Source organism: Schistocerca americana, chromosome 11 (genome assembly GCF_021461395.2).
Source record: "Schistocerca americana isolate TAMUIC-IGC-003095 chromosome 11, iqSchAmer2.1, whole genome shotgun sequence".
Taxonomy (NCBI): domain Eukaryota; kingdom Metazoa; phylum Arthropoda; class Insecta; order Orthoptera; family Acrididae; genus Schistocerca; species Schistocerca americana.
In genome coordinates this window covers 106235628-106307716 of record NC_060129.1, presented here as the reverse complement: position 1 = coordinate 106307716, position 72089 = coordinate 106235628, and the positions used below count along the sequence as shown (strand labels likewise).

Below are 72089 nucleotides of genomic sequence, written 5' to 3'. Positions count from 1 at the left end.
CTACAAGTTTCCAGTCGTCGGTAACACAATTTCGGTGTTGAGAGGTCTACGCGGGACGTAAAGCTTTGTGTTGTGCAGTCATCAAGGGTACACAAGCGGACCTTCGGCTCCGAAAGCCCATATCAGTCACGTTTCGTTGAATGGTTCACTCACTGCCACTTGTTGATGGCCCAGCATTGAAATCTGCAGCAACTTGCGGAAGAGTTGCACTTCTGTCAAGATGAACGATTCTATTCAGTCATCATTGGTCCTATCTTCCATGATCTTATTCCGGCCGTACTGATGTCAGAGATTTGATGTTTTACTGGTCTCCCGGTATTCATGGTAGGCTCGTGAAATTGTCCTACTGGAAAATCCCCACTTCATCGCTACCTCGGAAATGCTTAGTCCCATCCCTTGTGCGCCGCCTGTAACACCACGTTCAAACTCACTTGAATCTTGACGAAGTGTCATTGTAGCATTAGTAACCGATGTAAAAACTGCGTCAGACACTTGTCGTCTTATGTAGGCGTTGACGACCACAGCTCTGTATTCTGCCTGTTTAAGTATCTCTGTATTTGAATACGCATGCCTATACCAATTTCTTCGGTGCTTCAGTGTACAATGCCGGTGGGTCTCTAAGGTCATAGCATGCTGAATACGTTACCTCGCAAGTACCTTTGGCTGTTCAACTGAGAATCAGTATTTATGCCTAGAAGTTTTCCATTTGTTATATTGCCTATAGAGGTGCCATCTACATTTAACTGAATAGGATCACTTTCACTCTTAAACCTGCTATTCATGCCGTTCGTTCTCTTTATGTTCAGTGTCACTTTATTGCATATTGTCCGATTGTATAACTTTTTAAGGGCCTTGTTTTCTCCCTCTACAAGGAGTTCCCTAGTTTTCTCAGAAACTACAATATTGCTGTCATCAGGAAAGATATTATTTATCCATGACTGTCACAAGTGGAAAAGCCTGAGATGTATATCTAGAAGAGTATTATTCCCAACATGCTACCCTCCTTCACTTCTGTATTAATATGTTTTGACTCTGATAAATGCTTTACTAAGACATTAGACTTATTTGAGGTATGTGTTATATGTACAATTTGTACCCTGTGTGCTAGGTATGATCAGAACCAGTCGTTATGTACTGCTCTTATCACTAATGTTTCTAACTTATTTTGTAGAATGTTATCGTTTACAGTATCAAAAGCATTCGAATCATCTAAAAACTATGTGTCACTCACTCGTCTTTGTCAAGAGCAGTCAAGTTATGAATTACACTATGGCTAATTCTATACTCCTACTATTTCGAAAACCAAACAATTATTCACTTAAAATATTGTATTTATTCAAGTAACTCATTAATCTGTCTTTCATAAATGTTTATATTTTCCAGAATGGTCATAACAGCGTAATGGGCCACTAATTTTCTATACTGTCTTCCTACCTCTCTTTAGCAGCGATGCAACTCTTGCCTGTTTTAAAAATTCTGGAAATTTCCCTGATGTCAAGATTTCATCTGTCGTGTTTATTAAGGGAGGTTGTATACTCTCCATGCAGTGTTTCAGTACACACATTGTTACTTCATCTAATCCTTTATACCTTTTATATTTTAGTTTTGCATAGTTTTACTAGCTTCTTGCTCTGTTGTTGTAGCAACAAAAGTGTACTTATGACTTTTTGCCGCAGTTAGCAACGTTTTGTAAATCTTTCGGCACCTTCGATAAAGATTTAATAATTCTGGCTCATTATGACTGTTTTTAATGTAACTGTGGCACAGAAGGACTTGGAAGGACTTCTTAACAACTGCTGTTATCCATTTATTTTTGTGAAAAAATTTTTAGTGATTTGGGTGCTTTTCAAAAGGTCTTTTGGAAATTCAATTTAAATAATGTTGAGAATACAGACGATTTTACATTTACATTCGTTTCTCATTACAATTAATCCCAGGTTTGGTTTGCTGGTTCTTTTGGAAAATCTTGTATTGTGATTTCTGATAATATATTTCAGAAGTTTGTAGTTTAGGTAATTTTCCATACCCGATTTTACTGTTATTTGACAGAAACGCTCTGAGAATCCAAGATCTTGTACAGCTATATAACACTTTTCTCTGTCCATACTTTTGGCCACATGGTGAATCACTGATGCCGTTGTTGTAGTAACCATTGTTGTACTATTGACCAACTGGGACATCCAAAAACTCTGAAGGATATTTATGAGGATGCTACCAATTTCATTTATGGTACGTGTGTTTATGTTTATGTCTTTACACAACAATGTGTAGACTTTTGTCTTGAGATCTTAGGTAGTATATCTGTTAATTTAATGAGAAAAAAGTCCACACTATCACCAGGAGATCGAGACAAACACATATTGATTAATTTCTTGGCGTTTTGTTTTCCTGTCCATTAAATAGCCGATGCAACAGAGAGTTTTTCTGCACTTACCGTGCTAAGGTCATGTCTTGCTTCAAACTCTGATCTTTTTCTGAAATAAATACATGACCCTCTGCCCTTTGAAGTAGTCATACAATAAGAGTCTATCCTTTCATCCAACGAAAATACTGCGTGTTCTATATCTGTGACTCTACACAAATGCTCAGTGTCAGAAAATATTGTACAGTTGAACGATTACACTCAAGATAAAATTTTTCTATTTTATTTTGTGTTTATTGCATGTTTATTTCTTATTCACTCTACCTATCTAATCTTCAACGTCCTCCTGTTGCACCACATTTCAAAATGTACCATTATCTCCTTGTCTGAACTATTCATCCTTCACGTCTCACTTCAAATCACGGCTGCACTCGTAACAGATACCACTAACTGGCACTTAAATTGCCATCAGATCTTAATAGATTCCTCCTTTTCAGTAATTCCTTTCGTGATGCTCCAGTCCGCATTTTATATCCCATCTACACTGGGAATCAACAGCTATTGGCCAGTCCGTAGAACAAAGTTTTGCAACTGCTTTTAGTGACTCATTTCCTAACCTAATTCTCTAGTCAACACTTCATTTAATTCGACGGCATTTCAGAACTACTGTCACACTTTTATTGACGCACATTTTACACCCTATTTTCAAGACTGTATCCGTTATGTTCAACTGATCTTTCAAATCATTTACAGTCTGTGACATAATTACAGTTTCATCAGATAACCTTAAATTTTACATTTCTTCTCCCTTAGTTTTTTATTTCCTTTCTCAATTTGCCCTTGGTTTCTCCACAATACGATCAACGTGTACATTCAATTATGTACGCTATATGCTTCAAAGCTACCGTCTCATGTCCTTATAATTGCAGTCCTATTTCTGTACAAGTTGTAGATAACGTTCCATTACCTTTTTTTATTTCTAATACAATGAGAAATTGTAAAGAGAGAATTCCAAATCTAGGAAAGCTTTGGTCCCCAAATGACGTACGGTATATTGCTGCTGGAAGAGGAGAAAATTCTTTCGCATACTGCAAATAGATTGATGTTCTGTCAGATCCAGTGCCTATTCCTCTGCAGAATAATTTCAGTTGTTTTTCTTTCCAATGGATATTTATTTCGATATCTGTTATTCAGACGTTCGCTTGATGAATTAAATGAGGCACCATAGTAAGATCTTCCCGAGCGAAACAATTTTGGAAATGAAGTTTAGTATGTCCGCTGTCTGTCAACCCCCGGTTCGATACCATTGCGTCACATAGTGTCGAGACATATGGCATCAATACTTCCACTGAATTAACTTTCAAATTTGTTGACTTATAAAGCTTATTGTCTTTTGTCTACAATATTTCGAAAGAAGTAGAATAGAATAATTTATTTTTTCAGATAATAAGTTCTGTACTTCCAAAAGAATTCGCGAATTTACGTACAACAAAGTTTCGGCACGATGTTCAAAAGACATAAATCCTAAACTGTAGATTTTATTTGCAAATGAGTCTCCTCCGTGTCTTCTGGCAGCGGTGTCTGGACGTCGCAAGGCCGGAATATCAGACACGCACTACGGGCTGACTCTCCTTTATGTGTCACAGAGGTTAGTCGCACACCAGCGTTTTAATGCGCCGGTACGCAGATAAGAAATGATTCACTTCTCAAGCAATTTATAGGCTATTTAGCGGAGTATTGAGAAATGGACTGAACAATCAAAACCGTAGGGCTAATGAAGTTGAACAACACAATCCGATTATAGGTCAACATTCATAAATATTTATTTATATTACTGAAATATCTGTGAATGTTGATCTCACTTCACTGTGGATTCAAAGCAAAGTCATTAACAAACAATCATAAATAAAGAGTAGAAGTACAGGGTAAACGCAGAACAAATGCTTGCAGATTTCCTTTTTCTCAAAGCAGTAATTATCAAAACTACGTGCAAACATCTCAACAAATTTTGATTCTTTACTAAACACGATGCAAAACATGGTTCACTGCTCACATGCCGCTAATAACATCAGCTATAGCAAAGTAATCTACACTGTGACAATTATTCAACTGTATGAGGAAAATCGCAAATTAGTCACCAACTGTCGGGCGTGCACTCCCTTTACTTAACACGTAAATGTCACTACAGATATTCGACTTTAGGTTATGAGACGTTCGTTATGTCTGCCATCATTGGCGGTGATGTGGTGCCCACGAATAGCGAAATACTGCACGGCCCGCTGAATTTTCGGAACTTCGATGCTGTCGATGACCTCCTGAATGGTTGTTTTCCGTTAAGCAGTGGGCTTGGGGTTATTGCTGTACACCCTATCTTTAATATAGCCGCACAATGAGGAGTCACGTGTGTTCATATCCGGACTCTATGGCAGACAATCAAGGCTCAGGCTTTGTCACCAAAGCAAACCAAACACATGCGGGTATTAATTCCCATCATGCCCCATGGCTAACAGCGTAGTTTTAACGTCCTAACGCAAATTGTTTCCTAATACTCTGAAACTCTCCACCACCTCTGGTTCTTTCAATTTAACCAGGTCCCATCTCCTTAAATTCCCACCTTTTTGCGTTTTTTCAGTTTTAATCTGCAGTTCAATAGATGGTGATCACAGTCCATATCAGCCCCTGGAAATGCCTTACTATAGAATACCTGGTTCCTAAATCTCTGGCTTACCATTACATAATCTATCTGAAACCTCTCAGTGTCTCCAGGCCTCTTCCATGTATATAATCTTCTTTCATGATTCATAAACCAAGTGTTAGCCATGATTAAGTTATGCTCTGAGCAAAATTCTACGAGGCGGCTTCCTCCTTCTTTCCTTACCCTCATTCCTTGTTCACCTACTACTTTTCCTTGTCTTCCTTTTTCTACTGTTGAATTCCAGTCCCCCATGACTATTGAATTTTCGTCTCCCTTCACTCTCTGAATAAATTATTTTATTTCATCATAGATTTATTCAATCTCTTCGTCATCTGGGGAGCTAGTTGGCATATAAACTTGTACTACTGTAAGCTTCTTATCTATCTTGGCCACAATAATGCGTTCACTATGCTGTTTGTAGTAGCTTATCCACCTTCCTATTTTTTTATTCAGTACTAAACCTACTCCTGCACTACCCCTATTTGATTTTGTATTTATAAACCTGTATTAAGGCTACCAGAAGTCTTGTTCCTCCCGCCGTCGAACTTCACTAATTCCCACTATATCTAACTTTAATCTATCCATTTTCCTTTTTAAATTTTCTAACCAAAATGCCTGATTAAGGGATCTGACATTCCACACTCTGGTCTGTAAAGCACCAGTTTTGTTTCTTTTGATAACGACGTCCTCCTGAGTAGTCCCTGCCCTGAAACATACAACACAGTAATAACTGAGCAATCCAAAATACAAAGGCAGACATTTGTAAACGGTAAAGTAACAATTTAGTACCCAAATGTGTAACACCAAATTCTTTTTCTCAAATGCAGGAACTTTACAAGTCCTTAACCTGTTACCTTGTTTGATCATGATACATATCACAACATTTAACTAACAGACATAGTAAGGTATTCAGATTCAGTGTCATATCCCACATGCCATTACACAGTATAACAGAGAAACCATAAACGGCACACAGTCTGCTTACAACAGAAATAGACACAACATTAAACTTCAGAAGTAAGATATACAAATCCGAATACACACGGTGAGAAGACATCTGAGTGAACCCCAACTGACAGCCCACACACTAATGACAATTTGAAGCGTCAAATTCTCTGTCCACTTGACAGGAATTTACAAAATAAAAATTAGAACTCTCACGGGATAGGATTACGTGACGCACGACCGACTGACACTTTAATTCGGATCGCACTTTATGAAAGATCAGTGGGCCTGTGGTAATTTAACTGGTACGGCAAACGGCCTTAATGCATTCGGCCCAGCTCACAGCCAAACGATCACAACTCAGCACAAGTGCCTCGGCGACACAGACATCAAAACACGCTTACTGAACAGACGCTGGGATGGTCACCGTAAGGACCGGATTGTAAAGTCCCACTTACACGATTCGCATAAACCGTATGTCTATGCACCAGCGCCCCAAGTGTGCATATCTGTAACTACAGACTGGTTCACTTCGACCTATTACACTACCCACGAGGGAATCAACCTGTCGCACATGCGCAATAGATGGTAGTAACGTGCGAAACACAAATAGAACTGTCTGATCTCTTGTAAAGTTGTCCGTTCTACCGCTAGAAACACAAGAGGAACAGTGTTATATATTGTAACGCCATTCGATCAGGGTACCTGTTTAATAAGAAGTTGTTTTCTTATTATTATTTATTAAGTAATTGTTATTCTCTAATGTATGTTACTACTGTTCAGAATTACAGACCCAACAGTTAGTTTTATATTACGACACTTGGTTACAAAGCTATATATATATCAAAATTTACATTTATACCGCATTCTACACATGGAGGACCCACTTGTCTTAGGAGTTGTTGCTCTGGTAGTGTCTGTCAATCTTCGGATTAGTGCAGAACGATGGTGTGAACGAAAAGCCAGATTTTGTTGGGTTTGACTCTGGGACAGGGCTTATGCGTTCCTTAAGAGTGCTTAAAAGCCAGTGGCTGAAAGGGAGGAACGAAGGCATTCAAATATATTCACTGCTAATGAAAGAAGTGAGGCCCGGAGATCCACAAGATTTTCGGAACTTCGAGAGGATGTACATGGCTTGATTCCAGAAACTGTTCTCTGAGATTGAAGAGGGAATTAGCAAGTGTGACACAGTCATGAGGGTGGCTATCCTATCTCACAATCTCGAAAGAGAGAATTAAATCATATGTTTGCAGGTCTTGTGATCATACCAGCCTAGATCACTGATAAAATAACGGTTCATGCCCTATTATGTGGCAGGCTGTTTACAACATTACGTTAACTGGCGACTGTGGATATATATATATATATATATATATATATATATATATATATATATGTCCTACTCAGCTTATTGCAGGCCTCGTCTGTCGCACTGGGCAAAACTGCACGCTGTGGAACTAATTTCTAAGCTCTCTCAGATTCAGCAACTTAGGTAAACAGACATCCGCCCCAAAGCAATGGTCTACCTTCGTTCGTTTAAAACAACTTCGTCATAACTGAAACATATTGTTTTTGTCGTCTTCAGTACAAAGATTGGTGTGGTGCAGCTATCCATGCTACTCTCTCCTGTGCAAGCTTCTTCATCTCCCAGTACCTACTGCAGCCTAAATCCTTCTTAATTTGCTTATTGTATTCATCTCTTGGTCTCCCTCTAGGAATTTTAGCCTCCATGCTGCCCTCCAATACTAAATTGGTGTCTGGAACCGCGTGACTGCTACGGTTGCAGGTTCGAATCCTGCCTTGGGCGTGGATGTGTGTGATGTCCATAGGTTAGTTAGGTTTCAGGAGCTCTAGGGGACTGATGACCTAAGAAGTTAAGTCCCATAGTGCTCAGAGCCATTTGAACCATTTTTGAACCATTTCAACTAAATTGGTGATCCCTTGATGCCTCAGAATATGCCCTACCAACCGATCCCTTTTTCTAGTCAAGTTGTGCCACAAACTCCTCCCCAATTCTATTCAATACCTCCTCATTAGTTATGCGATCTACCTGTCTAATCTTCAGCATTATTCTGTAGCACCACATTTCGAAAGCTTCTATTCTCTTCTTGTCTAAACTATTTATCGACCATATATCACTTCCATACATTGCTACACTCCATACAAATACTTTCAGAAACGACTTCCTGACACCTAAATCAATACTCGATGTTAACAAATTTCTCTTATTCAAAAACGGTTTCCTAGCCATTCCCAGTCTACATTTTATGTCCTCTCTACTTCGACCATCATCAGATATTTTGCTCCCCAAATAGCAAAACTCCTTTACTACTTTAGGTGTCTTATTTCCTAATCTAATTCTCTCAGCAGCACCCGACTTAGTTCGACTACATTACATTATCCTAGTTTTGCTTTTGTTCATCTTATATCCTCCTTTCAAGACACTGTCCATTCCATTGAACTGCTCTTCCAAGTGCTTTGCTGTCTCTGACAGAATTACAATGTCATTGGTGAACCTCAACGTTTTTATTTCTTCTCCATGGACTTTAGTACCTACTGCGAATCTCTCTTTTGTTTCCTTTACTGCTTGCTCAATATACAGATTGAATAACATCGGGGAGAGGCTACAACCCTGCCTCACTCCCTTCCCAACCACTGCTTCCCTTTCATGTCCCTCCACTCTTATAACTGCCATCTGGTTTCTGTACAAATTGTAAATAGCCTTTCGCTCCCTGTATTTTACCCCTGCCGCCTTCAGAATTTGAAGGAGAGTATTCTAGTCAAGATTGTCAAAAACTTTCTATAAGTCTAGAAATGTTAGAAACGTAGGTTTGCCTTTCCTTAATCTTTCTTCTGAGATAAGTCGTAAGGTCAGTATTGCCTCACGTGTTCCAACATTGATATGGATTCCAAACTGATCTTCCCCGAAGTTGGCTTCCACCAGGTTTTCCATTCTTTCGCGTTAGTATTTTGCAGCAGTGACTTATTAAGCTGATAGTTCGGTAATTTTCACAGCTGTCAATACCTGCTTTCTTTGTGATTGGAATTATTATATTCTTCTTGAATCTTTGGTGTGGTGGAGTGATAATCTGGTACAGTTCATGGATCGTTCGTTCGAGTCTCGCCTTCGTTAATTGTTTCGGTCAATTTCAAATACCTACATCTAGTAATTGCAAAATTCATCATTTTTATGAGTAATGCTCCTCTTCTTGCATCAAATTACATATTCTGCGCGAAATTCCTGTTTTGATTAGAAATATAAATTCTTAATCATCGAGTTTTATGAAAGATTGTTAATAAAGGTTGCTTAAATTAAGAACAAATAACATTTTAATTTTTAGGCGTAAAATAAAAATAAAACGACACTCTTTATTTGCACTGTGTCCATTGTTTTATACTATAGATGTAGTCTCACACGAACGAGAGTGATGAGTGTCGCAGAAGCATGAGAAACAATCATTTTCACAGCATCGAGCACGCCATAAAAATGTAGCATTCTTACAGTTGTTACTGTCCCATTACAGTATGAATCAAACAGCACTGATCTGGAGCCAAGCTAAGGGAATTGGCTTGAGAAATAACAAGACTGTTAATCTGCCAGACAGACGTATTGGAACTAACGCACACAGTTTTTTCACATGCCACTTCCGAACGCCGGCGGGATATAGAACGGCTTCTCATAAAATAAGACGAGAAAATACGGCGCCTGGGTGACTTCGTGGATTCTGTTGTTGATCGCCTCGTTGTCAATGTAACAGATCATAGTTCCAAAACTGAAATGTGTTTCACGCATTCAGATAAAGAAGAAGCTGAGAGATTACGAGACGACTGACTGTAATTAATGCTTTCAGTAGCTTCAGTATTCAACAGTATGGTGAAATACGAGTACATGCAGTATGCTTTTGTATCTCACATAGCTCCCTCAGAAGATTGACGTTGAGTTTAAGTTAGGAATTCTAATCACTCTTGTTTGTAGTAAGAATACTACTGAAATTTCCCCTTTGTATGTAAAGAATGACAGCGCTGGAAAAAATCTAATGTTATTTGATTTTCAAACAGCTCAGTAACATTCAACGTACTCAGACAGTTTTCTCTTTACTTATTCTGATCATCACTAAACTGACAGATAACATTTTAGCGCAACGCAATGTGACTTTCAATAATCCTACAGAAGAACTACAGCAATACAGCGAGCAGCAGTGCTGCCAGCTAAATAAAAGATACTGACTACTGAAGGCAGTAACTACTGACAGGCATGGTTAGCAAACGAAAGATTTTAATAGAGGATAAACAATGTATTTACCTTAATAATGTTCAAAAGTCATAATAGACATCCAGTCTTACAAATTTCCTTTCTTCTGACGGACACACGTCCAGATCGTCCGCTCATAGTAACCTCTCAAAATTCCGCCATCTCTCTCCCCACATCCACCACTGCTGGCGGCTCAATTCCAGCAGCCCAAAGCTACGGGCTGTTCTCATCTAACTGCCCAGCGCTACACAAGCGAATATTCCAACCATGAGACTAACCAGCCACGTACTGCACACAGCGCAGTCAGCGATTTTCATACAGAACGCTACGTGGCGTTACCCACATAAAAACCTAAACAGCCTACTTACATAGCCCCCATGCACCCCACAAAAAATTTTACAAATTGTTTTCGGCAGTGGACAATACTGATTTGATATAATTTTCCATAATTACAATAACAAAGATATCAAATGCACGCATTTATTCATACAATGTTGTTCTAAAGCAAAAATTGTCCTCACAATACAGAAAGGCAGTCCTGATCCTTCATCACAGTAAGAATAATAATTTTATACCCAAGCCTGAGCAGTAAAAGAAAGTGCAGACGGAAGTAGTGGATTTCCATGCAGTCTTGAAGAAGTTGTGTTGTCCTTCCAACAGAAAGACAGTGCTAACTCTTGACATGCAGACAGGTAATGGGCTACAAAAGAGCAAACCCACAGTCGAAGATTTGCAGAATTTTGGTAGGTAGGTGATCAGAGCAGACCCACAGTATTTCCTGTCGAAATGATGGTAATAGAGGGCCACTACCGATGCAGACCCACTTTAGTCCTGGTGGAGATAATGGTATTGGTGGGCCATCAAAGGTGCAGACCCACTGTAGTCCTTGTAGAGATGGCCAGCAACCATCCGTTGTGACAGTGAGGGTGCACAATCACCATCAAAGAGTCTTGCGGATAATATAGCAAATCCATGAACCACTACTTGTGCAGTCACAAACTTTTTGGAAAGTCCTTAGAACCAGCAATGTAAATGACCAGTCTCTTGGTGAATTATCAACACATCTCCAAACACTAAGACAGTCATTTAGCATCCGAGATTTTATACATACAATATTACCAACAGAAATGTGTGCAGTAAACTGAATCCCTACTATTCATTTAATTTGAGGAACTGGTGTATATAGAATTACCAATTTACGTCATAACAATACAATTATAAACGTACTGAAAACATCATTAAAGAACATAATAGTACAGACAACATTTACAGTAATACAGGCTTTACAAAAGAATAGGAATAAGCATGTACATGAGTATTATGGGAATTGTGACATATGTAAGTAAATGAGAATATTCAAACATTAATCTGACATATGATCATTAAAGGAAAACATAACAGAATAAATAATATCTAAACATTTATCCAAAGTATTTGAGGATAACAGTTCTCCTCATCACAGTAAATGCAGCTTAGTATCAGACAATTCTAAAACATTACTCATATCAGATAAACACATAAAGACAGGAAGAACATACACACAAGGATGCACATAAACACATAGCGGAATAACACGAAAGGAAAGGACAGGGTTTGTTTTCAGTATAACATTTGGTACTACAGTCCAACCCAAAACTTCATTCAGTAGATCTTTCCTCTCATTTCAAAATAATTTTTCGCAAAAAGGTCCTATCTAAGCATGCTTTCTGTATTTACCATTACCTTAACTCATCATATATTTTTCATTGTCTTACCTCATCTTTTGTTTCCAAGAAAATCCTGCCTACACATGTTGTCCCTAAACTCTATATTTTTTGTTTATGTTCTCTTTCAAAATAATTATTCTTCATTGTGCACAACATCTTTTTCTGCCAAACCTTTCTCTCATAGCTTCTCAATGCATTCTTCCCCTATTCTTCATACTCACTTTCTTATATAGTATCCCCCCTCCTAAGTTAACTTAAGTCTACTGAGCTCATATACATAAACTAAGGGACGAGGCAATGCAGCAGCACGAACATTGATACAAACAGAAATGACAAAAAATGGAAATTGGCAAAGAAAGCAGCAGTATATCTAAATTAGCAAAGCAAATTCAAAATTACAACTAATATAAGGCAATATGCAGCAAACAAGAAAAATAAATCAATGGTAAAACTGGCTTATAAGAGTAGTACAAAATAAAATTAAGTAGGTCAATGCCTGACAAACAGCAGCAGCAGCAAAAGCAATAAACCTAAACATGACAAAGCTCAAGCAGAAAAAATATTACAGTAAAGATAGCAATGCAGTTAACGGAATGTCTATTTACATGTAAATACCTGTCTCACATCATGACACTAAAGTGATGTACCACAAAAACCTATACTACAAAAAAATTACCAAGTCCTTGAGAAGGAAATTATGTATTCAGTTCCTGTTATCAATCACTTCTCCTTCTTATGCTTCTTTCGTTTCCTAGTGCTTCTTTAAAAGAATGTAGATCATAAAACTATTATTTGATAGATCTGTAGACAAAAGGTATTTACATTAGTACATCTATCAAATTCTATTTTAACCAATGCTGCAGCGCAAATGAAAACCAGTTATTAAACAAAATGAGCAAATATATACAAGGCAAAGCATAGAGATTTCATTCCCTAGACATATGGCATTTCATAAGCCAGTAAAAACACCGCTCAACCAGAAAGACAGTAGTCATAATCAGGCATATAGATGTAAAATATTTCTCATCATTTCATTAGGCATTTTAGTGAACATCAGAAAGTATGAGCTCCAAACTGTAATCATATGTTTTTGAGTATGAGAGTGTCGTATTTGCGATGGTTTCTACAAAGAAATGTCACTACCGAGACTAGTGGCCTCTTTTTCCTATACCTGTGCCTCTGAAAGGCACAGACTAATGATTTTTCCTTTCCGGGTGACTGTCGCACAGTGCATTACGTCAAGGTCACTAACTTTCTTTACTGAAACACTTGTAACATTGGTTTCCACTACAGTGGCAGTCTCATTTAAAAAACTTCATAGGTTCAAAATTTACGTTACAAACGTGTAGAAACAAAATGCCATAAATATAACAGTGTCCTAACATTTTAGTCAAAATAGTGGTAGTCAGTCATGCACCCTTCACAACGACCACAACCACCCCTCAACATCACAATTCACATTGTTGTCGAAATAATAACATCATAACACCTCAGTCAAATCTCAAAAACGTTGTAGCTTTCTTCAATAATTTCAAAATCTCTAAAAAATGCTGTCATAGTATCACAGTGGTTTCTAAAGTAAATACGAACAGGTCACAAAAATGTAGGCAAAATCCAATTTCATAAGTGTGAAGTTATCTTACTGTGTAATTACATAAACGTGAGTCGCTCATGTAGTCAGAAGAATGTCTATCTCTCTCAGTTAAATGATCAGATAGCTGTGTAATTCGGTGTTAGAGAAATGTGGTACTGATGCGTAAAACCGAATAAGGAAATGCCATATTAGCTAGGGCTCCAAGCGTTTGGCACACGATTAGTACACAAAGTAAACTTGTACCCCATGAGGTTTAGTGTAATTATAACCTCAGGTGTTACAGATTACAGGAATGGAATGAAATTTGTCACCAAAAATCTTCTTTGTATCTTTGTAATTCGAGAATCGTTAAAAAGTTATTTAAGTACAAAAATTAATCACTCAAATGCATGTCCTATAGCTCTCAGCTGTGCGTCTTGCTGTAAGATAATTTCTGTCATTACTTAACGGTAAAAAATGTCCCAAGTGTCTTAGTTATCGTCGTCCATAAAAAAATTTCTGCAAAAGTCAATTTACTTACCTCGTTATAAACACACGTGAAATGCTATGCGTATCATGTCGTAGTTATTACGTACATTACCATGACCAAGAAAGTATTGTACTGTAACGTATTGTTGTGCTACTGAAAAGGCTGTCTCCTTGTAGTTATTCCACAAAAGTTACTACTAAAACATATTTTGCTTTCCAGAAGAATGTAGGAAAACTGTTCTGATATAAAACAGATATGGCGCAGAAGCAATAATGTAAATTGTATTACCCATTAATAGCGACATCATGTAGTTGTGTAGCTGTCAAATAAACTAACAACTGTGCCATCTGTTATCCCTCAGAAAGTACATTAAATCCCGAATGTCTATTCAAGTAAACCAAAATGTTGCAATAAAATGTCATTATCAGTATATGTTGTAATTATGTAAGCCTTATAGTCGTTACATAATTGTGCAACGAACAAGCAAGAATGTACACACAATAACATTGTGTCGTGTGTTTACTACAGAAATGCATTTGTAATTACTGTCTAAATAAGTTCCCTAGGTTCTTGACTGGATAACTGACTTCAAAACATTGTTACATGTTAAGACTTTCTAAGTGTGACAAAGTGTACTAGTAACATGAAGTAGAAATCTTATAGCAACGACTAATTCAGAAAGCCAATTATCTCACTGTAAACGGTTTTATTTGTCAAATGTGATGTAGTCCTTTACCTTTCCTAGTACGCAGAGATTCAACTTCAATGCAATTATCATGTGGTATATGTCGGATCCTGTAAGGTTCATTATAAATCAGAAACAGTTTGTGGCTCAAGTGTTTCTTCTTATGTGACAACGAATGAGCTTTATTGAGAACTTTCTGACCAATATAGAGTTTCTTTGCATTTGCTTTACCGTGTAGTTTTCTCCTTTTGTCTGCAGCAGAATTTATATTTTTAATAGCCAAATCAATTATGTCGTTGTGTCGAAGTTTACGTGTATTCGGAAAAAGTACAACCTCTCTGATACTGTCTGGTGGTTCTTCATTCTTCAGTACAAGAACAGGTGTTAAAGCAGAGGAGTCCTGAGGCATTTCATTCAGCACGTTTTGAAATAAGTGTAAATATCTGTCCCAATGCTGATGCTTTCTGTGACAATAAAGTCTGCAAAGCTTATTGATTTCTTTCATAATCCGTTCAGAAGGGTTACAATATGGTGAGTACAATGGGATAAAAATAGATTTGATTTTACGATTCCGAAGCATGCGTTACCAAACCGCAGATATGTATTGCCGCCCGTTATCTGCTATGACTTTAGCAACGTGTCCAACTTCACGTGAGAAATTTTTATCAAAGGCACTGGATACAGGCCGTCCAGTGGCTTTACGTAACGGTGTGAAAGAATTAAATTTTGAAGTTCAACAGCGACTAAACGCACTAAAATCCATTCGATGTTCTGACAAGGGGTCCCAGGGGATCAACAGTAGCAAATTCTTTTAATTTGGAAGGAATGATAGGAAACAACGGGGCACGATGTGAGATCGTAGATGGTTTAGCTTTTTGACGAAGTTTACAAATAGACAAGACTCTTCGAATTCTTGTTTCCATATTGTTAAAATAACAAGTCCTCCGAAGAATTTGATAACATTATCGTGGACAAAAATGTGCGTACCTGAAATGAATGAACCAAATGACCTGATTGACAAAATCGTCAGGAATGCAAAGTACGCATATCTAGTCATCAACAGTGCAACGTTTGAAGAGTATGTTGTTTCTTACCAGATAATAATAATGAATCTGTGTGTGCGTATTTTCATGCCATTTACTTTTGGTGTCTTTCCAAATCGAATCTTTATCTTGTTCATGAGCTATTTCCTTTAAAGATGTGATGATTAAGTTCTCAAAGGGGACATTTTGAATGTAAAGAATACTGAAATTTTTCTCAAGGTTGGCTTCTGTGTTACTTTTCTCAAACGCAGCCGGTGCATATGATAGTGGGTCCGCAAAAATGTCCTCCTTGCCGGGAATGTAGACTATTGTGAAGTGGAATTCTTGCAGAAACAATGCCCAATGTTTTAACCTGTCAAGATTTAATTTTGAGGACATAAAGAATTGTAATGCATGATGATCACTGTATATTTTTACGTGTTTACCGGAAAGAAAGAAACAGAATTTCTTGAGCGCCCAAACGAAAGCTAAAGCTCCTAATTCCGATTTTGTTAGAACGTGACTAGCAAAAGCAATGGTTTTCTGAACAGTGGTGTCATTTTCTATGGCTTTTTGAAACAAATGGGCACCAAGACTGACTTTAGAAGAATCTGTGCTAAGGCCAAAATCTTGTAACAGGTCTGCATGAGCATATTAAGTAGCGCTTCTTACAAAGAATTGAAGTCCAACTGTGCCTGTTCGTCCCAATGACAAATAGTATTTTTTCTGGTGAGAGAACAAAGTTTTGGTGTTACTAGAATTTGCATATTCACAAAACGACGGTAAAAGTTCACGCGACTTAGAAAACTATGGACTTTTTTTTTGTGGATGGAACTGGAATGGCTCTGATTGCTTCTAACCCTTCAGGATCCAGCTGAATGCCTTCAGAAAAATAATGCGTCCCAAAAACTTCACCTTTGTCCTACTGAATTCAGACTTTTCCAAGTTAACTGTAATTCCAGATTCTGAAACAATATGTGTTACGCTGTTGAGGATGCTATTATGTTGTTACCATGAAGCTTCTGCTGTTAGAATATCGTCCACATATAAGGTGATGTGACGTTTATGAACTCAGGTAATATAGAATTTATCCCACGAATAAATGCTGCCGAAGAAATGTTCAAATCAAAAGGAATATTCCGAAATTGATAACAAACGCCGAAACAAAGTAAATCTGTGTATTTTCTACATTCTGGATGAAGTTCGATGTGATAAAAGCTGGATCTGAGATGAATAGAGGACAACACTTTTACACCATTAAATTTTGAAGAATTTCTTCCAACGTATGTGGCCTGTCTGCTTCAGGAATGATGATAGTATTTATTTGTCTCGAATCTGAGACAAGCCTGATAGATCCATTTTTCTTCTCAACAACGTGTAATGGATTGTTGTATGAGCTTACTGCAGACTCAATAATGCCCTCGTCAAGCATAGATTGTATTTCTGTTCTAACACGGTCCCTATAATGTGCTGGAATTACGTATGGTCTAATACAAAATTTAGTATGCTCACGAACACGAAACTGGTATTGAAATTCTTTGATGGTTCCTGTTTTGTGAGTAAAAACTGTGGAATGTGCTTGTGAAATGTCAAGAAGGTCCTGCCTATCAGTGTCACTACATTTCTCAATTGTTTGAATTTTTTCTGAATGAAATCATTAGTATCGAATACGTCGTTGATATCATCCCTGTTAACACTTGCAGAGTGATTGTTAGTGTCAAGTTCCGTCGGAAGTGTCGAACTGTTGTCTAACAAGAGGTAAAGTTGCTTAATATCCTCATCATGGTTTGAGAGCCAATCTTCAAATTTCAAAGCTATTGACTTACCTTCTTTCTTTAAACTTATTTCATCATCGTGAAGGTTTACGATTGCTTCGTATTTATTCAAAAAGTCTACTCAGAATACAATTTCTGTCGCCAATAACGGAACGATAAGAAAGTGCATAGTGAATCTGTGGCTTTGACAAAAGAATTCTAAGTTGGTTTGTTGGTGTTCATCTAAACCTTTTCCAAAAATTGCACCTCGTAATTTAATCTTACATAAAGGAAGTGTGGGGCAATTGTTCGATTTGTTGCATTTGCTAAAAGCTGTTTCACTAATTACTGAAATGGAACTGCCAGAGTCAAGCACTGCTATAAATTTTATGTCATTTACTACAATGTGAATTACGGGATATGCAATGTTGTTATGTTTTACGTCGTTTTCCTGGAGTAAGAAGTCCCTAAAGTCCTCCATTTTTACGTAATTAATACCCACGGCAGCTACATGGTAAGCTCCATAAGTACGTTTTGTGGCTGCCAGCGGTGTGAGTCATTGTCTACCGCCTCTTTGTTGCCGTGGGTCGCTATTGGAATCTGGAGATCTAACCTCTACAATTTCAGCTTTTCGAGAGGGCCGTTCCCTGTTTGAATCACGCCAATTCTGGTTAAATTATGGTCTGTTGTTCAGACCATATCATTTGTCATCATGTAGGTAATTTCTTTAATTTCTTTATTGTCTGTCACGTGGTGGAGAATTTCTCCCTCATTTGTGACGGTGCCATATTGTCTGTTTCTATGTGTCTGTCATAGTCATTACCACAGATAGGTGATCTTTCCCTGTAATAATTATTATTCTGCCAACGGTTGTCATGCGGATGGTGTCTGTTTTGGACACGATCTGCAGTGTAAGAATAGCCTTGTCCTGTCCAGTTAATATTGCCGTCGTCACGGAATTGTGACGGATGTGACCTGTAATTGCTGTTTTTTGGTTTTGCATCCCACGATTGTCGGTGTCAGTTTCCTTTGTAAGAGTCATTGAAAAGCCTCGATATCGTCTTTGCAACGTCCTGCCAAAATGATATGTCTTAAATGTTCAGGCGATTTGATTAAGCAAATGCGGATGAGTTCTGAGGGGCTGTATGGGTTTGTCTTCAAAATATTTGACAAGACTGGAGAATTCAGATTGTTCAAAGTGTTTCATCATTATGATGATATGTTGTACCTGGTCTTGAGTAGCTTGAGAACTATATGCTGAGAGAAAGGCATGACAAAATTCTCCTTCAGTGTGACAATCACGAATGACTAAACGCATTCTTACACCAGGTTCATTTTCCAAATAGCCACATATAAATTCCAACCTGTGCTCTAATGACCAGTTGGGAGGACAACAATGAGAGAATTGATGACGCCACGCTAGATGAATGTCATCGCCGGAATTCTTACATGTTTTGAATTTACGTGTAGTAATGAACAGCTTATAGTCAAAATCATTATGACGGCGAGTCCCATGTCGGTCATTGTTACGTAGTGTCGGCGGTTCCATCTCAAATTTTGGAGCACCTTGCCAATTACTTTCATAATTTCCGATATGACCTGTGCTATTATTTTGTGGCTTTTCCGTATTTCTAAGTCTCTCCTCTGAAACATATAATTCTTGTATTACCTGTGTCAACTGATCTTGTACTTCCCAGATTTCTCATTTATACTGTGTATTGATTTGATTCTGATTTTGTTTAAATTTCTTAATTTGTTCATACTCTTCTGTGTCAGTGAAGTCTACCGGTTTTATGTCATTCAGATCATAATCTACCTTAGTAGACAAGTTAGTAAACTGATCCGAAAGTTCGTCTACTTTCTCCGATAATGAACTGATTTCTTCCGTGTGTTTTTCTGAACTTAGTTTTAGAGTATCGACAGTGTACTTTAAGTTTTTCTGGGTTTTTGCAAGTTGCATAACCGAAGCGGTAGATGCAACTGCGTCTGTTTTAGCCCACGAGGTGTCGTGATTTTCATGAACATTAGTTTGCAGTTGTTTTACAGCTGCATCGTCATTCTGTAATGCATTTTCATGTCGCAAATAAATAGTCTGAAAATGCTAACAAATTTGTGTTTTTACGTCATTACAGACTTTTTGACATTTAGTTACGATGTTAAGTAACTCAGCAGTTAAATCTTGGTGTGTTTGTTCAACCGTTCTGTCTAACTTTTGAAGTTGTTGCTATGTTTGTCTCTGATTTTGTTCCATTTGCTGCTGTGATTGTTTCTGATTTCGTTCCATTTGTTTTTGATTTTGTTTCACTTGTTGCATTAATTGCGATAATAACGTATTAGTGGCTGGAACCTGTTGCTATATGCTTTTCGGCAGTGCATTTGCACCGGAAACATTCGCATCTTGAAAAGCAGAAAATCTGTGTTGACTTAATTGAGAAAAAGGTGAGGACGCCAAACCTAAATCGACGGTATTTGCAAGATTGTGTCCTGTCATTTCGGAATCCTCGGGGGTGCTGTTGACGACCAATCGATCGACAATACTATCCTGTTTACTAACTGTTTCACTGTCTACACCATTATTTATTGCCTGGCCCATTTCCCTATGCACAATTACCAAATCACTAATCTGAATATTCGTTAATTCATTACAAGGTGGCGCTAACACACATCTTCACTTTCTTTTCTCAGATTACTTTGCAGCCTAGTGTTACGTTCTTCACACGCCATAACTGGCAAAATATTTGACACGATAATCCAGAGAAACCCAATTTGAAGAGCAAAATAAGAAAACACACTAAAATAGCACTGAAAATAATATCCAATTAATTGCAAGCGGGGCTGCTAAATACTTGGTGCAAATCTACATGGATGTCAGAACTGTTTTAATGTACAACAATGAAAAACTAGAACTAAAAAGCAGATTCTCTCTACAGTTGCACGCTAGCAATAAACAATAACTACACTAATTACACGAACTAGAAGAAAAAATCAGAAGATTCCAATGAGGTATCCTCGGTTAAGGCTCGACCCATGAAAGTGGCCTGGAATGACAGCGCTGGAAAAAATCTTACGTTATTTGATTTTCAAACAGCTGAGGAAAAAATTCAACGTACTCAGACAGTTTTCTCTTTACTTATTCTGATCATCACCAAAGTGACAGATAATATTTCAGTGCAACGCAATCTGACATTCAATAATCCCTACAGAATAATAGTCCTGACTAACAATAACTTATACCTTTCATGAATCACTTATCTCACAAAAATCTTCGTTACGAGAACTACTGCAATACAGCGAGTGCCAATACTGTCAGCTAAATAATAGATTCTAATTACTGAAGGCATTAACTACTGATAGGCATAAATAGAAAATGAAGGATTCTGATAGAGAACATAGGATGTATTTACCTGAATAGTGTTGAAAACAGTTTATGAGATCCTGTCTTACAAATTTCCTTTTTCTTACGGACGCACGTTCAGATCGTCAGTTCATAGTAACCTTTCAAAACTCTGGTGTCTCTCTCTCCCCACATCTACCACTGCTGGCGGCTCACCTTCAAATGCCGAACGCTACGCGCAATCCAAGTCTAACTGCCCAGCGCTACGCTAGCGAATATTGCAGCAATGAGTCCAACCAGCCACAGACTCCACACAGCACAGTTAGCGATATTCATACAGAGAACTACGTGGTGTTACCAACATAAAAACCTAAACAGCCTACTTACACTATGTCAGATGAAAACGAGAGCATTTTACGGTTTCCGTCTGGCCAGCTAAGAAGCGTGCAGTAGTGCAGGAGTTTTGGCGAATGTTATTTCATTCTCTTTAAAGATTAGATGACATTGGAAGCTCATCTCTTTCTATGTCTGAACTGCAACTGCTCACATCACTGCAGTTTAGTTGGACCAGATGGCTGGCCAATGCAGCTCAAGTTTAATGCCTGCCTACACCTGTTGTCCTGCACTATCACGCAGTCTATGTGCAGGTAAACACAGCATACAACGTATCCTTATGACCGTACTTGACTCTACTGGACACAGCTTCGGTTCCGCTCCACGTGATACCTCACTGTCTCCAGGTGTAAACACGGCTCAGCTCGGCTCACGCTGCCCTGAACTCGACAACCGCGTTTTCGGCAGCCTCGCGGCCTCCTCAACTCGGCAAGTCCCCAGGCCAGGATGGGGAAACGGCGCTCTGTTGCCGGGTAGCCGGCGCTTTGTCAGGAAACTTGCGTACGCGGTGCAGTAGTGTCTCACAAACGGGTTACTTCACAGTGATCAAACGCTAATGCTACACTGTCCATTCACTTCTCACTGACACTCACTCCACACTCCAAACACGCTGTACACACATTGTTTCATAGCACTACACACGCACACACCGTCAGCTGACGTCAAGAACATTTAGTGCACCGCAGCTTACCATCACCTAACCTGAAAAGCAGAGCCTGCATCCCTCTATATCGAGTGGGGTGCTTAGCTCAGGTAGAGGACAGCGTCTCACTGTTATACGGTGCACAACATTGGCAGCAGCAATCCCTCCAGAACAAGGAAGGCAAAAAAGGGGGTAGGGGTAATGTGGTGTGAAAACGTTTCCTCGAATGTTAGGTTTTTATTATCGTTATTTTTTGTATTTATTTTTTTACCAGGCTATTCTCTGCGTTATGTAAGTAATCCTTCACTGTATAGAATCTTTGAATTAACAGGAACATTTCAATTTTCTGCTTAAATAGGTTTGTTTTAGCAATTTCCGTAATCTCCTTCGGAAACCTAGTGTGCAGGTTTATTCCTTTACTTAAAATTTTGCTTATTTTTTCTTGCTAAAGTCAAGTTCCGTCTTCATCCTGTTCCAGCTCTTCGTGCAGTAAAAGCGAATGCCATCTTTGATGTGTACAACGGCTTTCTAAATGTGCACACACGGTGCACTTAAAACCCCAGCGTCTTGAACAGATCTTTGCAATCACCTCGAGTACCACGCTTGGTTACTGATGTTATGCCACTTTTCTGCAGTTTGAAAGCTGTGATCGTGTTTTTTACACTTGATTTCCAGAAGACAACATCATAATTAAGAATTGAGCGTACACATGAACAGTATGTAACTAAGAGATGCTGGCCGTAATATATTGAAGAGACGAAGAAACTGGTACACGTACCTGGCAACGTGCAGGGCTCCCGCGAGTACGCACAAGTGCCGCAACACGACTCGACTAATGTCTGAAGTAGTGCTGGAGAGGATAGACACCACGAATCCTGGAGGGCTTTCCTTAAATCCGTCAGATTACTAGAGGGTGGTGATCTCTTCTGAACAGCATGTTGCAAGGCATCCCAGATATGCTCAATGATGTTCATATCTGGAATTTTCCTGCTGGAATTGGCCAAGCCCGTAGGAATGCACAACGGACATCAATCGGTGAAGGTGAGCAGACAGGATTCTTACGCACACGTCACCTGTTAGTGTCGGATGTAGATATATGCGGGGTTCCATATCACTCCAACTGCACATAACCCACACTATTACAGCGCCTGAACGAGCTATAACAGTCCCCTGCTGAAATGCGGGGTCCATGGATTCATGAGCGTGTCTCCATACTCGTACTCGTCCGTCCGCTCGATATAATCTGAAACGAGACCCACCCGTCCAGGCTACAAGTTTCCAGTCGTCGGTAACACAATTTCGGTGTTGAGAGGTCTACGCGGGACGTAAAGCTTTGTGTTGTGCAGTCATCAAGGGTACACAAGCGGACCTTCGGCTCCGAAAGCCCATATCAGTCACGTTTCGTTGAATGGTTCACTCACTGCCACTTGTTGATGGCCCAGCATTGAAATCTGCAGCAACTTGCGGAAGAGTTGCACTTCTGTCAAGATGAACGATTCTATTCAGTCATCATTGGTCCTATCTTCCATGATCTTATTCCGGCCGTACTGATGTCAGAGATTTGATGTTTTACTGGTCTCCCGGTATTCATGGTAGGCTCGTGAAATTGTCCTACTGGAAAATCCCCACTTCATCGCTACCTCGGAAATGCTTAGTCCCATCCCTTGTGCGCCGCCTGTAACACCACGTTCAAACTCACTTGAATCTTGACGAAGTGTCATTGTAGCATTAGTAACCGATGTAAAAACTGCGTCAGACACTTGTCGTCTTATGTAGGCGTTGACGACCACAGCTCTGTATTCTGCCTGTTTAAGTATCTCTGTATTTGAATACGCATGCCTATACCAATTTCTTCGGTGCTTCAGTGTACAATGCCGGTGGGTCTCTAAGGTCATAGCATGCTGAATACGTTACCTCGCAAGTACCTTTGGCTGTTCAACTGAGAATCAGTATTTATGCCTAGAAGTTTTCCATTTGTTATATTGCCTATAGAGGTGCCATCTACATTTAACTGAATAGGATCACTTTCACTCTTAAACCTGCTATTCATGCCGTTCGTTCTCTTTATGTTCAGTGTCACTTTATTGCATATTGTCCGATTGTATAACTTTTTAAGGGCCTTGTTTTCTCCCTCTACAAGGAGTTCCCTAGTTTTCTCAGAAACTACAATATTGCTGTCATCAGGAAAGATATTATTTATCCATGACTGTCACAAGTGGAAAAGCCTGAGATGTATATCTAGAAGAGTATTATTCCCAACATGCTACCCTCCTTCACTTCTGTATTAATATGTTTTGACTCTGATAAATGCTTTACTAAGACATTAGACTTATTTGAGGTATGTGTTATATGTACAATTTGTACCCTGTGTGCTAGGTATGATCAGAACCAGTCGTTATGTACTGCTCTTATCACTAATGTTTCTAACTTATTTTGTAGAATGTTATCGTTTACAGTATCAAAAGCATTCGAATCATCTAAAAACTATGTGTCACTCACTCGTCTTTGTCAAGAGCAGTCAAGTTATGAATTACACTATGGCTAATTCTATACTCCTACTATTTCGAAAACCAAACAATTATTCACTTAAAATATTGTATTTATTCAAGTAACTCATTAATCTGTCTTTCATAAATGTTTATATTTTCCAGAATGGTCATAACAGCGTAATGGGCCACTAATTTTCTATACTGTCTTCCTACCTCTCTTTAGCAGCGATGCAACTCTTGCCTGTTTTAAAAATTCTGGAAATTTCCCTGATGTCAAGATTTCATCTGTCGTGTTTATTAAGGGAGGTTGTATACTCTCCATGCAGTGTTTCAGTACACACATTGTTACTTCATCTAATCCTTTATACCCTTTATATTTTAGTTTTGCATAGTTTTACTAGCTTCTTGCTCTGTTGTTGTAGCAACAAAAGTGTACTTATGACTTTTTGCCGCAGTTAGCAACGTTTTGTAAATCTTTCGGCACCTTCGATAAAGATTTAATAATTCTGGCTCATTATGACTGTTTTTAATGTAACTGTGGCACAGAAGGACTTGGAAGGACTTCTTAACAACTGCTGTTATCCATTTATTTTTGTGAAAAAATTTTTAGTGATTTGGGTGCTTTTCAAAAGGTCTTTTGGAAATTCAATTTAAATAATGTTGAGAATACAGACGATTTTACATTTACATTCGTTTCTCATTACAATTAATCCCAGGTTTGGTTTGCTGGTTCTTTTGGAAAATCTTGTATTGTGATTTCTGATAATATATTTCAGAAGTTTGTAGTTTAGGTAATTTTCCATACCCGATTTTACTGTTATTTGACAGAAACGCTCTGAGAATCCAAGATCTTGTACAGCTATATCACACTTTTCTCTGTCCATACTTTTGGCCACATGGTGAATCACTGATGCCGTTGTTGTAGTAACCATTGTTGTACTATTGACCAACTGGGACATCCAAAAACTCTGAAGGATATTTATGAGGATGCTACCAATTTCATTTATGGTACGTGTGTTTATGTTTATGTCTTTACACAACAATGTGTAGACTTTTGTCTTGAGATCTTAGGTAGTATATCTGTTAATTTAATGAGAAAAAAGTCCACACTATCACCAGGAGATCGAGACAAACACATATTGATTAATTTCTTGGCGTTTTGTGTTCCTGTCCATTAAATAGCCGATGCAACAGAGAGTTTTTCTGCACTTACCGTGCTAAGGTCATGTCTTGCTTCAAACTCTGATCTTTTTCTGAAATAAATACATGACCCTCTGCCCTTTGAAGTAGTCATACAATAAGAGTCTATCCTTTCATCCAACGAAAATACTGCGTGTTCTATATCTGTGACTCTACACAAATGCTCAGTGTCAGAAAATATTGTACAGTTGAACGATTACACTCAAGATAAAATTTTTCTATTTTATTTTGTGTTTATTGCATGTTTATTTCTTATTCACTCTACCTATCTAATCTTCAACGTCCTCCTGTTGCACCACATTTCAAAATGTACCATTATCTCCTTGTCTGAACTATTCATCCTTCACGTCTCACTTCAAATCACGGCTGCACTCGTAACAGATACCACTAACTGGCACTTAAATTGCCATCAGATCTTAATAGATTCCTCCTTTTCAGTAATTCCTTTCGTGATGCTCCAGTCCGCATTTTATATCCCATCTACACTGGGAATCAACAGCTATTGGCCAGTCCGTAGAACAAAGTTTTGCAACTGCTTTTAGTGACTCATTTCCTAACCTAATTCTCTAGTCAACACTTCATTTAATTCGACGGCATTTCAGAACTACTGTCACACTTTTATTGACGCACATTTTACACCCTATTTTCAAGACTGTATCCGTTATGTTCAACTGATCTTTCAAATCATTTACAGTCTGTGACATAATTACAGTTTCATCAGATAACCTTAAATTTTACATTTCTTCTCCCTTAGTTTTTTATTTCCTTTCTCAATTTGCCCTTGGTTTCTCCACAATACGATCAACGTGTACATTCAATTATGTACGCTATATGCTTCAAAGCTACCGTCTCATGTCCTTATAATTGCAGTCCTATTTCTGTACAAGTTGTAGATAACGTTCCATTACCTTTTTTTATTTCTAATACAATGAGAAATTGTAAAGAGAGAATTCCAAATCTAGGAAAGCTTTGGTCCCCAAATGACGTACGGTATATTGCTGCTGGAAGAGGAGAAAATTCTTTCGCATACTGCAAATAGATTGATGTTCTGTCAGATCCAGTGCCTATTCCTCTGCAGAATAATTTCAGTTGTTTTTCTTTCCAATGGATATTTATTTCGATATCTGTTATTCAGACGTTCGCTTGATGAATTAAATGAGGCACCATAGTAAGATCTTCCCGAGCGAAACAATTTTGGAAATGAAGTTTAGTATGTCCGCTGTCTGTCAACCCCCGGTTCGATACCATTGCGTCACATAGTGTCGAGACATATGGCATCAATACTTCCACTGAATTAACTTTCAAATTTGTTGACTTATAAAGCTTATTGTCTTTTGTCTACAATATTTCGAAAGAAGTAGAATAGAATAATTTATTTTTTCAGATAATAAGTTCTGTACTTCCAAAAGAATTCGCGAATTTACGTACAACAAAGTTTCGGCACGATGTTCAAAAGACATAAATCCTAAACTGTAGATTTTATTTGCAAATGAGTCTCCTCCGTGTCTTCTGGCAGCGGTGTCTGGACGTCGCAAGGCCGGAATATCAGACACGCACTACGGGCTGACTCTCCTTTATGTGTCACAGAGGTTAGTCGCACACCAGCGTTTTAATGCGCCGGTACGCAGATAAGAAATGATTCACTTCTCAAGCAATTTATAGGCTATTTAGCGGAGTATTGAGAAATGGACTGAACAATCAAAACCGTAGGGCTAATGAAGTTGAACAACACAATCCGATTATAGGTCAACATTCATAAATATTTATTTATATTACTGAAATATCTGTGAATGTTGATCTCACTTCACTGTGGATTCAAAGCAAAGTCATTAACAAACAATCATAAATAAAGAGTAGAAGTACAGGGTAAACGCAGAACAAATGCTTGCAGATTTCCTTTTTCTCAAAGCAGTAATTATCAAAACTATGTGCAAACATCTCAACAAATTTTGATTCTTTACTAAACACGATGCAAAACATGGTTCACTGCTCACATGCCGCTAATAACATCAGCTATAGCAAAGTAATCTACACTGTGACAATTATTCAACTGTATGAGGAAAATCGCAAATTAGTCACCAACTGTCGGGCGTGCACTCCCTTTACTTAACACGTAAATGTCACTACAGATATTCGACTTTAGGTTATGAGACGTTCGTTATGTCTGCCATCATTGGCGGTGATGTGGTGCCCACGAATAGCGAAATACTGCACGGCCCGCTGAATTTTCGGAACTTCGATGCTGTCGATGACCTCCTGAATGGTTGTTTTCCGTTAAGCAGTGGGCTTGGGGTTATTGCTGTACACCCTATCTTTAATATAGCCGCACAATGAGGAGTCACGTGTGTTCATATCCGGACTCTATGGCAGACAATCAAGGCTCAGGCTTTGTCACCAAAGCAAACCAAACGCATGCGGGTATTAATTCCCATCATGCCCCATGGCTAACAGCGTAGTTTTAACGTCCTAACGCAAACCGTTGACACGTTATGGCGATTTTACTTCATTCACTTCAATAATATTCACCCTGTAATTTCATTTCTGCCTTAATTCTCACTAGTACGATGCTAAAGTTACAACAAGTTCTCCAAAATAAATAATCGAAACTTTATTTAGAATATTTCAAATCCTGCACGAAGTAAAAGTGTGGGGCAGAGCTCAGTAAATTAAGGGAAGTCCAGCGCTCTGCAGCCAGGAAGAGTTTGCGTTAACTCGCCGACCAGATTTGTCTACAGGTATACCTCTCGTGAGATCACCGGAACGACACTCCGAGACGGAAAGCTGCCGAAACTCGAACGACGAATGAACCGAAAGACGCAAAGAGGACAGGCGCAGTGATCCACGCCCTTTCACATTCTCTGTGGCATCGCCCAACACTGACTCGACGTTTAACACTGAGTAATATTCATATTTAAGGCTGTCCCTCATACGTACTTTACATTTAATTCCAAATCATTAAATTCAAAATAACCTCAAAGTTATCACAATCATTTTGTTGCCACTCAAAACATGAGCTGTGTGGTATTACCTAACATATTAAGAAAAATGTAAATCATATTTAGGTACGTTGTTCAGTACTCTCAAGAATTGTGCTACTTAAATATATACGATTAATGTGTCACTAATTTAAAAGGAGTGTTAATCTGCCATCTGTTCATTTCTTCTTTAAAACTCGAAGTGCACAGTTTACTAACGCCGATTTGCATTTATGAGTAAACCTAGTATGAAATGGTATTCAACATTAACTATGGTATTCATCATCGATTATGATTACCTATGCAACTGAGTAACTTAAATTACCATCTTATTTCGTTCAACTGTGGCTAATTCAGAATATTGTCACATTTACACAATCGTGCTGCTAGAAGACAGAGCAAGTTACGTAAATGAAATCAGACTTTTTTTAGTGTTTATGACCGTCTTTAGCTTTGATTTGACACCATATATGGTACGACACCTCGAAGAGCGAGCTAGTTATTAATTATGAAAGGCCTATCGCAATATTCGTAATCAAAAGCATTCCTAAATGTTGTAATAAATATCGACAAATTGTGATCCATGTAGCGGTGACGTTATTTCTTCACGAATATCTCTCTCATATCCTCGGTTTCATGATATGGTGTTTAGGAGAATGTCGCGTTTCGAGCCACCGTCAGTTGCCGACACTATACAGGCAGCATAAAAAATAATCATCCTATACGTCACACCTATACTTCTGAAACTAATAAACAAATACAATTGATTTTGTTTTCTTATGAACGGGAAATTCAAAGTTTTTTTCATACCTTCTCATAGTTCTTCAATATGCCGGCCTTGAGACGTACGGCAAATGTCAATGCCGTATTCAGATTGTTCCCATACTACAGCGAGCATGTCTTGAGTTACAGCTGCCGCAGCTGCTGTTATGAGATTTCTCAGTTCGTTCACTTTTGTTGGTAATGGAGGCACGTTAACAGAGTCTTTCATAGACCCTCGCAAGAAATAATCACATAGAGTCAGGGCTGGTGACCTTGGAAGCCAGTTATGTAAGGCTGAAACATTTGGTACAATGTGAACGATCCATCGTTCAGTAATCCTTTGATTTAAAAATTCCCACACTTGCAGATGCCAGTGTGGCGGTGCCCCACCCTGTTGGTAAATGCAGTCGTTCGAATCAGTCTCCAATTGTGGGATAGGAACGTTCTCAAGCATATCGAGATATGTACTTCCTGTAACAGTGATCTCGGCAAAAAAAAAAAAAAAGAAAAAGGAAAAAATGGGCCGTACACCTTATACCGTGAAAGTGCACAAAACACATCCAATTTTGGAGAGTCCCTCTCATTTTGTATAACTTCATGTGGTGTTCCCGTACTCCATATTCTCCCATTATGGCGGTTCATCTTTCCTTTGAAATGGAATCTTGCCTCGTCACTAAACACTAAGCGTGGAAGAAAACTGACATCCTCCCACTTGCCAAGAACGAAATTACAGAACTCCAAACGTTTATGTTTGTCACCTTTACTAAAAGCTTGCAATAGCTGAATTTTGTATTGTTTCGTGTGTAAACGTCGAAGCAACACACGCCAGATGGACATCGGCGGCATGTTGAGCTGTCGAGCTACACGGCGAACGTATTTCTCACGACTTCTTGCGAAATTATGGCGAATGCGTTCGATGTCTGTGTCAGACACTCGGGCCCGGAGATTTGCCTTTACACAAAGAACCTGTTTCTACGGATTGTTCGTGCCACCGTCTAATGCTCTGTGCTGTAGGAGGATCCACACCATACCCAGTACGAAAGTCACGTCCAACGGTTATTACTGAACCGCACTGCGAAAAACGTAAAACACGAAACGCTTTCGGTTGTCCAGACACCATTTTTACTACAACTGAGGTGGGCGCTCACTCCTGCAAACAAGCGTGAGCCATGTAAAGCTCGGGAGTTTGCTCTTTCCTTCAGTATGTTGTTCACGCACATATCTTCAATAGCATAATAGTTATGATGTTTCTGAAATGGGATTATACTTTTTCATACAGAATTCGTTTGTTAGAGAACAGTTTCCCCAAGCACAACACTCGGAAGTACCCGCTGGAGAGGCCTTACCCGCCCAAGACTCGTCTAGCCGGCTAACGCCACTGCTGTAGGCGAGACACGCCCACATCCTCGACCGAGCGAGGTGGCGCAGTGTTCAGCACACCGGAGTCGCATTCAGGTCGACGCTTCAACCCGGCATCCGGCCATCCTGATTTAGGTTTTCCGTGATTTTCCTAAATGCCGGGATGGCTCTTTTGAAAGGGCACGGCCGACTTCCTTCCCCCTCCTTCCTTACTCCGATGATACCGATGACCTCGCCGTCCGGTCTCCTCCCTCACAACAACCCCCCAATCCCCCCATCCACCTCCCCCTCTGCACAGTAGATCACCACGTATTGACATATACACTACTGCCCATTAAAGTTGCTACACAACGAAGATGACGAGCCACAGACGCGAAATTTATCCGACAGGAAGAGGATGCTGTGATCTGCAAATCATTAGTTTTTCAGAGCATTCACACAAAGTTGGCGCCGATGGCGACACCTACAACGTGCTGACATGAGGAAAGTTTCCAACCGATTTCTCATACACAAACAGCAGTTGACCGGCGTTGCCTGGTGAAACGTTGTTGTGATGCCTCGTGTAAGGAGGAGAAATGCTTACCATCACATTTCCGACTTTGATAAAGGCCGGATTGTAGCATATCGCGATTGAGGTTTATCGTATCGCGACATTGCTGTTCGCGTTGGTCGAGATCCAATGACTGCTAGCAGAATATGGAATCGGTGGGTTCAGGAGAGTAATACGGAACGCCGTGCTGGTTCCAAACGGCCTCGTATCACTAGCAGTCGAGATGACAGTCATCTTATCCGCATGGCTGTAACGGATCGTGCAGCCCTGTCTCGACCCCTGAGTCGACAGATGGTTACTTTTACAAGACAACAACTATCTGCACGAACAGTTCGACGACGTTTGCAGCAGCCCTGGGCTCTTAGCTCGGAAACCATGGCTGCGGTTACCCTTGGCGCTGCATCACAGACAGGAGCGCCTGCGATGTTGTACTCAACGATGAACCTGGCTGCACGAATGGCAAAAAGTCATTTTTTCTGACGAATCCGGGTCTGTTTACAGCATCATGATGGTCTCATCCGTGTTTGGCGGCATCGCGGTGAACGCACATTGGAAAAGTGTATTCGTCATCGCCATACTGGCGTATCACCCGGCGTGTTGGTATGGGGTGCAATTGGTTACACGTCTTGGTCACCTCTTGTTCGCACTGACGGCACTTTGAACAGTGGACGTTACATTTCAGGTGTGTTACGACCCGTGGCTCTACCCTTCATTCGATCCCTGCGAAGCACTACACTTCAGCAGGATAATGAACGACCGCATGATGGAGGTAATGTACGGGCCTTTCTGGATACAGAAAATGTTCGACTGCTACCCTGGCCAGCAGATTCTCCAGATCTCTCACCAACTGGAAACGTCTGGTCAATGGTGGCCGATCAACTGGCTAGTCACAGTACGCCAGTCACTACTCTTGATGAACTGTGGTATCGTGTTACAGCTGCATGGGCAGCTGTTCCTTTGCACGCAATCCGAGCTCTGTATGACTCAATGCCCAGCCGTATCAAGGCCGTTATTACTGCCAGAGGTGGTTGTTCTGCGTACTGATTTCCCAGGATGTATGCACCAATATTGCGTAAAAATGTAATCACATGTCAGTTCTTGTGTAATACATTTGTCCAATGAATACCCGTTTATCACTTGCATTTCTTCATGGTGTAGCAATTTTAATGGCCAGTAGTGTACTGTAGTTTCATTTGAAAAAGCGAAGTTGATCCCCGTCTCCTGCAAAGAATATGAGTATGACAACGGACTATGCGTGGCTCATACAGCAGTCTCTCTCATTTAATCAGGTGCAAACATCATAACGATCTCTTGAATGCTCTCAAAAGTTTTTGACGTGAACAGTTCATCTGATCAGCCAGTATACAGGTTGATTTACGACGATATGCAAGTATTTTAATATGTTATTCTACAAATAAAACTAAAGAAAAAAGTTCATATAAACAGAGTTACGCAAAAGATTAGTTACGGAGTTACGGCTAACGAAAGATTTTGCTTGAAATTTAGCTCCTTAGCTAATATGAAGCCATCGCGAAACTGTACAAGTTTAAAATAAAGCACTGTTTCCATTCATTTTGTTTTTATTGATGTGGTGAATCTAATAAAACATTTTCCCAGGACGTCAATCTGGCGAGAAGTACTTACAATTCCTTCAAGGAGAAATGCCCCGCTTGCTCGAAGATCTTCCACTTGCTACGGGACTGCAAATGCATTTCCAACATGACCGCGCGCCTCCACATTCCACCAACCCGTCAATATACATTTAAAAGAACATTTTCCCCAGATATAGATTGGTCAAAGTGCTACACGTCTGTGGCCACTCAGATCGACGGATTTAACACCAATGCATTTTTGTGTATGGGGATGAGTGAAGACACAGTTTATGAGGACAGAGTCAATAGACGTGAGGCTTTGCTTGCTCGCGTTGTGAGTGCAACAGACGAAATTAAGAACGACCCTGTGAAGCTGAAACGAGCAACGAAATCTGTTCATACAAGTGCAGCTAAATGCATTGAATTCAGTGAAGACATTTTTGAACATTTATTGTGAATGTATTATGAAACTGTATGTACACTGTACAATTCCCTTAACACTGAGCTTTGTTTTTTCTAGTTTAAGATGAATTCACGTGTGCTGTGACACTAAAAAAAGCAGATAATCTGACACGTTCATACAGATTCAGTTAACGTTATTACCATCATTTTTTCCAAAATTAATTTCTCTGCAACTTCTGTTGAAAACTTTGGGCAGTTGTCTGGAATTTAAAAAAACAAAATTTGGGCAAGTAATAAATTAAAAGTTTACGAAACTACTTATTTGCTTCTGGAAAACTACTGCAGATACACATGTGGGGCATGATTTATTACATTCACCAGACCAATAACCACAAAATAAATGGAAATCGTGGTTTACTGTAACCTCGTTCAGTTTTGCGATGGCTTCATATTAGCAAAGTTATTAAAGTTCAGGCAAAATCTTTTATTAGCCGTAACTTGGTAACTAAGCATTTGCGGATCTATGTTTATTCGTTTTTCTTTAGTTTTACTTGTAGAATAACATATTAAAATATTTGCATCTCTTCGTGAATCACACTGTACATCCGGAACAACGGAGTAGCATCCACCTTGTAAAATGGTGTGATCCAAATTCATTTGCGCTACTTTATTTAATATACAGGTAATGGCAAAAAATGTGTTTTGTGGTTTCACTTTTTCGTAAAATTTCAGGTTGTTCAGCAGACTGCAAGTTTGGTGAAGTTATTTTGAGAGAAAAGTTCCTTACTTGGCTCGACACCTTCGTCCTTCCACCATGTTCCGCAGAAGCTTTAGTTGGTTCATCCGCATTTTTGTGACGCTGGTCATATTTACTGGCTACTGTCACCAAGTTCCTGTTACAGGTAAAAATTTTGCTTTGTTCGATTCATAAGAGTATGAGTATGATAATGGATAACAATTTATTGTGAAATAATGAACAATAAGTTTAATTTTTTTACTGAGATTTTTGCGAATTTCTTTTTCAGAATCCTATACCGGAGTCACCTTGCATACTTTAACAACCGACAACTCAGGTAAGTGTTTCATCCGTTACTACTAAAATCACCTCATGGTCCACGGGGTTCATTTGGTGCTATTTTATTTAATCACGGCAGTCTTATCTGGTGGTCTGAGACGTTCACGCCGGCGCCGTGGGGCGGCGCTCATATTCAAACACAGTAGATTGCTACTTGAATATATCCAGCTTTTATTTTTAAAACAGTTTAAAACAGCGATAGATGATGTAAAATAATTCTGCACTAATTTAATCTTAATCATGTGATATCTCATTTGTTCAGAATGCTGTCTCGTCCAAGGGTCACACGAACTTGTATTCAGTACTTTTCATTGCTCCTGGATGACAGGCAATACGTACGTCCCACGCTACTGCTTTGCCAGTAGCATAACACCCGTGGTATACGCCGGAGTGAACTTGTTCGGGTATCTGCTTTGGGTCACGCTGCAGACATAAGGATACTGCGAGGGAACTTCGCAACATGATTGGGTGTCAGTGTATCATCGCTTTCGGTGTTCTAGAAAGCTCCAGTTCGAATGCCATTTAGTCATCACGTAGCGTATACAGGATGGTTTTTACCTCCGTATACAGACTCTAGGAATTGATCGATGAGAGGATAAGGAACAAAAAGGTCTAATGAATTTATGTTTGGAAACGCGTGGTTTCCACACCAGACACAAATTATTCATACAGTGTTACAAAGACTGCGGTCTAATACTCGCTGTACCACGCAACGACAGGTACAGTACGTAATGAAAATGGTTTCCGTGTGCCTTGACGCATGCGTGTATACGCGCAGTAGCGTGGTCCGTCTCTCACGTTCAAATCGGCCAGGCTGCATGCGAACAGCGTCATAGGCAGGGTGAATACGCTGCTCCAGTGTCTCCACATCTGGAATGTCCTCTGCGTACACGATACTTCTGAGGTGGCCCCATAACCAGAAATCGCACGGGTTGAGATGCAGTGAACGAGCAGGCCATGCAACTGGAGCCTCTCGTCCGATCCTTCAACCTGGGAAGACACGTTTGAGATGCATCCGGACGTTAATGGCGAAGTGGGCTGGAGCACCATCATAACATAACCATTAGAATCATAAATGGCACTTCTTACAGCAAGACGGCCGTAGGAAATGCCGATAGTTCCCCTCTGTTAGGTGACGTGGAAGGAAGACTGGTCCCAAAATATGGTCGCAAATTATCCCAGCCCACCCATTCCGGCTACACCGATGCTAATGATTCGTTGTCATCGTACCACAGGGGTTCTGCATACTATCCCACAGATGACTGTTATGAAAGTTGAAGATGCCACTCCACATAAGGCTGGCCTCATCGGCGAATAGGATGAATGACACAAATCCTGCAATCATGGTTGCCTGGTGAAGCAACCGACGACAAAACTGCTGCCGATGTGGAAAGTGTCGCTAGTAACCCCTTCACACCCTTTAACTGATAAGCGTAGTAACAATCGTCACGGAGAATGTCTCACACGGTCGTCTGGCTTACCCCGTACAGGCCGGTCCATTGCCTGTTACTGACAGTTTTAATCACATTTTTTTCCATGTCTAGTGTCTCTTCATTTCGGGTACGTCCTTCATGATTTCCTGCATGTTAGGTAATGACGTGCGAGAAAGAGTACGACCGTCTAGGAGGAAAAAATGCATTCTATAAGTATGGCTGCTTCTGTAACAAAGTATGATTGAATTATTGGTCTCTGTCATGGGAACCATGCGTTTCTGGACATCATTAGAACATTTTTGTTCCTTATCATCTCACTGATCAACCCCTAGTTTTTGGACATCGTAGAAAAAAATCATCTAGTATCTTCCATAGACCCTTACAGTGATAAAGGCAATCTGTCTACGGAACGTAATAGTAAAATTTTCAAAGAGGGTTACCAACGCGCCTTTAGTTGCATTATGCTGCACACTGTACGTATTTTTTTTTTTTTTAGAGATGTACTGATGTTGCAGAGTTCATCTTTGACACGCAAGTGCCAAATGTGACACGAAACCAGCAAAATGGAGAATCCGGCAATTCCCTTGGCTACTTACTCATAATTTCGTATACAAGCCAACTTCCGCTATTTCCTTCGTGTCCGAGTAAAACCAGATGTGTCAGATAAATTCGGCTCTAAAAGTCACGTCCTAACACTTCATATCAATTTTAAATAAGTTATTCGTGTTAACTGTATCAAAATCCGTGTTTGTGTCGCACTATATTCCGTATTTTCGTACGCTGTGTGCCATGAAAAACAAATTTTGTGCTATAGCATCCGTTACGAGCAGCATTTATCCTCTATAAAAATTCCGGAGTGGCAATCTCATTCAGTGATACGTTTATCCCATCATTCATTGTATATCAACGTGAATAAATATAAATTTTTGAGAATTTTAATAAGTTACCAGTGAAGAGAATTACGTATGTCATAGAAAATCAGTGTTTTTGTAGCGCTTGTTGTAAGTTGCATGTCGTGTTCCACTGTCTGCATTCACCGCAAAGTAATTATTATCTTGATTTTGTTTTCGACTACAGCCTCTAAAAAAATTCAGGAGATTAGTAGCGTTTATAGAAGGTGATACTGAGGCTGTAAAGGAAACATCGATCTGAGTACGGACTGCTTCAGATATTAAGGGTAACTAGTCATACTTGGAGCTTAACTGGTCAAGAGTATAAAAATGAATCTCTAGTGAAGAGAATTACGTATGTCATAGAAAATCAGTGTTTTTGTAGCGCTTGTTGTAAGTTGCATGTCGTGTTCCACTGTCTGCATTCACCGCAAAGTAATTATTATCTTGATTTTGTTTTCGACTACAGCCTCTAAAAAATTCAGGAGATTAGTAGCGTTTATAGAAGGTGATACTGAGGCTGTAAAGGAAACATCGATCTGAGTACGGACTGTTTCAGATATTAAGGGTAACTAGTCATACTTGGAGCTTAACTGGTCAAGAGTATAAAAATGAATCTCTAGGCTTAATTTAATGACACTTGTTTACTATTCTGTAAGACATTAAACCAGCCACACTGCAGCCCTACTATGAACACTGTCCTCGAACGTGGGGAGAATTAGCCGACGCTCATAAGCTAAGATCAGCCGCCTGCAAGCTGCTGTGCGTGAGTGCTTCGGGAGAGTTACCAACAGTCATGTATCCGATATACCACAGGTACCTCACACTATCATATCGTGCTGTCACTTCTACACGAGGTACATGATCTGTCACCGCCCATGCACTTGGCTGTGACCGGTCTGCTAGTGGCAGTACTAGGCTGCATTGACGGTGGAGGCAGGGACCGGGGAGGAGTCAGCACGTGGTACTCATCACCATAACCAACAAGTATGAGGCGCAGGCTTCCACTGAAACCGAAACTGAGTCAGTGAGACTGACTTCAGCTGTTGAGTAACACGGTATGTGCTGTGTCAAGAAGGGGCAAACATAAAAGGATAGGATCTATTAACAGGCGGAAGTTCAAATGTACGGCAAGTGAATGTATCCCTTAGGGAAATGCAAAAAGCGATGTGAGGGAACACTAAGTGCAGTCAGTGTGTATGGCTGGGAGCCTTATTCAGCATGCTACAGAGGCCATTCAGTCAGCCACTGAGAGAGCAGGGCGCTACCAGCTGCTGACTGTGCTCTGTGGCCACATTTGGATCATTAAAATGGCAGAGAAGGTTGACAAAGCTGGCCTCATCTAATTTCAGTGAGACTCACAATTTGCTGCAGTGAAAAACTGGTCGTGCATCCCACGTTCTGAATCAAATGGAACGACTGACTCAGAGTTCGAAGGTTCTGTGACAAAGCAGCCTGAAAATTCTTGGACTTGCATGAAGGGGTTGAGTACTCTATGGACACCCTAAATGGGTCAGGGGTGTGGTACACATCAGAGGCTGCTGCTCAGGTAGCTGTTTGGGTGCAGAGTGTACACAACGGCTTTCAGATTAGACTACTCTTCGTTCAGTCCAGATAACGATAGGGACCTGAAAGTGTCAGTAATAGTTCCAAAGAAGTGTCACATACTTGCGAGAGTATTAGAGTTCCAGTGGCTAACTTCAGAAGCACTGATATCAACGTGCCAGGGTTTGAAGCTGCCCCAGTACAGGTCACATAATACCCGGTACAGAAAGCTGGTGAAAACGCGGAACTTACAGCCGTGAGACACTGATAAAACTTTCAACCTGTATCGAAAATATACACTGAGATAGTATGGCATTTGCCACAGGTAACAAACAAATTGTACCAACCAAAACAGAAACATAAATTGCGTGTAAGGATTTCTGGGAAAGACTCAGTATCATGGTGGGTATTAATTTGGAATCAGGTCCCTCTGTCAACTTCTAGACCTTCTCCAGATGCAACCAAACATTATGCAGAAGGCTAAAGCACTGTTATATAAGTTTCCAATTCACTCTCTCATTGTTGAAATAGATGTTAATTGGTTAAATGACAGTTCAGTAAGGGGTGGGGTTCTGGTGAAACATTTCTAAATGAGTTGTCTGGTGATTACCTAAAACAGTCTGTTTGGGAGCCCACTCATGATGTTGCACCTGATAGTTTCAAAATGACCATACCTCTTTGAGGAAGCTCACAAAGAGACTAGTATCAATGACCATGGTTTACAACATGCAAATGGCCACTAAAACAAGTAGCAAAATACATATATGTTCAGAAAACAAGATAAAGAAGCAATTGTGACCTGTTTGAATACAAAACTCGAAATATTTCGCTCTTGAGAACAACATGTACAAAAATTGTGGTTGAGGTTTACAAGAACAGTCAGCTGTGCACTTGGTATGTATGTAAAGCAGTTCACGATAAGAGGGACACTCCACGGTCAGCATTCATTTGAAAGAAACATGTAAAGAAAAAGAGACAACTGGTCAATGAATGCTAGGCAAAACGTAGCCCTACATGTAGGAAGATGCTAAATGTATTTGGCTGATGAGAGAGAATTCCGGCCAACCTACTAAGCCTACTGAGTCACAGATAGGCACAACAAAAAGACTCTCATTATTAAAGAAACACTGTCTTTCGTGGTGGAATGACGGTTATGTAGTGCTGGAATGGGAACAGGGAAGGGATGGATGAGTGAAGACAGTAACTAACAAAGGTTCCCACAACCTGCCTGGTGTCCTCCTTTGTTAGTCACTGCCGTCACCCAACCAGCAAGGTGCCCTGTTCCCATTCCAACACTGCCCAGCCATCATGCCACCACCACCCCAGTCTTTTTATTTCTCTACTTTTCTGCTACTTCCCCTCCCTCCACACCCTTCTGCTGCCCTCCGTCTAACCTGTAGCACTTCACTGTCCACCACCCCACCACCCTGCCACTCCTCCTCTCCCCACACCCAGTCGCCACTCCCACCATGCACTCGTGCTGCTGGTCACAATGTGGTTTGAGTTGCCTGAGACTGCAGTCGTGTGTGTGAGTTGCGTGCGTGCGTTCTTGTGTGTGTGTGTGTGTGTGTGTGTGTGTGTGTGTGTGTGTGTGTGGGAGGGGAGTGTACGTGTATGCATGTCTGTCGTCTATTGTTGACAATGGCCTTATTGGCCAAAAGCTTTAATTCTGAGAGTTTGTTGTTGTGCCTATCTGCAACTCAGCAATTCCGCTCTATGCAGAGTTGCAAGTTTCCTTTTCGTAATATTGTCACATTCCATCCTGGATGTTTCATAATTTGATTCCTACTAAGACTATTGTAATAGAATAGGAACGATCTCTCACAAAACCAAGGAAATTCCGGTTCTATGTAAAGCTGGTACCAAAGTTAGTGTTCAGACACTCGTAGACTGGGTAATGACAGAAATTAAGAATAGAAAATAAAAATCAGAAACTGAATTAGTTTTCCGAAATGTTTGTTTAGAGATGGTACTGTGGGGTATTGCTCCAATTTGTGACAATGACAGATATAGATGTATAATTAGTGTCACTAGTGTGGAGAAACAGCTGAAATTTAACAAGGCTCCAGAACCTGATGGAATCTCTATCAGATCCTTCACCGAATTTGCGACTAAGTTAGCCCCCTTCTTAACCAAAATCCTTCTACAAATAACACAATAATAAATTGTAAATATCTATCACAAATAACAATGTCCAGTAGTTGGGAGAATTCCGAGGAGACACCCATCAAGTAGAGGAGCAGCAGGAGTCATTCACAAAACTACCGTATAATAAATATCCTTGCCATCCATTTGTTATAGGATTCTTGAACATATTCTGAGCTCAAACGTAATGAGGTTCCTTGAATAGAAGGACCTCATTGCCAATCAGTATGGATTTCAAAAATAGTGACATTTCTTTCATGACATCCTTAAAGCCATAATCAAGACAGTAGGATAAATGCAGTAATTCCGGATTTTCGATAAAATCATTTGACTCAGTACCGTAACCACACTTATTACCAAAAGTAAGATCATATGGCGTATGATGCGAAATTTGTGGCTTAACTGAGGATTTATTTGCTAGGGAGGACTCAGCGTGTTACCTTCAAAGCAGAGAAATTGGTGTGAACAATGTAAGTGTATTGGGACTCGCAGGTTCTATTATATATTAATCGTCTTGCAGCAATTTAATAGTTTTAGAATTTTCGTGGATGGTGCAGTTATCTATAATGAGGTACTATCTCAAGAATTCTGCACAAATATTGAGTAGGATCTTGATAAAAAAAATTATAGTCACCAATGAAAGAGTACAGCTGGTACCAGTTAATTCATACAAATCTCTGGGCGTTACAATTTGGGACATCAAACGGAACGATGATGCGCTCTCAGTTGGAGATAAGACGGGTGGAAGGCTTCGGTTCATTGGTAGAATACTATGGTGATGTAATCAGTCCACAGAGATGATTGTTTACAATTGTCTCATGTGACGATACCGAGAATATTGCTCTAGTGTGTAGGAGCCGTATCAAATAGGACTGGCAGCAGGTATTGTAAACACGTAGAGAAGAGCAACACCAACATTCAATGCTTCTTTGATCCATGAAGAAACTGAACTGGCACACTTTGAAGACAGACGGAAACTATTCCGATAAACCCCACTCTGAAAGTTTCAAGAAGCTGATTTACACCTCGAATCTAGCAATATACTACAACCCACCACTTATCGCTCTCACAGGTGTCGTGAGGATGAAATTAGCAGACTTACAGGACGCACAGAGGTAATTTAAACAACCATGCCCAAGCTCCATATGTGACTGGAATGTGAAGAAGTCCTGATAACTGATACATTACGAGGTACCCTCTGCCATGTATTTCAAAGTGGTTTGCAGAGTATGGATGCAGATGTATACGTAGATGAACAGAGTTGATGGGGTTATCGAACAGAAAATGTAAGATTTGTGTTTGAGAAATAACTTCCCTTTTTCTTAAGCGTCTAAATTCAGTGAAGAGTGGGTTAAAATTAAGAGCTATTAGTTTCTAATATATCCGTTAATCAATGGCCGATTTTTCAGTCCATTGTGGATCCCATTATTCTGGATTACGAGAAAATTTGCTGTCACGCATACTTGAGAACTCCACACGACAGTTTCAAGCGAGCTCTCGTAGCGATCACTTTTTGATGTGCTCCCTTGCGTTGACTGTGTTGCGGGTTTGACGATTCGCGCTCTACACGTTCTTATAAGTCTTTTGGTACTTGTAGCGTCGTTATCGTAGAGGAAGAGCGTATAGTGTGAGATCCGCCAAAGTTATACACCTCAACCTAGCCACCACACCTTCACGATCGTAGTCATCGTCACTTAACCTTCTGACACTGTCCTGGTGATACCGCCACCCTAACAGGTTCATTCTTCACACCAGTGCAGCAGGCCATTAGCAGCAGAAGAGCAGGCCATATTACTAAAATGCTCTGTGCCGACTCTCTAATACCGTCCCCGACTGTGAGGTACCGGGTTCTGATCCCCTTCTGCTGTTGGCACAGTGCTGAAATACAGAGAACACTCTCGGTTTCATCCCCCGAACCCCCCCCCCTTCCCCCACCTCCCCACGACACATTTGCTCGGTCGAGTATCTACAGTGTGAGTCACTAACCATTGTCACCAAGAATAACTTGAAAAGTGTGATAGAACCTCAAACGTTTGTGGGACAAAGCGTGCATGGGACGATGGGGGTATTAACATGCCGTTGGTTTTTTGTTGCTTGGTGGAGTCGTGTCAAACATATGAAGGTCAATTTTGTTTTTTTAAATAACATGCTACAGTTTGGTACTTATTTTATGAAAGCGGCTATCGAGACGAATCCAATGATGTGTAAGTTCTTTGAAGGTCAACAGGGTCACAAAGGTAGCATGAACGTGAATTTACAGAAGGTGTTCGAATGGCTCCAACCTTCTTATCATGGACTGAGTGGTAGTCGTCATCACATCAGCACTTATCAAAGCACCAGCTCTGACATTTCTCTCTTGAATATCTTAGGTGTGGTAGGAACGTCTTTATAAATAATGTCTTTTACGAATCCACACAAGAAAAAAATCCAAAGGTGTCAGGTCTGGCGAATGAACCCCTAACAACACATCTCCTACGCATCCAATCCTACAATTTGGGAATTGTCCCTGCAGCTCATTTTTAGCCATCTTTGAAAAAGGTACTGGACACCCATCGTGTTGATACCACATTCTGTTCCTCGTTCCTAAAGGTATTCTTCCAATAACAGACCTAATGTTCCTTGCAGGAAGGTGGTGCACTCCCTACCATTAAGATTTCCTTGGATGAGTAGGGGCCTATAATTCTGTCCTTCAGCATCCCACACTATAGATTCATCAACCACAGCTTTGGTGTGCAACTTGCCACTGCCAACATGAATTTTCAGTTGCTCAATAGTGAATGTTATTCAGATTAATATTTCCATGAATGTAGCCTCGTCAGTAAATAAAATCAAATTAATATATCTGTCATTCCTCTGAATATGAAGTTGAGCCCGTCGGCAGAATTCAATGCGACGCATATAATCGGTAGCAGTTAATTCTTGGTGGAGGCGGTTATGGTGGCTGATGACCTTAGAAGTTAAGTCCCATTATGCTCAGAGCCATTTGAACGGTTATGGTAAGGATGAGATTTATGTAGATACGTACCAAGTGCACAGCTGACTGTTCCTGTAAACCTCAGCCACAATTTTTCTAAATGTTGTTCTCAAGAGCTAAATATTTCGAGTTTTGTATTCAAATAGGTCACAATTGCTTCTTTATCTTGTTTGCTGAACATATATGTATTCTAATACTTGTTTTAGTGGCCATTTGCATGTTGTAAATCATGGTCATTGATACTAGTCTCTTTGTGAGCTTGCTCAAAGAGGTATGGTCATTTTGAAACCATCAGGTGCAACATCATGAGTGGGCTCCCAAACAGACTGTTTTAGGTAATCATCAGACAACTCATTTAGAAATGTTTCACCAGATGTCTTGTCTCCCCCACCCCTTACTGAACTATCATTTAACCAGTAGATTGTGGCCCAATTAACATCTATTTCATCAATGAGAGAGTGACTTGGAAACTTATATAACAGTGCTTTAGTCTTCTGCATAATGTTTGGTTGCATCTGGAGTAGGTCTAGAAGTTGACAGAGGGACCTGATTCCAAATTAATGCCCACCATGATACTGTGTCTTTCCCAGAAAGCCTCACGCGCAATTTATGTTTCTGTTTTGGTTGGTACAATTTGTTGGTGACCTGTGGCAAATGCCATACTATCTCAGTGTATATTTTCGATACAGGTTGAAAGTTTTATGAGTGTCTCACTGCTGTCAATTCTGCGTTTTCAACAGCTTTCTGTACTGGGTATTATGTGAGCTGTACTGGGGCAGCTTCAAACCCTGGCCAGATTCCCTTGTCATTTGACGTGAACTAACACAAGAATCTCGAACCACAGTGGCAAGAGTACCAAGTTCCGTTTACTCGTTAGTAACTTTCCTTCGCCTGATATGCTTCCGACACGTTCAATATCCAGTTGTTCTCAATTTATCATACACATATTTAAATGTACGTCGTATAGGGTGGGTCCGTTGAGGATATCTTTCAGCATATAAGTCTCTAGCTCTCACTGAATTTCGTTGGCACTCCCCGCAAATGAGAAGCATATCGACTTGTTCTTCGAAGGAATACATCATACACATTCGCTTGATTCGACAATATCAGTGCTGTATTGCGAAACCGTCGAATGGTGTTTACATGTGAAAGGCACGTTAGATGGATATACTATATTCGGCGAATATTTACTATTTGCACGATATACGAGAGAGAGTTGTCAGAGTATGTGCTTCTCTAATTGGTGATGTGGTAAGGAATACCAATCAATCCATGATAAGAAGATTGCAGTAATGCATTGATACCGATGGTCATCACTTGGAACACCTTCTGTAAATGGACGTTCATGCCACCTTTGGACATTCGTTGACCTTCAAAGACCTTACTGTTACACATCATTGCATTCGTCTCGATAGTCGTTATCAGAAAACAAATACCAAACGATAGCATCCCATTTAAAAGAAAAAACAAAGTTGACCTTCATATCTTTGACACGACCCTATCTAGCAATAAAAAACCAACGTCATATTGTAGCCCCCATTGTCCCATGCAACATTTGTTAGACAAACTGTTTAGCTACTGTCATACTTCCGGAGTTACTTTAGGTGACATCAGTTAGTGACTCTCCCTGTACAAACGGTACAGTTGATCTGATGCATGCCCATACTTCCTCCTCGTAGAGAACTTCGATAAGAAGAATGGTAAACTCAGTAACATTTTTCTGGTTTTGTGACTGCATTGTAGGTATATAAAACTGCTGACGTTTCGGTCACTGTTGCATATGTCCTTCTTCAAGGTGTTTTTGCTTACAAAACATTAAACCAAAACACACTGCAGAAGGTCACTTGCAACAGTGACAGAAACATCGGTGGTTTTATAATGCAGTCACAAACCCAGAAAAATTTTACTGGCTGTGACAATGGCTGCGGAAGACTACAGTTATATTTAACATTGTTAAACTCCATCTGGTGTTACTGGTCAAGCTGTTGCATGCCTGTAGCTCTCATTTAAGGCACGACATTATCAACATTAGCCTGACAGGGAGAAACAGAGTTAATATAAGGCTGAAGTCCGCAGTGGCTGCCAGTAGAGTCCTCCGTTCTCAAAGTTCGCTGTATGTATCGACACCTTCCTGCTTCATACATAGCGCATTATTCGCCATGTTGGTGTTAATTCGACAGACGAGCAGATAGGCGACGAAATGCAGAGCCAGTACCATATCGCAAGCACCAAATGCTAAGTCAACAAACATCATTTAAATCCGGAATTAAATGTGCTGCTTCCAGTCTGCGTGGTAATTTTCCGATCACAAACTACCCTCACATGTTGCTGTCTTGGGGACCGACCATTCTGTCGAACCTGTATCACTGTTACAGATATTGTCTGTATTTGTCTTGCGTCTTATGTAACTTCTTTGCTCGTTTCTACTTAATACGGCTTCTGTATGCCATGCTCTTTAATGTAACAATGACCCAGCACTGAAATCACTCGAAAACAACTTAAAAATGAGCAGCGGATGCATTCATAAATCTGATAGAATGGCAACTGAAAATCAGTTGGAGAGACGAGATTATAGGAGAGGTGGTGCGCATGTGTGGCTATTCATCCAAGTAGCGTTCCATACCCGAAAACGGCGGTTCAGCCTTATGCAACCTGACTAATGCACATTTTCGTTAACTGTGTCGGTGGAACATTTTACAAAAACAAGAAAACGCCACACAAAGACTGTGTAAATGTGAAAACCCAGTTTGTTTTTGCTGTATAAAAGAAATGTATACTTCTCTTTCAGCTCTAAAAATTAGCCACAGCTAATTCATAATGTTTTAGCAATGAATGTAATATTCTGAAACACAAATCTAAATACGTTAAAAATCAAAAAACATTTTCTGCTTGCACAACAACTCATTAAGTTTTCAAGATGTGTGGGTAATGTGCAAACGCCTTAAAATTGTGGGAAACTGACTACTTCAAATGAAAACTATTGAAAATATTAGAAACTAACTTCTTTTATATTGAATTTAAATCAGACAACACCATTTTTAAACGAAACAGTAATAGAAAAATGCTTCATATGCGCAGTTCGCTTGCAAAATTCGCATATGTTAATATCTCCTTCATTTTCGGCACGCAAAGAGTGACTCCACTCCTCACACACTACAAATTTAATCTACAGTTCTCCCCGAACGTCTTTGAAAAATGCGCCTCCACAAAAAACACAAATGGCATCTTCTTCAGTAGGTTTTTTTTCCCCAACTGGGAGATCCAAATCTGACTCGCCAGAAGAGACATTTGGTGCATTGGGCTCTTCAACTGAATCCTCAGATAACTTAAGCTGTTTTCTGCATGGTTTTCTAGGAGGAGCTTCACGTTTTTTCTTGCTTTTGGTAGGTGCCTCAGGAAACTTCTGTTTACCCTTCATTAAGGGGTCTTCAGGGCGTGTTTTATAAGGCGAAGATGTCAAAATAGCTCTGTTGTAAACCTTCCTCTTTGGAGGAGGGATTGGCGTGATGTCTTGTGCAGACACACCCGCGTTTGATGAGGTATTTGACAACGATGTTGACCTTCTGCTTTCTCTTTGGCCATCTTCACTTGGGCTGTCAGTTGTCACAGGTCTGAATGCGTTTTGAGTGTCTTCTTGTCTGAGGTCATTACTTCCACCTGGAGATGCTGGATTCTCATCAGGTCATCTCACACTTCTGGCCTCATCTAAAGCCGACGTCACAGCTATAAAGTCGATTTATGCAAAAACAGTCCTATCACATGGGAAAATTCCAGTCTCCAAAAATCATTTTGCAGCAGTAGAGCCAGTCTGGCACTTTAGGTAGGCTTTCCCAAACAACACAGATATGTCATATGGTCCTAAGGGCCGGCTACTGTGCCGCAACCATTGACGAACAAAGCGTAATACGTTTTTAGAGTGCCCATAAAGGTCGTATCAAGCGGCTGAATTTTATGAGAGGTGTGAGGCGGGATGCTTACGATTGTAACATGGTTCTCCCTTGCACGTTCTATAATTTGAAGGTTTCTGGCATGACTGTTATGCCCATCAAGAAGTAACAACACAGAAGATTCTTTTGAGGGATGTGCCTTAGAGCCGGCCTGTGTGGCCGTGCGGTTCTAGGCGCTTCAGTCTGGAACCACGTGACCGCTACGGTCGCAGGTTCTAATCCTGACTCAGGCATGGATGTGTGTGTGTGTGTGATGTCCTTAGGTTAGTTGGGTTTAAGTAGTTCTAAGTTCTAGGGGACATGACCACAGATGTTAAGTCCCAAAGTGCTCAGAGCCATTTGAACCTTTTTTTTTTTTTTGTGCCTTAGAAATGAAGTTGTCAAACCACTCTGAGAAGAGCTCAGTTTGAATCCACCCTGAAGGATGGCATTTACCAATTACCCTTAAGGCTATTATAGTCTTAATCATGTTTTCAGCATCCCACTTCTTCACAATAACTCTTGGTTTCCCATCAGTTAGCTTTCGTGGCATCTAGAAACAGACGCAAAACGTATTAGAAGTAATGTATTTCATGTTGGTATTGAGGAAACGTTTCCACAAAGCCATCCTATGTATGCTTCCACATTACCTACACAATGGCCATTTTCAATTTCGGTAGATTACATTAAGCAACTATCCATTTAAGGTTGACATAGGACTGCTAAAACCTTCTATGCACCTCCCTTTATAAGCTATCAGTAAAGAAAGATATCTACAAAGTATGTAGATAAATATAATACCACAGCTTCCCTCGAAAAAGGTTTAGAAAATTGCATCACTGTCACAGCGCCTGTTGCTCAGCTGACTGCTAACCCTCTACCATGACAAACAGGAACTATTGCCACAATTTCTGGCTGCCCTACTAGAGTACAACACTCTGCACGCCAGGTACTAGACGTTCCCACATTACCCACACGCTTCCACATTTGAACCCCTACCTCTATATATGAACGTTTCTTTATTTGTCCCTCCTTCGACTCTATACCATTCGATTATATGCAATTAAACTTTGCTGATCTGTTGTGTGTCAACAAACGGAGGCTTTTGAGTTGTATTAAAGTTGCTTAAGGAAGATCTAGAAACTGTAGGTGTCGAGAATAGAACACGCCAAGAAGAAACAAGAGCAATTATTGATAAAAGTGAAGCAAACATTTTAGCAGCAGTAACACACAATGCAAATGTAACTGAGAGGCATCTCGGAAGTTGCCAGCTTTCAACTGAATGCAAGTGGCGGCAGGCGAAAACGCTATCCATCTGTGCAGGTGCGCCAGCATTGAGGCGTTACCATAGACGTCTACTCATATTTTATTTTCGAATATGTGGTGCGCTGTCCTTTCAACATATTTGTTTGTGTCACATTGTTCAGCGGCAGCTCTTGCATTCCCGTATGTATGACGTACGTGAAATGAGTTGAACATAGATACAGATTTTTCAGTTCATGTCTGACGTAACAAGTGGTGTTAATTATAAACTTCAAACTGCAGCTCGGCATAACACAACTGGCTCCATTTTCTCTTCTTTTTACAAACTAATTGTAATAGTTTCCGCGAAGCAATAGTTTCACTATCAAGCGAACCGGATGGTGCAGTCGTTACGAAATTGGTTCCTTATTACGGAAGACGAAGGTTTCGAATCTGTGTCTGAGCATCCAGATTTAGGTTTTCGTGATTACCTTAAGTCGCTCCTGGCAAATACTGGAGTGGTTTCTTTGAAAGGGAACTGCCGGATTCGTTCCCCGTCATTGAAACATTCCGACCGTGTGCTCCGCCTCTAATGACCTAGATCTCGACGGGACTTTGAGCCCCAGTTTCCTCCCTTCCTCCCTTAAAATCAGATTTTTACAAAGAGCTATTGGTCAATGTAGACCTCTAGCACGGAAGAAAAAGGCATCACGAACCGCAGAAACAACGAGAAACGTGAAGTAAGAATGGAAAGCAATCGACTACGCGCTTTTCGATTCAGACGAACACTGCATACCGATCTATATCTTGGTGCATTAGACTGTGGTGCTAATTATGATTTGAGGCATCACACAGGTGGGGTTATCGTAAAAACTGATAATTGTAACTTGTAGTGCCATCTAAAATGAAACACCAGCAATGCTCTGAGCAGGTGGATAAGAGAAACAGACGAAATTACATTCATCACCCTCAACATTATCATTGTTGGTGACAGGTGACATAACTCTATCGAACATTTGTTTGCACAAATGACCACTCAGGTTATTTTAACATATTCACACGCAGACATTCATGGGATGAAGTAAAGGAACTTAGGTTCACTGGGGGGTCATCACCTGAATGTCATAACATTTTCTGCGCCTGACATTAACCAAACACAGAAGTTCTGAATAATTTTCATTGCCGATCATCATGGTTTTGGAGAGACACGCTTCTGGATGTATTCCATTGAACGGCAAAGTAGAGGAGTGTCACAGGCATACATTTCTATTTTATTGACCACAAAATCCAGGCAACTTCACACTGATCAACAGAATCACACATACCCGAAGTCGACATTGACCCATACTTAATGGAAGTCTTCAACAAAAACATGATTTATAGTCCATTTGACTTCTGCAACAGCGATTATCCCTGCATGCCTGTCGGGAAATGCCGGAAAAGTAAGAAAAGATGACTGTCGGCGAGACTACACCTGGCAATGATACCAGTTTTGTCGTCGACCATTGACTGAAGATACCGAAAAATCGATCACTTTAAAACTATATAACAATGATACATCATATCATTACAATATACCACATTCACCGTCGTCCTCGAAAACGTGCAAGTCTCACACCAACAGCGAGTAGTGGAATTTGGCAATTTCGGAAAATGTTAAATCCAGCCTAGTCTCGGATCGCTAGGCAACACTCAGGCAAATCGTATTCGTGAGTTTTATTACGAAAGGAAAAGATAACAAAAGTTTGTCAATTTGACAGATGTGTCGCAAGCAAAGGGCGACATGAAAAATACGCAATGATCTTCAGTATAAACGCCAGCCGATGTGGCCGAGTGGCTCTAGGCGCCTCAGTCCGGAACCGCGCTGCTGCTACGGTCGTAGGTTCGAATCCTGACTCGGGCATGGATGTGTGCGATATCCTTAGGTTAGTTAGGTTTAAGTAGTTCTAAGTCGAGGGACTGACCTGAGATGTTAAGTCCCATAGTTCTCAGAGCCATCTGAACCATTTTTTTCAGTATAAGCAATCCTAAGTCGCTGATATACTAGTGCCTAATCTCGAAGCTGCTGTGGAACTCGCTGACCTTGAAGCTACCACTCAGTTGGGCCGCGACCAGTCGGGCGCGGCGCTAATGTCGTCTTGGCGTAGGGGCCGCCGCTCTCGCGTTGTCATCCTGGAGAAGCGTCGGCCAGCGTGCGATTCTCACAGCCATCTCCTCTCTATCGTTCACGACTGATATACCGGCGCTTGACTTTACGCTGTAGCAGAAAACATCGGCGAACAAGTTGCAACGCTGCCAACAACGTAGAGCAGTTCCAGGTCGTCCTAGTTTGTAGTCGTCCGACGGGTTAGGCCGCTTGTATACTGGTCACCCAAACAGTGCAGAATGCTTTTGTTTACCATTCAGAATAACGATGTCAGTGAAGCGATTTATGTTCCTGTTGTCTGCTTTGAGATTTCAATATATGAATTCTAGGGAAGAAAGAAGAACTAATGGACGCGCTACTCTCACTCAGAAATATTTGGAAATTTCATTCTGAACTGTCAAAAAAATAAAAAAAAATAGCTGCTCAGAATATTTGACAGTTGGTGAACTGCTTTGCCCTTTTAGAGGGAAATGTTTTTTCAGGGTTTATATGCACTCGAAGTCTGTTAAATATGGCATCAAGATTAAGTCCCTTTGCGACGCTAAAACACACTGTTTATACAATGCTTTTATCTATACAGGCAAAGCAATTACTAATGAAATAAGCCAACTTTCAGTTCCAACACAGAATGTACTGCAGCTTGCAGAACCTTTATTTGGAACAAATAGAAATATAAGTGCCGATAATGGGTTTTCTCCTGTGGAGCTCGTTGACAGACTGATTGAAAATGGTTGGACCTTCATTGGAACGATGAACAAAATTAAAAGGGAAATACCACCAGAATTTTTAGCCAATAAACAAGGGGTAGTAGGATCTACGTTATTTGGTTTCATGAAGGATAAAACATTCGCATGTTATGTCCCCAAGAAGGATCGAAGCGCAGTTGTGACCTCATCAATGCACCATGACAATTCAGTCAATGAAAGTAGTGGAAAACCTGAGATAATTGAATTTTACAACAGAACGAAAGGTGGTGTTGAAACATTGCATCTGAAATTCGCCAATTATTCAGTCTTTACAAGAACATTCAATGTTGCGAGTGCAAATGGATTTGTATTATGGAAGGCATCAAATGGTGGAAAACGTATGAAAAGTAATAATTACAGAAAATAAATTGGACTAAATTTTATAAGGCCCTTTATCACAGAAAGAAAGTTTCTTCATGTTCAGTAGATTTGAGAGTAGGATAGATAATTTTCTAGGGGCAGCTGATAAACCACAAAATGACCAATGCCCAGAAAATTCGCCTTGTAATCAATGTGGATCACGAAAAAGAGGAAAACGTTATTTATGTCGTCCTAAAACTGACAGCAAACAATCACATAAATGCGACACTTGTTTTAAATTAATCTGTAAACGGCATGCAGGAAAAGAAGTGTGTGCGCCAAGTGCCGTTCTTCGTTAAGGTACTGATACAGATAACATTTGGACACTTCCTTGTTTCATTTTCATTATTTTTGTTTCTGACTGATGGCATGTAGAGTCGTTATTTATGTTAAGCGGAAGTTATGAGGAACCCCACAGTATATCTGTTTTTTTTTTATGTAAGCAGTCATGTAGCATTCCAAAGTAACATGCTAAAAATTCTTATAAAATATAAAACATAGGACTTAAAGTTAAACAAATAACACGATATAAAATTTTTCGTCAATAAAAGTTTATTTATATTTGAAATAAAATTTATTTTAATACAATCATTACGCATTTACATATGAATTATATCTTTTATGGGCATTGTGTTGAATTTTTATTCAAGGGTCCATTTGGACCCGCGACTTTAGTTACGTTCGTTAAAATATCGCTTCCAGTTAAGGGTTAACATCTATGCATTCTAATAATCAAAATCCGAACATTCGATTCACGCCAGACCTCTATAATGAGGTACTGGTTTCGATGGACGACATATGCTTATCAGTCCCTAACAAACTATTGGGAATGGCTGCCCCGAATCTGCCTCAAACAACGTTTTCGTTCACAATAAGCAGCGGAAAACACTCTATGACGTTGACTAATTGGGCACATCTGTTCAAACGAATCTTCTGGGATTGGTTCCAGAACAACATATAGGCTATGACACAACCATGCGTACAATTACAAGTCAATGTCGTTGATAGTATATCCTACATGCCCCAGGAGGCAAAATCAGAACGCTGTCCGTTTCATTTATTTTGAAAAACATATGGTCGGAATAAAGTAGTACCCTTGCAGCTGCGTCATCTGGAACTGCAGCAACTGTTTTCGATAGTGGCCAAACATCGCTTTCAGCAACAAAATTACTGTCGACTGTTCAATCAGTGCGATAGCTCCATCCAGTACCCACAAAACTATTGTAATGGGTACAGAACTCCAATCACGTCAGCTCATTATGAGGGACGAATGCACTACAGAGCATAAAAGACTTCATCGTACTCTCAGAGTTGAGCCACTTTGGTGGCGCATTTGTCTTCTTGTCTGCTGCTTCTCGACAAAGCTCTATCAGTTGTACCTAATCCAGAAGCCACTGATGAAGTGAAAGCACTTCTAAAATTATCGGTATTATAGAAATATGTGCAGAACTGACTTTGGAGACGAATATCAATGAGAAACAGCTACATGATGCATTTGCTGAACGTTATGTAGCACAGATGTTCTATATTTGGAATGGAAGAGTGACAACCGATGAATCAACACAATGCATCACATTGGCAACGAACTTCCGCAAAGCGACAGCAATCAGATACAAAGTTATGCTCAAATTTTTCAAAATATCCCACAGAATTACAAAAATTGTGAGATGGGCGATCCAGTCCTTTGTACACAACTACTCCTTTAGAGATATTTCTTCTTATTGAATTAGTTGGATGAACCAGTTGAAACGAGCAAAAAACAAGAGCAGTAATAAAAACCCACAAACTAATAATAAGAAAACTGTCTTCAAATATAAGTGAATGCCTAAGGGACCAAACTAAGGTCATCGGTCTCTAAGACTTATACACAACTTAAACTAACTTATGCTATGAACAACACACACACCCATCCCCGAGTGAGGACTGGAACCTCCGGCGGGAGGGGCTGTGCAGTCCGTGGCATGGCGCCTCAACCGCGCAGCCACTCCGCACGGCAATAATTAGAAAGTCATATTTAATAATTTCATTGCCTACAAAACTGAATACAATGATGATGCTTGTGGGTACGCCAGGAGCCTCACCTGTGTGTGTCCAACAACTTGTTGCAAGGCTCTTCAGGTGAAGTCAATTCGGCGCCTACGTGTGGATTGGCATGAAATGATGTTGAAGTCAACACAATACCCAGTCCCTCGGTGGAGAAAATGTCAGCTATGCCTCATTGACCATTTTTTTACCATATTTCTCACATTCTTGACTATAAATAGGCATACAAAAAAAAGAAGAAGTTAGTACCATCGCCACTCTTATCCTAAACGTAATAAGAAGCCCCCCCCTGAAAAAAATCTCCTCAACTTCATGTGTAGCCCCAGTTAATACGACACCATTAACGTTTACCAGAGGGGAAAGGAGGATACAGTGAAGTTCTTTTTTAATAGTGTTTTGAAGCCATCTCCGCTGCACCAGCACTTCCCCATGAAGACTGACGATAGCCTTCAGCATCATCGAGAGAAAATCTGGGTGGTAGGGATGCGTTAGCAAATCACTGACGCATAGCTTTTCACAAGTCTCTATGAATAACTGTTCAGGGGATAGATTCTGCAAAATGGAGGAAAGGAAGGTATGTCGCTGTTCCTAGCATGTATGATCCAGCTGTGAAGGTGGTTACAGAAAGCACCCTTGAGAATGTCCGATAAATATTGTTGGTTCTTAGAGTTTTTGGCAACTGCACAATGACAGTCATTAAGGTACTGCCACAAATCGACCACCACCAAACAGGTACTAGGCAGCATGTCCGCTAATCCGAGCTTCTGATTGAGTCTTACTCCACAGGAAACAGTCCATAGCTGGGAAGAGAAGCTTTTGGGCTGTGATAATATCAGGAGTCGTGTGAAATAAATGCCGACATCTGCTGGACCAAAGGCTAAACATTACTTGCCTGGCCTTCACAGCCATCGTTGTAGGCCACACGTGGTATATAATGGCGATGCTACAAGGTGTATCCTGGACAGAGGCGACTCCAATACCTGCTTCCCAATAACCATCATGTATCAGGTGGACTGGACATCTGACGCAATACAGCATTCCACGCAACAAGGGGTTGTTTCTCCTCAATCACATTCAGCAGAAGCTACGATTGCAAGTGAGGCATAATCTTGGCCATCGGTAGATGTGGAGGAAGAAGCGGGGTCCAGATGTAGTTGTATTCATGAAAGAAATAGCTCCAGCAGGGAATGGACATTGGGACATTTGTCAGCAGCATTGAGGCAATGACAGCGACTGGTCAATAAGCTGATCAGACAAGTCAAAATACGTTGCCACATCTTGACATCCAAGAATTTAAAGAAGACAATTGCTTGATGTTGGAGATGACAAAAAGTGAGGCCTCCTTTGCCCTTCACAAGGGTGGGGGACTCATAGCTCACCTTAAACCACATGCCAGTGTGGATAACTTGTGTCTATCCATTGACGGCAGGATGGGAAAAGTCTGGGCCATGTGCAGGATTTGCGATGCAACATAAATGTTTGCATACTGTGTCCATTGTAGATGTGCAGGGTTCAGATTCAGTGGTAAAGGAGCTCTGCCCGGATCCAGCATAATAAGCGCCTATTGTTAAGGGCGACAAAACACGCCAAGTTGACTGTAAAAATTAATGCGTAGACATGTTATCACGTCACGGACATGCAGCAGAGTAACGCATTCAGCAGGCAGTCCACGTCTTATAGGCAATGAGTGAGATTTGCAAATGTTAATGACACTGTCTGAAGCAATTCCCTAGTACCCCACCCACTTCAGTGTTGCTTGAACATCGTTTCTGTTGCGCAGGACAAGGACCAGGTGGCCCACAGACTCACTGAGGAGTTGGCGGAGGCCGCAAAGTAACGGTTCCATGGCGAGAAAGTACAGTACCTTGGAAGAGCATCTGCCACACCAATCCTTCTACCAGCATGGATGGCATAAGTCGACGATCGTATAGGATCCAAGATGCTGCGCAGCAGAGCTGTCTGGGAATCCCATATTCAGCATCACTACTGCCAGATAAGAGTGATGAACCATTTCGAATGCCTAATTGAAATCAAGGGAGGCCAAGACTCCCATCAGACACAGTGTCTGCATAAGCACAGTAATGTTACAGTACCGACATAAGGCAGTGCAGATGGTGTGACTGCCTCCTAAAGACGCCTGATTGTGGGAGACCATAAAGCAAGGAACTCTTCTCAGCTGTGGTGTAGAAAGTCAAGTGAAGATCTTCATGTCAGAGTTCTGGAGCAAAAGGGATCAACAGACACTGATGTTTCCACTCTTTAAGGAAGCCATTACGGTGCCGGATTTCCATATTGCTTCCATGAGCTGTTGGCATTCAGGCTTGAGAGATGCCGTGTATGTGGATGGGAATTACTGGTATGGTGTGTGAAACCCTCCCTATCGCCATGTACTTATTACCACGTGTCAACAAGTCGAAAGTCCGCCCCCGGTAGCTAAGTGGTCAGTGCGACAGAATGCCAATCCTAAATGCCTGGATTCGATTGCCGGCTGGGTCAGAGATTTTCTCCTCTCAGGGACTGTTGTCCTCATGATCATCATTTCATCCCCATCGACCCGCAAGTCGCGAAGTGGCGTCAAATCGAAAGACTTGCACCCAGTGAATGATCTACCTGATGGGAGGCGCTAGTCACACGACATTTACATTTGAATGAATCGTGGAGAGGGCTTCATATGGTGTGTAGTTGGCAGATGGTGTAGATGTTTACAGTTCTGATGCCATGGAGAGTGAGCGCCGTGCCGCTTCTGTGAGGCAATCAAGCCTTCACAGAGAAGGACGTCATGATACTGCCAATGGCAGATGCGCGGAAAACGAGTGGTGTATCTGAAAGAGCCGACGAAATACATCACATCTCCTGGAGGAGGGCTATGCCTGCACCTGCTGTATTCTGTGAACCTTGTAACATCGTCAGTTTATGGCGCGCATTGATGTTACTGACATTGAGCATGGCCTGTCAGTATTATTTAGTCCCCATGCCCACCTGGAAAGTTACATGCCCTCTGTCAGTGGCTCTCCATGGTATACCAGCTGTGGCATCTGTAGCCTTGTCAGTCACTGTGTTGTTGCTCTGCGCCATACCACCATCTGGATACTCCCTTCGGTAGCACAAGGCAGTAGTGCGGTGTCATCGTCTACCTCATATTCCCAGAAGCTTATTACTATAGATATTGTGTCGTCTGCTGTGCGCACAAGTGGAGTCGGTACCAAAAGAGTTATGCCACCTGGGATGCACGTAAAAAAGGGTTGGCATGGCTGTATCACTATGACATTAAGCAATCATGAGACAAAGTGTCAGAGGACTTGGCGTCATCAGACATTTGGTCATCATCAGGCACCATTTGTTAAAGGTAGTCATCCAATGGTCACAGTGCCATTTCTGGCGCTTCCATTGAGGCTTCTGTTTGCAAACATGCTATCCAGAGTTGTGGTAACAATTGCCCATTGGTTCAATGGCTGACAGAAGGAAGGCAGAAGTCGGTACAACATTAGGAGCCATTTCTGTGTTGTTGTCATCGGTGCTAGGCAGGAGAATGTCTCCTCCAGTTAACAGCTCTGGTTCCAGTGATGTGATAAGTGCCAGATCAGTCTCTGCGATGGCAGTCATCGTTTGCAATGGATCACGTGTACTCACTGAAGATCAGCAGTTTGTGAAGTGCCCACAGCATAGGTGACAGGATGGACAATGGACGTCGCAATGGGGCAGCGTCGTTGAGCGGTGTCTCTCCAAGCCAGGGCCAGGGGCAGTTTTGGCGGAATGTCCTTCCTAGTTGCAGCAACTACAGGTACGGGGCTGCATGTCATATGTGATGATGGCACATGCTTCCCTAATTCATATTTCAGTTGACGGACACTGTTGAGAACAGGATAGGTATCAAGGTTTTCCATCTGTCGGCCTGCGTACATTGCCATATGGCTTGGAAGACGACATGATGATGTCTGCTGGGACGTCAATCGGGAGCTGAAAGCCCCTCCATGTCCGTCAGGGTCCTTAAACTTGAGGTTTGGCACGTGGTGGATCTCAATGTCGGAACACAATTCTTCGGTGCGCATATTGACACCATCAACGTTACCAGTAATGGAAATGTGAATGCCAGTTACATCCTGTGGGTCCAGGCGAAGATCATCCCGTACAACTCAATTTCAAAAGGTCGTAGCCGTACACATTCAACTTGAAAAGTGATCCTGATTGCTACCCGGCGTTCAGTGTGCGCCACGGCTCGCACGTAACAGGGAGCAGTGCACGGAGCCGCGGTGGGGAGTAAACAAAGAAATCGAGCTCGTGCACTCCACGACGGGCGGGACGCGAGCAGACATCGGTGCGTCATACTATGCGAGACGAACTATTCTGACACAATGGGCTGAGCGTTTTCAGTTTTATCCAAAGTATTTAGGTGGGAACCCAGGAAGTGGGAAGCACTAAGGATGATATTATTCTCCTTGTCACCAAAGCGATTATCTGCTATCTAATTTTCCATCTGACAAGATCTATAAATAGGAAAAACTCGCTCTTCGCAAAAATTAAGTCTTAACATGGGAAGGAAATATTTAGAGACAGGTACTGTAGACTGAGGTGTACTAAGCCAACTAACGGAATGGCTTCCCTCCTCTATCCCACGCAGTTCGCACAATTCGGAACTGGAGGCTGAACTTAAGTAAGAGGACATGTAATGGGACATCCTCCTCTAGCACCACTTTTCCATAACAGTACTTGTCGATACCAGTATTATTTTCCGAATCTTGGACAGGTCAATATTATCTCCGCTGCCTTTCTGAAAACTTTCATATAATTTCATATGTGGTATGTAATATTACGAGCTAAAATTTATGAAATGCAATTACTTTATGACATATTTTAGTTCATATGTTATAATCGATAAGTACTAGTTCTGAATGTATAGTTAAAACAATTTTTTTTAGAAACATTTGAAATTACGAGTTATGTCACACTTAAAATTTCTGTGGTTAATTACACAATCTTATACTGTTTACTATGTTGATTTCTGGATTCATTTGTGAGACAATAATCGAAATTAATTACGTAAATAAACCTAGTAAAAATTAATTTGTTAACTAAAATTGTAAACCCTTTCGAATATTGCTACTTCTGCAGAGTGAGAGAGTCGTTAGCATGTCTGTGATCGGACGTATTCTTGTGCGAACAGTTTAATTTCGACTTTGTTAATGCGAAAAATGAAAATGCTGTTGGTATAGTACAAAATGAGAAAATATATTTATGTGAAAAACTTTCTGCAACCACAATCTTCCAATGTACTTGGTTTAAACCAAGGGCGAGGGGCTGATGTGACATTTATATCTTCAAAGAATCAGACCTCTAGAAAAGAAGAACTGCAGACAACTAAAAAGGACAAGCTAAGTTATCTACAAAGTTATCTGTAATCTTCGCTCCTCTCAAATCATCATAAAATCTTTTGCCTTATGTGGACAACAGATGGAAGTAGGCAGGAGGGGTGAGACTACAAACTGACAGAACGGTTTCAGTCTTCTAATCAGATGCAGTCCGTACAGTCCACCATTAGGAGGTCAGAACGAAGGACATTTACTTCCTGGGAATCGGCTGTACTCAGTATCAAGGGAGGAGAAATTTGTTCACACGGATTCTAACTACCAATATGTAGGGGAAACCAGAAGTAAACTAACTACATTTTACTAAGAGAAAGGCCACTTCAAACAGTTCCTTTCTCAGAATAGTTCATTTCAACTAATTCGTTCATGAACTACACATCCTTAAACATACTTATTCATCTGCATGTAAAACAAAGTATCGGGCGAAGCGACTGTATATCTATGCACTGATACTTCAATGAATCAGAATGAGGTTATTAAAAATTCAACCATATTCCTAAATTCACTTCAGGCCTTCCGCTGCACGGTTTAACGATGGAAATTTGCTTGGATGTCATTCTTCTTCGAATCATAAAGCCACCACGATTTTCCAATGGTACCACTTTTTTGGCAAAAAAATTTGACAATATCGTTAATACCAGGCGTTTAAATGGGAACATTGCAGGAGAAGATTTACTGTTGCCTCACAACCCAACGATTCCAGCAGACATGCCACTCGAGTTGAAACGTTTGCTGTTTCCGGTTGCGACTCACATTTTCAGAAACCAGCAGCAAAGCACAGGAACTTTCGCTGCAAATGTGATTACTAAATTAGGCAAACACATGCTTCTCACATGCTGCATGTGGCGTGATGACACGTTGAAAAACCTTCTGCCCGCGCCAGATGGAGAAATAAAAAATACTGTGTATTCAAAAATATTTCACTACACAGAACTTACATACAGACTCTTCGTTTGTTTGAATGGCAATGGAACGCATGCACAGTACTCGACACGACTCGAAAATCGAACCTTAAGTACTTAACGTGGCTGAAATAAAAGTAGTGCATTCGTGTGCGTATATCCAACAATAATTATGAAAGGAAGACAATTGACTGTGAACAGTGCTTTTAAAGAAATACGAGTGCGTTCACGGAAGACATACGACAAGAACATTTAATGATTAAGACTGGTAAGACTGGGTAGTTACAAACATAAATAAGCACAGACATGTTTTCCGTGTTGTTACAAATGTATGAAAGGAAAAGTCAACAGGCATTACGTGTATGTCTGTGTATACAGTGAGATTTATGATGAGTCATCTACACTGGAGTGCCAAAGAAACTGGTATAGGCGTGAGTATTCAAATACGGAGGTATGTAAACAGGCAGAACACGGCGCTGCGGTCGGCAAGGCTTGTATACGACAACATGTGTCTGGGGCAGTTCAAATTCAAATGGCTCTGAGCACTATGAGACTTAACATCTATGCTCATCAGTCCCCTAGAACTTAGAACTACTTAAACCTAACTAACATAAGGACAGCACACAACACCAAGCCATCACGAGGCAGAGAAAATCCCTGACCCCGCCGGGAATCGAACCCGGGAACCCGGGCGTGGGAAGCGAGAACGCTACCGCACGACCACGAGATGAGGGCGTCTGGGGTAGTTGTTAGATCGGTTATGCTGCTACAATGGCACGTTATCAAGACGTAAGTGGGTTTCAACGTGGAGTTATAGTCGGCACAGTTGCAATGGGACACAGCATCTCCGATGTCCTGATGAAGTGGACAATTTCCCGCACCACCATTTTGTTCAACTTAACAGAAGTTCAACCCTTCTGCAAATTGCTATAGATTTTAATTCTGGGCCGTCAACAAGAATCAGGCTGCAAAACGAGACAAGGAAAAATCATCGATAACGGACTTCGGAGCTGAAGGCCAAGTCTTCACGCCTCGCCTGGACCAGTCAACAACGACATTGGACTGTAGATGACTCTAAACGTCTTTCCTGGTTGGGCGAGTATAGTTTCAAACTGTATCGAGTGGATGGAAGTATGGAGACAACCTCAGGAATCCATGAACCCTGTATGTCAGCAGGAGATTGTTCAACTTGATCGATGCTCTGTAACGGTGTGGGCCACTTGCTGTTGGACACGACTCGACACGACTCTGACAGGTGACACGTACATAAGCTTCCTGTCTGATCAGCTGCGTCCTTTCGTGTCCATTCTACATTCCGACAGACTTGGGCAATTCCAGAAGGGCAATACGACACCCCACACGTCCAGAATTGCTACAGAGTGGCTCCAGGAACACTCTTCTGAGTTTAGACACTTCCACTGGTCACCATACTCCCCAGGAATGAACATTGTTGATCATAAGTGAGATTCCTTGCAACGTGCTGCTCAGAAGAAATCTCCACCCCTTCGTACTCCTACGGATTTAGGGACAGCCGGACAGCCCTGCAGGACTCATGGTGTCAGTTCCCTCCAGCACTACTTCAGACATTAGTCGAGTCCACGCCACGTCGTGTTGCGGCACTTCTGCAGGCTCGCGGGGCCCTACACGAAATTTCTTTGGTTCTTCAGTGTATATAACAATCAAATGCTTAGTGTGTGTAGTTAGTTATACGTACAGATCGTTCACCTTCCTACATGTAGACATACATTGTGTAATGGGTATAACTGCAGATATTTCTACTGGTGACTGAGAACAATGTACTAAACAATATTATATCAGTACTTGCGCCATTTGCAGACTAATAATTATGGCTGTTAGTGGTCGTACGTTTTAGATGTATTATTATTTGCAAGTACACATGGCACGAGCAAGCCATTGAAAGTGTACTTTTCTATGGGCAGCAGATCAGGTATTGAAGGGTGAATGCGTAGAGGCAAAATGAAAGTCTATAGTGACAGGCGTAGTCCATTTTTACTTACAATTACGACGGTGAAGTACACAAGATATATATATAAAAAAACAGAAAAATTATGTATGGTTGCAGAATACTTAAGTGCCTATACAATTTAAGTTAATCATATTAATGTTTAATTTGTGTCTCAGAAATCTTTAATTTTTGTGTCAGAAAAATCTGGTAACAAACAGATGTAAAATGCATACAGGAGAGACGTCTGAAGTAAGACCTGACATTATAGATAAGTCCTAGTGAATTAACAAAATACACACAACAGTATAATGTTCACTGACGAAAGAAAGATACTGAAGCAATGGCCTGTTCTCTGTTGACCACACAGGGGCCGAAACGAAAGTAAGAGAAGAATTGTGAAAACATCACCGAGTTTTTGAGCATCGAGAAACATGGTGTGTAGTCTCCAGACGGACTTGCATTTAGAACAAAACATCTTTTCAACCCTGATTCCTTGACCACCAAGTTGTCTTGGCGTGGAATACGACGACCATGGTGATGTACAGCTCTCTGTCCTCGGCAGGGAGCAGCCAGTCATCTCTCCTGGAGGCGTGGCGGCCACAGGGAGACGACAGCATTTAATGAGTAAGCACTGTAAGTTGTGTGTGGATATACGTACAAAGTGACATAACCACCGAAATACTTGCCAAAGCCAATATATAAAATTGTCCGTGTGGTTGAAAATGTGTGAAAGAAAAAGCCAACCACAATGCACAAAAGTTCCATATGTGTAAGTATGCAGGGATTCTGTATACGTGTTCACCTCGGAAGTGCCGAGGTGTAAGCTGCTGTGAATCAGCAGCTTAAATGTCCAAACGCCACCTTTATTAACCCTTTAGCGAGAGGCAGACGAGGGAGACTTTTTTGTCCAAGCAACCCCTTTCCATGGTCTTAGACTTGGCGCACAGCTCAGCTCCAGAAACAGGTGTTCCTCCTGCGGCAGTGCGTGTCTGCGGCCAATCACTGGCACTGAGGACAGTTGACAGTGATCACGGACAGCGACAGGTCATACATAAAACACGCCAGTGGCGAGACGCAATCAATACCTTCACCGCGCGATAACAACGGCGAAGTCACTGATGACAGTGCCACTAAAGCAGAGTTATGAAACAGGTTATCCGAAACTAATTCACCAAAGAAGACCAAGTAAGTATTTCTGAATTCCGATAAAGAACAACTGCCTAGACGAGAAACATAGAAGTAGAGACATCCACGGTGTAGCAAAGCAGGTTAAATCACTTAATAAAGGCCAGGCTTCCGGTCCAGATTCTAGCCCACTCAAGTTAACTTCCGATTATGCTGATGCTACAGCTCTACATATGGGAATTATATACAACCGCCAGCTCACAGAAAGTTCCGTACCTAAATACTGGAAAGTTGCTCAAGTCTCACCAATACCCAAGAAGGAAAGTAGGAGTAATCCACTGAATTACAGACCCACGGCACTAACGTCGATTTGCAGTAGGGTTTTGGAACATATACTGTGTTCGAACGTTATGAATTGTCTCGAAGAAAACGATTTATTGACACATAGACATCACGGATGCAAAACACATCGTTGTTGTAAAACACAACTACCTCTTTATACTCATCAAGTGATGAGTGCTATCGACAGGGGATGTCAAACTTATTCCAAATTTTTAGATTTCCAGAAGACTTTCGACACCGTTCCTCACATGCGTCTTCTAACCAAAGTGCATGAATATGGAAAATCGCCTCAGTTGTGCGACTGGCTTCGTGATTTCCTCTCAGTAAGATCACAGTCCGTAGTAATAGACGGAAGGTCATCGAGTAAAACAGAAGCAATATCCTGCGTTCCCCAAGGAAGTGTTATGGGCCACCTGTTGTGTCCGAGCGGGGTAGCCGCGCGATCTTGGGCGTCTTGTCACGCTCCGTGTGACTCACCCCGTCGGAGGTTCGAGTCCTCCATTGGGCATGGGTCTGTGTGTCGTCCTTAGCGTAAGTTAGTTTATGTTAGATTAAATAGCGTGTAAGCTGAGGGACGGATGACCTTAGCAGTTTGGTCCCATAAGACCTTACCACAAATTTCCAAATTTTTCCCTCTGTTGTTCCTGAACAATATTAACTACATAGGAGACAATCTGGGTAGCCCTCTCAGATTGTTTGCAAATGATGCTGTTATTTACCGTCTTGTTAAGTCATCAGATGACCAAAACGAACAGCAAAATGATTTAGATAAGATATCTGTATGGTGCGAAAAGTGGCAATTGAAGCTGAATAAAGATAAGAGTGAAGTTATTCACATAAGTGCTAAAAGAAATCCAAAGAAATTTTGATTACGCGATAAGTCACACTTAATATTAAGGCTGTAAATCCAACTAAATACTTGGGGATTACATTTACAAATAACCTAAATTGGAACGATCACATTGATAATTTTTTGCTTAGAGCAAACCAAAGACTGCAGTTCATTGGCAGAACGCTTAAAAGCTGCAACAGCTTTACTAAAGAGACTGCTTACACCAGGCTTGTCCGTCCTATTCTGGAGTATTGCTGTGCGGTGTGGGATCCCCATCGGGAGGGACTGATGGACGACATAACAGTACTGCGCTCGTTTTTCATTCATAATTGACTCTTGTCTTCCAAAGCTGAAAAAAATGTATTTGCCTAAGGTGAAAGACGTAAGAGCAATACACTGGCGTATGTTTACGATTATTTGCTTTATTAAGGAAAGGCAAGCCTACGTTTCTAGCATTTGTAGACTTAGAGAAAGCTTCTGACAATGTTGACTAGAATACTCTCTTTCAAATTCTGAAGGCGACAGGGGTCAAATACAGCGAGTGAATGGCTATTTACAATTTGTACAGAAACCAGATGGCAGTTATAACAGCCGGGGGCATGAAAGGAAAACAGTGGTTGAGAATGGAGTAAGACATGGTTGTAGCCCATGCCCAACGTCATTCAGTCTATGTACTGAGCAAGCAGTAAAGAGAACAAAAGAAAAGTTCAGAGTAGGAATTTAAATCCGAAGAAGAAATAAAAGCTTTGAGGTTTGCCAATGACATTGGAATTCTTTCAGAGAGAGCAAAGGACCTGGAAGAGCAGTCGAATGGAACGGACAGTGTCTTCAAAGGAGCAGAAAAGATGAACTTAAAAAAAAAAGCGAAACGATGATAATGGGAAGTAGTCGAATTAAATCAGGTGAGGCTGAGGGGATTATATTAGCAAACGAGGCACTTAAAGTAGTAGATGACTTTTGCTATTTGGGGAGCAAATTATCTGATGATGGTGGAAGTAGAAAGGATGTAAAATGTACACTGGCAATGACAAGGAAAGCGTTTCAAAAGAAGAGAAATTTGATAACATCGAATATAGTTTTTAATGTCAGGAAGTCGTTTCTGAAAGTATTTTTATGGAGTGGAGTTATGTATGGATGTGAAACATTGACGATAAATAGTTTATACAAGAAGAGAATAGAATCTTTCGAAATGTGGTGCCACAGAAGGATGCTGAAGATTAAATGGGTATACCACGTAACTAATCTGGAGGTACTGAATAGAATTGGGGAGAAGAGAAATTTGTGGCACAAATTGATTAGAAGAAGGGATCTCTTGGTCTTCCTTTTCTTGAGGCATCAAGGTATCACCAGTTCAGTTTTGGAGAGCAGTGTGGAGGGAGACCAAGATATGAATACATTAAGTAGATATCCGTAGGTACTTTGAGATGAAGGAGCTTACATAGGATAGAGTAGCATCAAACCAGTCTCTGAACTGAAGACCAAAACAACAACAACAACATGTTTACGATAGAAATCAGGAAGGAAAGTTATTCATATAGGGTGACACTTCGAGATTGAAATTTTCACACTACAGCAGAGTGTGCACTGATATGAAACTTCCTGGCATATTAAAAGGGTGTGCCGTACCGAGACAAGAACTAAAGACCTTTGCCTTTTCAGGGCAAGTGCTCTACCATCTGAGCTACCCAAGTAGGACTCACGTCCCCTCCTATGGGCTTCAGTTCTACCAGTACCTCGTCTCCTACCTTCCAAACTTCACATAAGCTCTTCTGCGAATCTTGCAAGGCTAGCACTCCAAAAAAGAAAGGATATTGCGGTGACATAGCTTAGGCACAGCCTGGGGTATGTTTTCAGACAGCATCGATTTTCCGACACTTCAGCGGGTCACGCAGAATTTCGCTATTCATCTGCGCCACCTCATCGCCAATGACGGCAGGCACATCGAAGATGTCAAATCCTTAATCCGAATATATGTAGTAACGTTTAGATTTTGAATAAATTGTAACACGCCGAACTTTGTAACTAATTAACATTTTTTTTCTTCTTTATATACAGTCAGCCAGAAAAATGAATGCACACCATAAGGAACGAAAACTATAACTTATGTGTTTATTTTACAATTAATAATTCATCACATATGTTGTACAACTTTCAGCTTAGCATAGGGTTCCTTTAAGTGTTAAAATGTTTGCAGTCGTCGGCTATACACATAGCAGAATGACGAGCGGTCGTTAAAAGTCTCTAAGCACTATGGCACTTAACATCTGATGGCATTACTCCCTTAGAACTACTTAAACCTAACTAACCTAAGGACATCCCACACATCCAAGCCGAAGGCAGGATTCGAACCGGACTCAAGCTCCCAGAACCGCTCGGCCACAGCTTCCGGCTCGTCGCAACTATGTCAGTCAGTGTTACAGTGGAGATCGCTGCACATGTCGCTGTAATCTCCTGGCGAAGTTCCTCCAGCGTGCGTGGCTTACGTCGATAGACGTTATCTTTCACAGTTCCCCACAAGTAAAAGTCCGTAGGTGTTAGATCTGGCGACCGTGGAGGGAACTCAATGGGTCTTCTTCATCCAGTCCAATGCCCCAGCCGCAGGACACGATGGGAATTAGAATGCCCATCGAACACCCCATGTTGTTCTCGGCCACTTTTATTTGTATGGATTCGTTAGTAAGTGAAATTGGCACGGTTGGGGGCTGAGAGTCAGTATTTGGCGATCGAGATGTCACTTCACCCTCAATGGGAGACTGTGTGGTGTGCAATGTCCACTCATGGATTATCCAAATTCACGTAGGAGGTGCACTTTTGGGACCATTCTGGTTCTGATGCACACAGAGGCCACTAGCATGGGCCTAGACTGTATTCACTTTCAGATAAAACAGCTATGCCATGCATACCTGCTCTATTCTCCTGTATTACTACATGTAACACTTCTCCCCCTCCTAAGTACCTGTTCGTTGAATAGATTAAAGATAATTGTTTATAGTACACCACCCTGCCGGACTCATTTGTGAACATGCGTAGAACCTGTGTAGAGTGCACTCCAATGGAAGTCTTCTCTTTTATTATAGATCTTCCACATAACATATCACTCTCTATGCATATTCCTACTCTCTCCTGTACCTCAAACTTTATTTGGCCATTTTACATCATGAGACGTTTCCTGTATACCTACCAAAGATATGTATTTACATTTTCAAATTAAGTTTAATGATATTACTCCTTCTTGGATTCTTCGTTTTTTCCCGAATCTAAACTGACTTTCTGATAATCCTGTGTCAATTGTTCGAAGACAGTGAAAGCTTTTATTTGATAAGGGATTCTCAACAAAGCTAAGACTTCGGTAATTTTCGTATTTTAAGACATTCCTCCTTTAAGGACGAATATCGTATAATGTTTTTCTAGAATCTGTGGGCAAATTCCCCTTTTTCTATATGTTACGCTAAGGAGTATTTAACAGATTTCTAATTCCAATTCTTCCATGTTCGACATATTCAGCTAGAATGTTGTCTTTCCCAGGGCTTTCTTGTTTCTCGGATTTTCAGAGCTAGCTGATAGAAAATAAGTGCAATAAATAATAGTAATTTAAAATGTCATTTAAAGGATCAACCTGATTGTCTAATGTAGTAACTGGAACTGTGACTATTTTCAGCGCTAATTACAGCTTTTAATGAAGAACTTACACCAACAATGGTCAGTTATCAGTACCATCTGCAACAATTTGGTATGGTGTCATCAATTATCAAATGATGGAAAAAATGTGTGTTGAAAATATGGCATATTCTCTATGACTGGCCCTCACATATCCCCCTACAGTAATGGCTCCCAACCTTTCTGAGACCATTATCCCAGAGTGCAAACAGACACTAGCTAGACCTCCACCTCCCCCACCCCACCCCCCTACCCACCCAAACACACACACTAAGTCATCATCTTTAGCAATTAACTAAACTCCACTAAGAAGAATATGTCCTTCGAAAATTTTTATTTTGAAAGTGATGAAAGATAAATGATACTTAGCTCTTGTAGACGTTTTATTAAACCTCAGACTAATGTGTCAATTCTACAATTGGTACTTCTGATTTGTAATGATGTAGCCTTTCTCATTGCGTCTAAGACTACTCAAAAATGGAAGTGAACTAACTGTCTGCAGTGAACTTATGCACTTGTTACAAAACTTGTTTCCTCTACACCACTTCTCTCTCTATTGACACTTGTGTCACCCTCAGCCTGCACCTTTACTTAAAATCAATCAAGTGAAAATTCGTGCACTCTACTTACTGTTTCTGAATCACTTGATTGCTGGACTCCTTATTTATGCAGTGTCAGAAATCGAAAGATTTTAACTTGCCAACGCTTTGTGTCTGACTAGGTGCCACAAATAATAAAAAAAATAAAGTACTGTACACATCTTACACTACAGTAGTAGCCACTACATAGTAAGTGTTGAGCTGAAGTTTAATATTTTTTCATTTACTATTATGAACTGAGTGATGACGAAATTTCTGGTTATTTGCTAGAAATTTTTATGAGATATTGAAGCATATGTGATCTATATGTCTCGATTTCTCCATCATGGTACAAAGTGAAAACTATTGTGTGCAGCAGGAGGATAATGTGTGGAAGATGAAGTTCATACATTCGTTTGACAAGCTGTAGCATGCACCACATTGTGTCGTTCATTACTTCTATTATTTGAAAATAAAAATTAATTAATGTTAACTTATGTAATAACTATTACATTGTTGTGAAATAGTAATGATAAACATGATCTTTTAGAAATAATTTAGTATTGTGAGCGAAACACAGTTGGACACAGTTGTTTGTACCCCACATCAAATTTAATTTTATCCACTGAGGGAGGGGGCAGGGGGCCGTTATGCCACTACCCTACAAAATATTGGGTGTTGTCATGTTGGAATATGTGAGAAGTTGCCATCAAGCTATGCCCGCCACCTCTATATCATGTTTCTAGAAAGTCATTCCAGACTGTGACAGCAGTTAGTTGATCCCCTGTATCAGTTCCTGGAGAGAAACATGCTGGGCTAGCGGTTAAGGGCAGAGGAGTATAGATTTCAGACATAAAATATCATTGTTTTCTTAAATAAGTGCAGAAATCAGGACTGTGTGTTGAACAAAATATGCTCTTAGTTTTGTGCTAGATCTCCATTTTGATACTTTGAGCAAGTAATTGTACAAAGAGACAAATGATAGGAGGCCTGTATTCCTTCTGTGGCATTTTTTACAAGCAAATAGGGAAGTTTTAAGAGGTGATGTAATAGATTTTCAAAAGTATTATTTCCTTCATCTACACACTTTAATCTATGTTGTGTGTGAATTTTATCCTGATGGCAGCTTTATAAATGCCTTTAAATTGATAAAATGATTAACTCTGCACTGGCAGCCACTCCCACCTGTTCCTTGGGAAACTGTGTTCCAGAATTCCTCACAGTGGGACGAGTTCAGGAGGCTGAGGAGGCCACGGCCGTGGATCTGGGTGCCCTGCTGGACGCCGGGGACGGCGCTGTGGTGTCTCTGCTGGCCGGGGACACACGGCTTGTGGCTCACAGGGCTGTCTTGGCCGCCAGGAGTCCCGTGTTTGCGGACATGTTCCGTCGCGTCACTGTAGAGGGCAGCAGCAGCCAGCTCGTACTCTCGGACACAGAGGGTCCTGTGCTGCGCCAGGTGCTGGCATACCTCTACACCCTGCAGGTGCCCCAGCTGCCCAGCATGGCCCCAAGGTTGCTGGTCGCCGCCGACGTATACGGCCTGTCGGTACTGAAAGCGCACTGTGAGCAACAGGTGGTCACCCAGCTGTCTGTTGAGACTGCGGCAGCTGCAGGTGTTATCGCGATTAGGCATTCCGCCAACAGGCTGAAGCAGGCCGCTGTCGCCTTCATAAAGGCGCACTTGCTCCATGTGATGGCGACGCAGGGCTGGGCTGAGGCTGTAGTTAACGACCCACAAACTGTTGTGGAGTTGACTCACCTGATTGCAGAGACACCGACAGACACCAGGTAAGCGTGAGACAAGTTACAATTCTACGATACACAACGATAAGTGTGTGTACTGCCAGGCCTACAATGTCCACCACAAAGTTTAATTAGATGTGCATGCGCAGTAAAATACACTACTACTGATATCCATTTTCTTGTATACAGTATGTGATCAAATGTATCCAGACACCTGGCTGAATATGACTTACAAATTCAATGAAGCCCTCCATCAGTAATGCTGGAATTCAGTCTGGTGTTGGTCCACCCTTAGCCTTGATCTCAGCTTCCGCTCTCGCAGCCATACGTTCAATCAGGTGCTGGATCGTTTGTTGGGGAATGGCAGCTCATTCTACACGGAGTGCTGCACTGAAGAGAGGTATCGATGTTGGTCGGTGAGACCTGGCACGAAGCTGGCTTTCCAATATATCCCAGATGTGTTCTGTAGCGTTCAGGTCAGTAGTCTGTGCGGGCCAGTCCTTCACAAAGACGTTACTGTCATGCAACCACTCGGCCACAGCCCATGCATTATGAAAAGATGCTCTTTCATGTTGAAAGATGTAATCGCCATCCCCGAACTGCTCTTGAACAGTTGGAAACAAGAAGGCGCTTAAAACAAGAATGTAGGGCTGTGCTGTGATAGTTCCACGTAAAACAACAAGGGGTGCAAGCACCTTCCATGACAAATACGGCCATATCATAAAACCACCGCCTCCGAATTTTACTGTTGCCACTACACATGCTGGCAGAGAGAGTTCACAGGGCATTCGCCATACCCACACCTTGCCATCCGATTGGCACATTGTCTACCATGATTAGTCACACCACACAACGTTTTTCCACTGTTCAATTGTCCAATGCTTACGCTTCTTACACCAGACGAGGCGTCATTTGACATTTACCATCGTGATGTGTGGCTTAAGAGTAGCCGCTCGACCATGAAATCCTAGTATTGTCATCTCCCGTCTAACTGTCATTGCACTTGCAGTGGATACCGACGCAGTTCCGATTTACCGTGTGATGTTCTGGATAGATGTGTGCCTATTACAGATTACGACCCTCTTCAACTGTCAGCAGTCTCTGTCATTCAACAGATGAGGTCGGCCTGTACGCTTTTGTGCTGTATGTGTCCCTTCACGTTTCCACTTCGCTATCACATCGGACCTATGCATGTTTAGGAGTGTGGAAATCTCGCGTACAGGCGTATGACAAGTGAGACATCAATCACCTGACCACATTCGAAGTCCGTCAGTTCCGTGGAGCGCCCCATTCTGCTATATCACGGTATGTAATGTCCACTGAGGGCGCCAATATGGACTACCTCGCAGTAGGTATCAGCACAATGCACCTAATATGAATAATGAATGTTTCTGGGGGTGTCCAGATACCTTTGGTCACATAATGTATGTCATACAAATACCGGCGTTGTCTGCATTGGATTGTCACACACTAACTGAATAGCTTGTCTAAATGCTCTCAAGGAACACGCATGCTCGAAGTAAGCCAACATAAAGACATTGTACTTCGCAACTAAGCAGGTTGAATGCCACAAACAAGTGCCGATGTCGAACATTTCAAATATGGTATCTCGTAAACGACTCGTACTTTGATCCTGCAACAAACACCACTGACATTCTGAATTACGCTACTCTTCGTTTGTTAACGTCAATAGGAGTAGGTCTAATTAGAAAAGTGTATCTTGGCACAACAAGTACACTTCCTAGGTATTAGTACAATCTATGGATTGGCTAACAATACGAGCTCCAGACTACCAATCCACTGTATGAAAACAGCAGATGAATAGCACTTTCAATACCCGCAATATTTCTGGAGCAAGCATTAGGTGATTTAC

General features: G+C 40.9%; 1 protein-coding gene across 1 annotated transcript; it reads left to right on the top strand.

The window, feature by feature from the left end:
• The first annotated feature begins 33930 nt into the window (after positions 1-33930).
• Positions 33931-70069, top strand: LOC124553324 (speckle-type POZ protein-like B). Its single transcript, XM_047127202.1, has 4 exons — positions 33931-34085; positions 34209-34256; positions 69685-70011; positions 70047-70069. Exons 1-4 carry the CDS (start codon positions 33998-34000, stop codon positions 70067-70069), a joined length of 486 nt encoding a protein of 161 aa, XP_046983158.1. The 5' UTR covers positions 33931-33997.
• Positions 70070-72089: the final 2020 nt, after the last annotated feature.

What these genes read in the sequence shown, in the direction of transcription:
- LOC124553324 (XM_047127202.1), top strand. Translation starts at nt 33,998, where the DNA reads ATGTTCCGCAGAAGCTTTAGTTGGTTCATCCGCATTTTTGTGACGCTG. An exon ending in TCACCAAGTTCCTGTTACAG is followed by an intron (nt 34,086 to 34,208) that starts GTAAAAATTTTG and finishes TTTCTTTTTCAG; the next exon opens with AATCCTATACCGGAGTCACC. An exon ending in GGTCGCCGCCGACGTATACG is followed by an intron (nt 70,012 to 70,046) that starts GCCTGTCGGTAC and finishes TGTGAGCAACAG; the next exon opens with GTGGTCACCCAGCTGTCTGT.